The 72,089-nt window shown below is 45.6% G+C and overlaps 1 protein-coding gene across 1 annotated transcript; it reads left to right on the top strand.

Annotated features, from left to right (window-relative positions):
- Positions 1 to 47,929: 47,929 nt before the first annotated feature.
- Positions 47,930 to 60,212, top strand: LOC144326309 (integrase/recombinase xerD homolog). Its single transcript, XM_077922858.1, has 3 exons — positions 47,930 to 47,954; positions 56,772 to 57,733; positions 60,144 to 60,212. Exons 1-3 carry the CDS (start codon positions 47,930 to 47,932, stop codon positions 60,210 to 60,212), a joined length of 1,056 nt encoding a protein of 351 aa, XP_077778984.1.
- Positions 60,213 to 72,089: the final 11,877 nt, after the last annotated feature.

Here is a 72,089-nt window from a genome sequence, read left to right as displayed (position 1 = left end):
CTCTGTGCGCCAAGAAGGACCTATTTGATCTTACAACCTGACCCAGGTATTTGAAGCAACTAACCTGCTCTAAAGGAATACCATTAATTGACCATAAATTAGGTTTCAGTCGAGCAGCAAAGACCATTATGTTGGTCTTGGCATAATTTAGTTGGAGCTCGTGTTGGGTCTCATATTCATGGAGAGCTCGAAGCATCCTCCTTAATCCGATGGGGGAGGTAGCTAATAGGGCGGCATCGTCCGCATACAGTAGGACATTCAAGGCTCGTCCTGCCAGTTTTGGTGGATGGAAATCAGCATTTGCCATATGGACCACTAGCGAATTAATATAGAAATTAAACAGAGCAGGGGCAAGCAAACAGCCCTGTCTTACCCCCCTAGTGGTGGCAACCGGATTGGAGACTAGCCCCTTACTATCTAGCCCAATCCTCAGGAGGGTATTTGTATGCAAATTAATAATCAGCAGGAGAAGGCGGTGGTCGATAGATGTCGCTGCCAATTTTGTCCATAGCTGGTTCCTGGGAATTAGATCAAAGGCCTGCTTAAAGTCTATAAAGGCGACGTGGAGGGCTTTTAGGCCATTGCCAGCATACTTGGTGGCCAAGTGATTTAAGATTAAGATTTGGTCTGCTGTTGATCTTCCAGGGCGGAAGCCCGCCTGTTCCTCTGTGATGATATTGTTGCTTTCCATCCAGGTCGTTAATTTGTTAAGTAGAAATCTTGAATAGATCTTCCCGATAACATTTAGCAGGCTAATTGGTCTAAAATTGGCCGGATCTGTGCGCGGCCCTTTCTTGTGAATTAACACAATCAGTGCCGAGTTCCAGCTTGGAGGAAATTGTGCTGTTTTGTTTATATAAGTAAAAAGAGCTGCTAGGGGTGGACACCACCAATCCTTATTGGCTTTAATAACATCTATGGAAATAAGATCGTCTCCGGGTGCCTTGCCCGCCTCAAATTGGCCTATAAGTGTTTCCACTTCAGAGCAGGTAACAGGATCCCACTCAGGCAAGGGGGCCAATTCTATCCTTCCTCCGCTGGCAGTGTGAGCTGCATATAAATCGGAGAAGAAGCTTTCCCAGGTGTCAGCTGAAATTTGGGGTTCTATCCTTGACAACGGTCTACCCAGGTATTGAGAAATTTGGTGCCAAAAGGAGGAGGGATTTCTATTTTCTGCAGCTTTTGGAAGGTTATTCCAATCATTTCTTTCTGCCGCAAGCTTCTTTTCCTTTAATAGTGCTTTATACCTTCTCTTGAGGTTCATAAGGTGACTGCTAGGTGCGGGGTCATTTGATGCCCTATATGCCAAGAATTCATTATATAGGTTGTTCTTGAAGTGTCTACATTCCTCATCAAACCACTTTTTATGAGAGAAATGGTTACTATACGTTACCGGGGCCTTAGCCAATGAAGGTTTTAGCAGTTCTACTAAATTGTCATATATTGGCAGTGGCTCAACTGCCTGGACAAGGGAGTCCCTTGTCTCTTGCAGTTGGTCAGACCAAAGGAGTTCATTTATCCGTTGAGCCATATTGTCGGTCCTTTTTTTTTTTTAATAACATTGTTATTGGGTTTTCACATTTTATACAGACATCACAAACACACAAAAAACAAAGACAAAACATGTATAATTTCAAATCCTTACTTTCTTAACCACACTCCCTGACTTCCCCCCACCCCCCTTCATACATCCCAATTCCAATAGTTAGCTCAGCAGGTTCTTGTCTCTCATCCTTAACATATTAATATTATTTTTTAACTTAACTCTTCTTAGTTGGCCAAATTTTACTTATCCAAGTCCCTTATAGATATTAAATCCTTTTCTAAGGTCGACCCAAATTCCCTTCCACGAATTTCCCATTTTTATATTAAATATAGGTCACAATAACTAAACACAAAAGCCATAAAAAATTTTAAAATTCTGTTTCCCCCCCCTCCCTACCCCGGTTTCAGTCCCTTCCCAAATAAGTGTCCACAATAACAGTTCTTAGTCTGGATTCCTCACATCCGAGGCCTTCAAATCTCTGTCAGTCCCTCTCCGCCGGTTTTGTTGGTAGCCCTTTTTGTTGGTCATCAGGTCTCGAAGGAGTTCTATCACAATCAAGTCAAATTTTCTTCCAACCAAAATACTTAATGACAGCTGCTGCAAAAGATCAGCCAATCCTCCATATTCAAAAGGGAAGCCCCAATCATATTTCTTATTTATTTTAAGTTCCAATATTCCAAGTACTCCAGGGGCTTCCACCTTCATCTTTCGCATCTTTCGCAGATTTGTAATCCATGTAATCCAAAGATCTTCTTCCTTGTATTCCACCAATGTAGGCTTCTGGTTGGTACTTTCCACCTGTACTTTCTCCACTCCTCCTTCCTTCTCCTCCAGCTCTAAAGATATCTCTTCTGATTCAGCTGCAGATTTTTTTTCAGTCAAGTCTTTAATGCATTCAGCAGAGTTGCTTGTTTTAGAGGTCAAGGTCGTAAGTTCTTTGTTCATAGCTATGCTCTGCTCTTGCAATATTCCCATGAGAAAGAACATTCTTTCTATCTCTGCCTGTAATTTTCCATCTGCAGCCATTGTAATGTCTCAGAATTCCCCCTAGAGGGATTCTGGTTACTTAATAGTCCTTTTCCAACAATCCGTTACCTTGTTGTTTGTTTCTTCTTTATTTCCAACAACTTTAATTCAAATGTAACACATTTAGTCCAGAGAGATATTAAGTAATAAAATTTTCTAACTTTAACTGCCCGTTTGACAGCTCCTTTGACAGCTGTCAAACTCCTTGTTTCTCCTCAGCAAACTCACACACAGGACGCTCCCGGGTCCGGGGGGGGGGGGGTTTACACAAAAACTCTAAAATTCCACTCTTACTCTCCAGCACAAAACTTCTTCTGTCAAATTCATGGAATTAATATCTTTTATCTCACACCGAGAAGAATGGTCTCTCCACCTTAGTTATCCGATTCTTGCTTTAAATCATTTGTAAGTAGGGGGGGTGCGGACTTCCCTTTAGCACATCCCCCGGTCGTACCGAATTCAAAGGTAAAGATTTTAAAGTCCAAATTCCGTTCTACTCACGGGTTGTTTCTTTTTGAGTCCGAATTTTCAAGGAAAAAAGTCAGCGCTCTCCGGCCATGGCTCGCGGCTTCGCTCCACTGAAGTAGCGGTCTACTCACAGCACCACGCCACTCTCCGTACCCTCTCCGAAGCCTCCGAAGCCACTTCCGGAGGCGGCGCGAAACGGCAATGGCGGTCCTCTTCATCCTGTGAAGGGGAAGCTCCGCGGAAACGGGTCGTCCGCTACGGCGAAGCGGAGACCCGCATCGGAAACCCACAGGCGGTGAAAGCCTGTGGTCGTGGGACCCGGCGGGCACCAAAAGCGCCCCCAGAAATGAGGAAGGGACTCCGTAAGGAGCCCCGGAACGTGGACGGGTGGCGCGGTGCTGTGGGTCGATCGCTATTCCCGTGGAGTGAAGCCGCACAGCCGCTGCCGATGAGCGCTGACCTTTTTTCCTGGAAACATTCGACTTAAAAGCAACAACCCGTGAGTAGAAAACGGAGAGAATTTGGGACCTAAAATTAATCTGCAATTTGGCTGAAAGCGGGAGACGTAACCAGGAAGTCCGTCTTCCGCCCTGCTTAAAGATCTAAAGCGAAAGACTTTGAAGTCTGGAGCCTTTGAAGTAGCTTCAAAAGCAATCAACCCTTGCATCACTGAGAATAGACTTTAACATTGAGGATTTAATTTTTTTGAGTACTGTTTTTTTGTTATGGACTCTGTTTTAAACTCTTCCTTTGGAATATAAACTTTACTTTGAACCCCAGGTGGAGGGCTGCCTGGAAAAAAAAATAGAACTGTCAGAGTGCAGACTTTGATACTTAGAAACTTTGCTTGTGTTACATCTGAGTGCAATTGGAGTGTTACATTGGAACACTCTTTACACTTTTCTGAGACATTGTTGTACATCCAAGATCAACTCTGCTGGCTTTAAGCCTGAAGGTCCTTTGGAATTTGAAAGTTTGCTGGACATTGTTAATTTTTTCAAGTTTGTTTTCTTCCTTCAAGTACTCGGTGGAGCTCCCTCTAGAGGTTTGTGGATTTATAACGTTACGTGACTTTCTGCATTTGTACTCTACCTCCTTATCTTGTTGTTTATTCTCTGGGCCTGTGGATTCCCATTGGATTGTACATAATTTGACCTTGACTATCAGACGGTTTTGGAATGAGTGGTGCCGCCAAGATGAGAGCAGCAAAAGCAAGAGCTAAGCAAACAACCTTGAATTTAATTGCACAGCCGCGTAGATCATCTGTACCTGCTGTTTTGGAAATAGAGGGTAAACCATCTGTTCCGGTTGATTTAGGTACAGAAGAAGAAGGAATTGAGCAAGGCCTTTTGGAAGGCATGGCTGCTGGAGAGTCTAAAACAGTACTAGATAGAATATTTGAAAAATTGGAAGTTTTGGACAAGAAAGCAGATGAACAAACGGCTAAGATTGACCAAAATACAGCTAGTGTCAACAAATTAACTGAACAAGTTGCTCTGAATGCACAAGCAATTGGGAAATTATCTGAAGTTACCACAGAAAATCGTAAACTGGCGGAGGAAGCCAATCAAAAAGTCGAAGCTTTGCAGAGAGAAGTAACACCACTGCATAAACAGATTGGCGAGTAGCAGGCTTACCTGTCTATGATAGAATTACGGAATCGGGAAAGTAACCTGAGACTGAGGCTAATTCCAGAACTTGAGCAAGGAAATTTAATTGAGTATCTGACAAAAGAATTCTCCAAATTTTGGAATTTGGAAGAAGAAAAGGACTTTAAGATTCTGACTGCCTTCAGACTTGGAAAAATAACAAGGAAAGACAGGGCCAGAGACTGCTTGATTATTTTGAGATCTAAGGAGGAGAGAGATAAAATATTAGGCCTACATTACGGGAAGTCACTTGAAATTCAGGACAAAAGAGCAGAGATATTCAAAGACATTCCAAAACAGCTTTTGGATCTTAGATCCACTTATACAGAGCTATCACGACTCTTGAGGAGCAACATAATTCCCTTCAGGTGGGAATTCCCCCAGGGATTATCATTTACATTCAGAGGGAAGAAAGTGAGAATTAAAACAGCCGACGATAAAGAAAAGTTTCTGAGTGCTTACGGAGAGGATCTTCAGAAGGGGATTGATAGACCGCCAGGACTTGGGCCACCGCCTGCACCTACACCTGTGAGACCTGAGGATCAGGAGAAAGAGAAAGTACCACCACCACCACCAATAAACGAATAACATATTTGTCCAGAATGTCTCTGCAACTTCTTAGTTGGAACATTAATGGTTGTAACTCCCCGGAAAAAAGGAAAAAAATATTCCACATTTTGAGGAAAGAACAATTGGACATTATTTGCCTGCAAGAAACACATGTGACTAGGCTCCATAGAAAAGTGCTAATAAACAAGAGATTAGGCCAAGAATTTATTTCATCGGACCGAGTTAAAAAAAGAGGAGTGGTGATTTATGCAAAGGAGAGCCTAGCACCAAAATTTTTATTCAAAGATGAGCAAGGAAGAATCCTGGCAATTGAGATTCAAGCTCAAGGTGAAAAGTTTTTAATACTAGGAATTTACGCACCAAATGAGGGGAAATCGGAATTCTACAAGAAACTGCATGAGACAATACTGGACTATATGGACTACAACAACATCATCATAATGATGGGAGACATGAATGGAGTGGTATCAACAAACATGGATAAGTCACACGGTCAGAATGTTACAAAAGACGGCAGACTACCTAAAACCTTTTTTGAACTAACTGACAATATGGACTTGATTGACATCTGGAGGACAAAGAACCCCCTAGAAAGAGAAGGAACATTCTTTTCTGAAGCCCAACTGACATGGACAAGAATCGACCAAATATGGACAACTAGAGAGCTGGCACCTAAGATAAGAAAGGTGGAAATCTGCCCAAAGACTTGCTCCGACCATAATGCAGTAAAGATGGACATGAGATTAATGCCAACTGGTTCCTTTAGATGGAAGATGAATGACAACTTGTTTAGAGACCAGGAGATTATTAAAAAGGCCCAAAAAGTTTTGAAGGACTGACTTCCGGAGGCGGCGCGAAACGGTGATGGCGGTCCTCTTCGATCTCTGAAGAGGGGCTCCGCAGGAAAGGGTCGTTTCGCCACGGCACAGCGACGACCCATTAAGAAAAACCACGGGTAGAGTGAGCCCGTGGCCGTGGGACTCGGCGGGCACCTGGAGCGACCCCGAAATCGTAGAAGGGACCCCGTAAGGGGCTCCGGAGCGAAGGAGGGGTAGCGGTGCTGTGAGTTCATCGCTCTTTCTGCGGAAGCGAAGCCGCGCGGCTGTCACAGATGAGCGCCGACCTTTCTTCCTTTAAAGATCTGGCTGGGACAACAAACCCGTGAGTAAAGACATTGAATTCAGAGAACAAATTGCTTTTAAATTGGCTGAAACCGGGAGACGATAAAAAGGAAGTCCGCCTTCCGGTACTGCTTACAAGATCAAAGCAAAAGATCTGCCAAGCGTAAAGCAGCGGAAAAGGGAAGTTTTAAAGAGAGCCTTTCATGCACTCTCAGAAGTGATTGCAGAAAAGGAAAGACAGACTACTTGTGAGTAAATTTTTAAGAGAAAATCTGGAGAGACCCCCCTCGGTTAAGGACTATTGAAAGTTAATCTCCAAATTGCCGGGCTGCCGGAGGGGAAACTGTTTTAACTGCGGAACTGTTACTAAACTTTTATCAGATGAAAGTGTTACTTTTGAGCTTAAACAAGTTGGAGTTGATACAAGTGGCACGCACCTTTCTGAAACTTTGTTAAAAGTCAAAAGTACCCTGCAGGACTTTTTTCTACTATTCTTTCTGGGACTATTGTGTGTTTTAATATAACAGGGACTTTAATGGCGGAAAAGTTGCCTTCTTCTCTCTGACTTTTGGTGGCACTCCCCCTAGAGGACTTTGGGATTATAAAGGCCTGGGAACAGCTTTGTATGTTTACTCTCTCTTACTGGATTGTTTTGGAACTGAATCTGTCTTTCCCATGGGACAATAAAAATTTGACCTTGAACATTGACTGATGAGTGGTACAGGAAAGACAAGAGCAGCTAAAGCCAAGGAAGCCAAAGAGAAGGAAAAAGAGAAAGAAAAAAAGCAGGCACAGCTTCTACAAACAACTCTGACTCAGGGACGCAGATCTTCGGTCCCAGCAGTGCTGGGCCTACAAAAGGCAGAAGTCGAAAAGCCTAAAAATCCTGCAGAGGAAGATATGGCAGCAGGAGGATCTGAGGGAGTTTTGAAACAAATTTTGGAGCAACTGGCAGCCCTAAATCAAAAGGTTGATAACCAATCACTAAAAATAGACCAAGCTACATCCTCAATCCAGAAATTGACTGATCAGGTTTCCCAGCACACACAAGCAATTGAAAAATTGCAAGGAGCTACAGCTGAAAATCGTAACTTAGCTGGGGAAGCTATTCAAATTGCAACGGCAGCAAAAAAAGAGGTCGAGGAGGTTAAAGGAGAAGTCAGGCCTTTGCATAAACAAATTGGTGAACAGCAAGCCTATCTTTCTTTGGTGGAATTGAAAAATCGGGAGAAGAACCTCAGATTAAGAGCTATTCCAGAAATTGAACAAGAAGATTTGATTGGATTTTTGATAACAGAAATTTCAAAATTCTGGAACATAAAGGAAGAAAGCGATTTTAAAATAACTTCAGCTTTTCGACTGGGAAGATTGGTAAGGAAGGACAGATCCAGAGATTGCCTGATAATTTTGAGATCAAGGGAAGAGAGAGACAAAATATTAGGCCTACACTTTGCAAACGCACTGGAGATACAGGATAAAAGGGTGCAAATTTACAGAGATATACCAAAACAGTTATTGGACTTGAGAACCACCTATTCAGAACTGGCAAGATTGCTGAGACTTAACACAATTCGCTACAGGTGGGAGTTTCCACAAGGACTATCTTTTACTTACAACCAGAAGAAGGTAAAAATAAGAACACCAGAGGACTTACAAAAGTTCCTGCATGACCACGGAGAAGATCTCCAAAAAGAAGCAGCAGCACATTGGCCTCTACCACAATCTGGGACACCGCCTGGAGGCGGACCAGGCCCTACACCCTCGGAACCAGAGGACAAAGAAGAAACACCACTCTAGGTGCAACAAAATAGTACAGGATGTCCCTGCAGCTACTTAGTTGGAATATAAATGGCGGAAACTCCCCGGAAAAAAGAAGGAAAATATTTCACATATTGAAGAAAGAACAATTGGACATTATTTGCTTACAAGAAACCCATGTGACCAGGCTCCACAGGAAAGTTCTAGTCAATAAAAGACTAGGCCAAGAATTTATTTCATCTGACAAGGTCAAGAAAAGAGGTGTGGTGATATATGCCAAGGAGAGCCTGGCACCAAAATTTGTATTTAAAGACGAGCAAGGAAGAATTTTGGCGATTGAAATTCAGACACAAGGAGAAAAAATTTTGATATTGGGAATATATGCGCCAAATGACGGGAAATCAGAATTTTTTAAGAAGCTGCATGAGATTATGCTGGACTATTTGGACTATAACAACATCATAATGATGGGAGACATGAATGGAGTGGTGTCTACACATATGGATAAGTCTCAAAATCAAAATCTAACATCAGATGGAAGACTGCCTAAAACCTTTTTTGAACTGATTGACAACTTGGATTTGATTGACATATGGAGGACAAAGAATCCCCTAGGTAAAGAAGGAACTTTCTTCTCTGAGGCCCACCTGTCCTGGACACGGATCGACCAAATTTGGACGTCTAGAGGGCTGGCACCCAAGACCAGAAAGGTGGAAATCTGCCCAAAAACATGCTCCGACCACAACGCCTTGAAACTAGAATTCAGACTTACTCAAACCGGTTCCTTCAGATGGAGGATGAATGACACTCTTTTAAGAGATCAAGAGATCGTCAAAAAGGCCCAAAAAACGTTAAAGGACTACTTTGAGATAAATTTGAACACTACAGTAGAAAAAAGAACGATCTGGGACGCTGGCAAAGCGGTCATGAGAGGGTTTCTCATACAGCAAAACTCAATCAAGAAAAAGCTCTGGAATGGAAAGAAGGAGAAAATATTGGAGAAGATACATCAGGGAGAGAAAAAATTGAGAACCAACCCAAAGTCAAAGGAGGTGCTGAGAGAAATCAAATTCCATCAAGCACAATATTCTAAATTAATAAATCAAGAAATTGAATGGAAAATTAAACAGATGAAGCAAAGATCGTTTGAATCAGCAAATAAATGTGGAAAGCTGCTAGCTTGGCAGCTGAAAAAAAGGCAAAAGTTAAATACAGTTACAAATCTAGAGATTGAAGGAAGAATGATCCAGAAACCAGAGGAAATTAGGAAATGCTTCCACAGATATTTTAAAGAACTGTATGCACAGGGGCCTCAGAAAGAATTTGAGATAGAACAATTTCTAAAGTCAAATGGATTATCTAAAATAACTCAAGATAAAAGATCAATCTTGAACTCTAAAATAACTTTACAGGAAATCGAAGGTGCCATTCAGAGTATGCAACTAGGCAAATCTCCAGGCCCGGATGGGCTTACCTCCAAATACTATAAGACTTTGAAGGACTACTTGATACAACCTCTGATGGAGGTATGCAACCAGATTATGGACGGGAAGAGGGCACCAGAAACGTGGAAAGAAGCTTTCATCACATTGATACCTAAGTCAGAATCCGAAAAGACGCAGCTTAAGAACTACCGTCCCATCTCACTCCTGAATGTGGATTACAAAATATTTGCAGACATTTTGGCAAGCAGACTTAAAAGGGTTTTGAATGAAGTTATTCATAAGGACCAAGCAGGCTTTCTCCCTGGTAGACATTTATATGAAAACACCAGAAACATCATTGACATTTTGGAACTTTTGCAAACCAATAGGAACACAAGGGCGGTGTTAATTTTTATTGATGCGGAGAAAGCTTTTGACAACATATCTTGGATGTTTATGAAGAAAAACTTGGAAGGGATGGGAGTGGGACGGGGGTTTGAAAATGGAATAGATGCTATTTATTCAGAACAGAAAGCTAAATTAATAGTGAACAATGTGGTGACGGAGGAATTTAAAATTGAAAAAGGGACACGACAAGGGTGCCCTCTATTAGGGAGGACCGGTTGGTACAAGGGATAGAGGTCGGAGTGAAACAATATAAATTGAAAGCTTTTGCAGATGACTTAGTTTTGACATTACAGGAGCCAGAACCCAGTACAAAAAGAGTTTTAGAACTTATAGCAGAGTTTGGTCGGGTGGCGGGATTTAAGTTAAATAAACAAAAAACAAAGGTTTTGACCAAAAATTTGACATCTACAGAAACAGAGGGGTTCCAGAGAGAAACAGAACTAAATGTGGTTAAAAAAGTGAAATACCTAGGGATCCACTTGTCTTCCAAAAACTTGAATTTATTTAAAGATAACTATGAAAAATGTTGGTTGGAAATTAAAAAGGATTTAGAAATTTGGTCAAGATTGAAACTTTCCTTGTTGGGCAGAATCGCAGCTATAAAAATGAATGTATTGCCGAAAATGTTATTTTTGTTCCAAACCCTACAGATCGTGGACAGAGTGGAATGTTTTGGAAAATGGCAGAAGGGTATATCTAAGTTTGTCTGGCAGGGCAAAAAGCCTCGAATAAAGTTTAAAATATTAACTGACTCGAAAGAAAGAGGAGGGTTTGCCCTGCCGGACTTGAGGTTATACTATGAAGCTGCAGCCTTCTGTTGGTTGAAGGATTGGTTTGTGCTAGAAAACACTGATGTCCTAGATCTGGAAGGTTTTGATAATGCTTTTGGTTGGCATGCATATTTGTGGTATGACAAGGTTAAAGTTCATAAACTGTTCAAAAACCATATTGTCAGAAAAGCAATTTTTACAGTCTGGATGAAATATAAAGACTTATTAGAGAGTAAAACCCCGAGGTGGCTATCACCGATGGAGGCCAAGGCCAGAAAAAGGCCCAATATGGAGGCTTATTGGCCGAAGTATTGGGAAATAATTGAAAGAACTGGAGACAATTGGAAGCTGCAGAGCCAGGACAAATTAAAAAATAAGGTGCGAGACTGGTTACACTATGCTCAAATTCAAGAGGTTTTTAAAATGGATAAAAAAGTTGGGTTCCAAGTGGAAAAATCGAATTTGGAGACAGAATTGTTAGAATAATAATAATAATAATAATAATTTATTATTTGTACCCCGCCCATCTGGCTGGGTTTCCCCAGCCACTCTGGGCGGCTTCCAACAAAGATAAAAAAATACACTAAAATGTCACATATTAAAAACTTCCCTGAACAGGGCTGCCTTCAGATGTCTTCTGAATGTCAGGTAGTTGTTTATCGCTTTGACATCTGATGGGAGGGCGTTCCACAGGGCGGGTGCCACTACCGAAAAGGCCCTCTGCCTGGTTCCCTGTAACTTGACCTCTCGTAGTGAGGGAACCGCCAGAAGGCCCTCGGAGCTGGACCTCAGTGTCCGGGCAGAACGATGGGGGTGGAGACGCTCCTTCAGATATACTGGACCAAGGCCGTTTAGGGCTTTAAAGGTCAGCACCAACCAAAAACTAAGATACTATCAAGAATGTATAACTTGCTGCTTAAATGGAATACACAGGATGAGACAGTTAAATCTGCCATGATAAAATGGGCACAGGATGTTGGACATAACATTATGTTTGAAGACTGGGAAAGGTTATGGAACACCGGAATAAAATTCACGGCATGTACTGCCCTGAAAGAAAATATTATGAAAATGATATACCGGTGGTACATGACCCCAGTCAAGCTAGCTAAGATTTATCACCTGTCTGATAATAAATGTTGGAAATGTAAGGAGGCAGAAGGTACATTTTATCATCTCTGGTGGACCTGCCCAAAAGTGAAGGCTTTCTGGGAAATGATTTATAATGAATTGAAAAAGGTATTTAGGTATACCTTCCCTAAGAAACCAGAGGCCTTCCTGCTGGGCATGGTGGACCAGAAAGTGCTAAAGAAAGACAGAACGTTGTTTATGTATGCTACAACAGCAGCAAGAATTCTCATCGCAAAGAACTGGAAGACACAAGATTTACCCACGCTGGAAGAATGGCAGACGCAGTTGATGGACTACATGGAATTAGCTGAAATGACCGGCAGAATCCGAGACTTGGAGGAAGAATCGGTTGAGGCGGACTGGAAAAAATTTAAAGACTATTTGCAAAAATATTATAAGTTGTATGAATCTTAAGATAGTGCATGTTATTGGAAATGTTATGCTTTAGCAAATATGATTAAGTAAATGGCAAAATAAGTGATAAAAGAGAAAAGAAGACAAAGTGAATCAACCATATTATGTTTATTTTAAAGGTATCAAATGTGAGATATAATTTATTGAATTACGGTTACATAATAATTGAAAGTGGTAACAAGGTTTGAAATAAGGTAACAAATTGCTGATATTGTTATTGCAAAGAATGCAGATCTGGAAGGTGTGGGGAAGTACAATGTTTTCTTCTGTAAAAAAAATCAAAAAACTGTTTCTTGTATTTGATTTATTTTGTATGGTTTGGAATGTACAAAATTATGAAAAGAAACGCAATAAAAAATATTATAAAAAAAAAAACAAAAAGTTTTGAAGGACTACTTTGAAATAAATCTGAACACCACAATAGAAAAAAGAGTGATCTGGGACGCAAGTAAAGCAGTTATGAGGGGGTTTTTGATACAACAAAATACTATAAAGAAAAGAGCACAAAATGAGAAAAAAGATAGGATTTTGGAGAAAATTAAGGACTGTGAGAAGAAGTTAAGATTGAAACCGAAGTCAATGGAGATCTTGAGAGAAATTAAACTTTATCAAGGACAATATTCTAAATTGATAAATCAAGAAGTGGAGTAGAAAATTAAATTAATGAAACAAAGGTCATTCGAATCGGCAAATAAATGTGGAAAACTGCTGGCATGGCAGTTGAAAAAAAGACAGAAATTGAACACAGTCACAAATTTAGAGATTGATGGGAGAAACATCCAAAATCCGACGGAGATTAGAAAGTGTTTCCAGAGATACTTTAAACAACTATATACTCAAGGGCCGCAGAGTGAGATTGAGATGAACCAATTTTTGAGGAGCCATGGATTACCAAAACTGTCTCAAAATAATAGGACAATCCTGAATCACAAAATAACACAACAAGAGATTGAAGGAGCCATTCAGAATATGCAACTGGGCAAATCTCCAGGGCCAGATGGGCTTACCTCCAAATATTATAAGACATTGAAAGACTTTTTGATGCACCCTTTATTGGAGGTTTGCAATGAGATTATGGAGGGGAAAAGAGCACTGGACACGTGGAAAGAAGCTTTCATCACATTGATACCTAAATCAGAAACTGAAAAGACACAGCTTAAGAACTACCGTCCCATCTCCCTTTTAAATGTGGATTACAAAATCTTTGCAGACATTCTAGCAAGTAGATTTAAAAAAGTGCTAAATGAAGTGATCCATAAGGACCAGGCAGGCTTTCTCCCAGGTAGACAGTTGTTTACTAATACAAGGAACATTATTGACATTTTGGAACTTTTACAAACAAACATAAACACAAAAGCAGTGTTAATATTTATAGATGCGGAGAAAGCCTTTGACAATATCTCATGGAGGTTTATGAAGAAAAATTTGGAAGGGATGGGAGTGGGACGGGGGTTTGAAAATGGTATAGAGGCAATCTATTCAGAACAAAAGGCTAAATTGATAGTTAATAATGTGGTGACAGAAGAATTCAAAATTGAGAAAGGAACACGACAAGGTTGCCCTATTTCCCCTCTGCTGTTTATTTCGGTCCTGGAGGTGCTCTTGAACATGATTCGAGGGGACCAGTTGGTGGAAGGAATTCAGGTCGGAGCTAAACAGTACAAACTGAAAGCTTTTGCAGATGACCTAGTTCTGACATTACAGGAGCCAGAATCCAGTACGAAAAGGGTATTACAACTGATGCATGAGTTTGGTCGGGTGGCAGGGTTTAAATTAAACAAGCAGAAAACCAAGGTATTGGAAAAGAATTTGACATCATCAGAGTCAGAAAGGTTTCAGAAAGAGACAGGTTTAAATGTGGTTAAAAAAGTGAAATACCTAGGGGTAAATATTACAGCTAAGAATCTGGGCCTATTTAAGGATAATTATGAAAAATGCTGGTCAGAAATTAAGAGGGATCTAGAAGGTTGGTCCAGACTGAAACTTTCCTTGTTGGGTCGAATCGCTGTTATAAAGATGAATGTATTGCCAAAAATGCTGTTTTTGTTTCAGACCCTACAGATTATGGACAAAATGGAGTGTTTCAAGAGGTGGCAGAGAGACATCTCTAAATTTGTCTGGCAGGGCAAAAAGCCCAGAATTAAGTTTAAAATATTAACTGATGCTAAAGAAAGAGGGGGGTTTGCCCTGCCAGACTTAAGGCTGTACTATGAAGCAGCAGCGTTCTGCTGGCTGAAAGACTGGCTACTTCTTGAAAACACTGATGTTTAGATTTGGAAGGTTTTAACAATGCTTTCGGATGGCATGCATATTTGTGGTATGACAAGGTTAAGAGTCATAAGGCTTTCAAGAACCATATTGTTAGGAAAGCACTGTTTAATATCTGGATAAAGTACAAAGACTTATTAGAGAATAAGACTCCAAGGTGGCTGTCACCTATGGAAGCTAAGGCCCACAAAAGACTCAATATGGAGGCTAAATGGCCGAAATATTGGGAAATATTAGAAAAGGATGGAGACTCTTGGAAGCTGCAGAGTTTTGAAAAAGTAAAAGATAAAGTGAGAGATTGGTTACATTATGCTCAGATTAAAGAGGTGTTTAAGTTGGACAGAAAGACAGGATTCCAGGTGGAAAAGTCAAAGCTAGAAACAGAACTGTTAGAACCTAAAACCAAAGTTCTTTCAAAAATGTACAACCTGCTGCTAAAATGGAATACACAAGATGAAACGGTTAAATCAGCTATGATAAAATGGGCACAGGACATTGGGTATAACATTATGTTTGCTGACTGGGAAAAGTTATGGACCACCGGCGTGAAGTTTACGGCATGCAATGCCCTAAAAGAAAATGTTGGAAATGTAAAGAAACTGAAGGAACGTTCTTTCACCTCTGGTGGACTTGCCCTAAGGTTAAGGCTTTCTGGGAAATGAATTATAATGAGCTGAAAAAGGTATTTAAGTATACCTTTCCTAAGAAACCAGAGGCCCTGCTTTTGGGCATTGTCGGCCAGAAGGTGTTAAGGAAGGACTACACATTTTTTATGTATGCAACAACAGCAGCAAGGATACTGATAGCTAAACACTGGAAAACTCAAGACTTGCCCACGCTGGAAGAATGGCAGATGCAACTGATAGACTATATGGAGTTAGCAGAAATGACTGGCAGAATCCGCGACCTGGGAGAGGAAGCACTGGAAGAGGACTGGAAGAAATTTAAGGACTACTTACAAAAACATTGTAAATTGTATGAGTGTTAAGATGATGCAAGAGTGAAAATAAATGTGGCATCAGTAAGTTAGCTGATAAGAATCTGAGAATATGTGAAATTTGAGAAAATGTTAATTTTATTTTGGTTGAAATTATGTCTAATTAAGTACTCAAGCGTTTGGAAAATAAATTTAAAATTAGAGGCATAATATGGGGGAAAATACAAATAAGAAATTAAAATAAGGTAATAATTTGCTGTAAAGAATTTTATAAACCTGGAAAGCAGGAATGGAAGATGTGAGGAAGTCCAAAAGTAAGGAAAGCATGAATATTAAGAATTTGGATATGATGCTACAATTTTGTTTTTTCTTTCTTTTTTTCTCTTTTGTATGTACTGTTATTGTCATTTCTTTTTTGTTTGTTTATTGTATTGTTGGGTATGGGATTATATATGTTGGGTGATAAATGTAAAAAATCTTGAATAAATATTTCAATAAAAAAAAAGGCTCTTCGTGGGTCGGGGGGCGCTTAAGGTGCCCACCGAGTCACCAAGTCCGCAGGCTTCAGCGCCTGCGGTTCCTGCGGGTCTCCGCGTCGCCGTCGTGGCAAGACCCGTCTCCAGTAGAGCCGATTCCCTCCGGAGCTCGGAGGGAATCCGCCATTAGCCGATCGCGCTAACCCGGAAGTCCCATATTGTCGGTCCTTTTTAGGGCAGTGGGCCTCATCTGAAGCTGGTTATTTGTAATAGGCACACAGGAATAGGTAGCCAATTCTCCATCCAGGGTCAGAGAGAGTTCTAATGGAAAATGGTCACTTTCCAGCCTCGTTACCACCCTAAAGTTGGAAATTTTGGGAATTAGGTCTACTGATGTCCAAATAAAGTCTATGGTAGAGGCTCAAGAGCCTGACCAGAAAGTAAATTCGGCAGGGTAATCAGAACTGAGGGCTCCGTTTAGAAGGTGAAAATTAAGAGCCATCAAAATTTGTCTACATTTAAAACCTGCGTATGTAGCAACACTGTCTTTAAAGTTCCTGGGTAAAAGGTCTGAGGTTAAAATGGGTAGTGTCAGGAAACTGACATCGGAGCAGAGTGGAGAGGCTAGGCTCCCCAATGATGCCGGAGAGGGAACCAGTACAGGGGTAGAGAGGGCTTCCGCTGGGGAAGAAAGGCAAGGTGACACCAGGAAGAAAGAAGGGATTGAGAGCACTTCGGAGGGGAGGCTCAGAGATTCTTCAAGTGAGGTCAGTGAGGAGAGTGGAGGACCACCGGTGGGGACACCCACTCTGCGCAGAAGGCTTCCGCGCAGAGAGGCGAGAAGGAGGCTGTCCGTGAAGGAATTATTATGTTGGAAGAAGTTTAGGAAACGCCCACTGACGGATTCTGCCAGCGACTGAAGCAGTCGTGCCCAAGGGGGGGCTGCTCAGCCGGGGAAAACGCAACCGCCTCACGCAGTTTGGAGCAGGTGGAGGTTACACACAAGCAACCCCAATTCCCATGATAGCAATCCGTCAGTCTCTTACGTTGCTTGTGTGAAGGAGAACAGGTGCATCGTCATGAGTCAAACCGGAGGAGCCGGCGCAGGAGAGGGGGCCAAGGGAGGACCAAGTCTGGAGGAGAGAAACTGAGACTTGCAGCAGCAACTGGCTCTACTAGCGGCGCGGCTGGATGAAAGGAGGACTCAGGATGCCCAGGGGAAGATTACCCCCATCGCAAGGAAGGTACCAGGACTAGTGCAGAAGTTTGGGGGCAACCCCAGAGATTATAATGCATTTAAAACAGAGGTGCAGTATGCACTGGACCTGCAGTATGATGACTTTGCAGACGATGGGGGGAGAGTCGCTTTCGTGGTGGGGCACCTGGAAGGGCGGGCCAGAGATTGGGTCCGGCCCTTGATGGCGGCGGAGAATGCTGCTTTGAAGGATCTGAGAAAGTTTTTTAGCGGCATGGACCACATGTTCTCGAGTGATGTGGAACTAAGTGTAACTCGCAAGGAACTGATGGGGTGCAAACAAGGGAACCAGTCAGTGGGAGAGTACTGGTCGCGATTTGCGATGTTGATCCATAAACTTGGGTGGGATCTCAGTTCCGAACCCGTGCAAATGTTATTTGAGGAAGGTTTATCTTCTTGGGTGCGAGATGAACTTTCCCGCTCACCCCGCCCGGAGTCGATGGACCAGCTGACTAAGTTGGCGCTCGCTGTGGGAGTTCGGCAAGAAATGCGCGCTCTGGAAAGGCGGGAAGGCAGAGGAGAGCATTGGCATGACAACCGCATTCCAGACGTGCCGGTGTCAACGGTGCCACCCGAGGAGCCAATGGAGATTGGAGGAGCGAGCGAGCGCGGGATTTGAAACTCCAGCGAGGTCCGTAAGAAGGAGGGGAAAGCCAACAAGAAGTGTTTCCTCTGCCAGCAGCCGGGACATTTTGCCAGAGTGTGCCCTCAGAAGAAGGTGTGGCAGGGAATGGTGGGGGCAGTGGGGAGTGAGGAGGAAAGGGCTAAGTCGCAGGGAAACGAGAGTGCTTGGCTGCAGGAAAAAGGGCACAGCAGCCAGGCGAACAACCAGTAGAAGTGCCCAAACCAGACCCCCCTCGAGCTGCCATAGTGATAGAGGTGGTGCTAGAACTCCCAAACGGACACCCGATCAAAGTGAAGGCGCTGCTGGATTCAGGCAGCTCTTGTAACTTCTTTAGCAAGGATTTTGCCCTGGAACACCAGCTCCAGGTGGTGCCGCTAGAACACCCTTTGCAAGTAACAACCATTGATGGGAGAGAACTATTGGGGGGGGGAAGTGACCCACCAGACCCCGCCCATGAGAATGACGGTTTCCAGACACACAGAGACAATTGCCTTCCATGTAGCCACCTTAGCAGGACCACCGATCATACTGGGAATGAGTTGGCTAGCGTTGCACGACCCAGTGGTAGGGTGGCACCAGCGGACAGTGACCTTTGGTTCGGCACACTGCGTAGAGCACTGTCACGGGGGGGGGGGGACCCAAGGATGGCAGTAGCCAGAGTGGCAGGGATGGCGGTAGGGGAAAAGGGAAAGGTACCACCTCAATATGCAGACTTAGAAGACGTTTTTAGCGAGAAGGAGGCGGATAGACTACCCCCCCCCCACAGGCCTTTTGACTGTCAAATCAACCTACTTCCAGACACGCAGCTGCCAGTGGGAAAGTTGTACGCCATGTCAGATAGAGAGGTGCAGGAGTTGCGGAAGTTTATAGACAAGAACCTGAAGAGAGGGTTTATACGAGAATCCAGGGCGGTGGGAGGTAGTCCAGTGTTCTTTGTGGACAAACGAGACTCCAAGGAGCCTAGGCTTGTAGTTGATTACCGCGGGTTAAACCGGGTGTCGGAACCCGTGGCCTTCCCTATGCCCAGAATTGACGACATATTGACCAGGGTAAGGAAGGGGAAGATTTTTACCAAACTGGACCTGCGGCGGGCATACAATTTGATAAGGATGAGGGAGGGGGATGAATGGAAAACCACCATGTTCACTCCTCTGGGGGCCTTTGAGTACTTAGTTATGCCCTTCGGATTACAATCCGGTTCAAGCACCTTTCAAGCATTTATGCATCACGTGCTCGGGGCATTGCTGTACAAGAATTGCGTGGCATTCTTGGACGACGTGTTGATCTACTTGGAGAATGAGGAGCAGCATGTGAAGGACGTCAGGGAGGTGCTGAAGAGACTGCAGGAGCACCAGTTGTGGGTCAAGCTGGAGAAGTGCCAGTTCCACGCTCGAGAGGTGGAGTTCCTGGGTTACAGGTTGTCGGACAAAGGTTTAGCCATGGACCCGGGAAAGGTGCAAGCAGTACTAGAATGGAAGCCTCCTAAGAACCGGAAGGACGTGCAAAGGTTCTTGGGGTTTGGAAATTTCTATAGGAAGTTAATCAAGAACTTCGCCCATTTGACGGCACCCATAACAGATTGTCTCAGCAGCAAGAAGAAGTTTGAATGGACGGAAGAGGCACAGCGGTCTTTTGAAAAGCTTAAGAAGGCGTTCGCCTCGGAAGAGCAACTCCTACATGTAGATCTACGGAAGCCGATGAGGCTGGAGACCGACGCGTAAGACAGAGCGGTGGGGAGCATATTGCTCCAGCCGGGAGATAAGGGAATGTGGAAGCCGTGCGCCTTTTTCTCAAGGAAACTGAACAAGTCAGAACAAAATTACACGGTGTATGATCGGGAGCTGCTGGCTATCCACGAGGCCTTCCGGCGCTGGAGACATTTTTTGATAGGTGCACAACACAAGATCCAGGTGTGCACTGACCACAAGAACCTAGAATATTGGAGAACTGCATGAGTGTTGAACCAAAGACAGGTGCGATGGGCACAGGAGTTCTCCAAGTTTAATTTTGAGATTAGGTATGTGCCTGGGAAGGAAAATGTCAGAGCAGACGCTCTCTCACGCAAGCCAGAGTACTCAGAAGGGGAGGGGGTGCCTGAAGTGCGGCATGTCATACCCGAGGACCGATGGGTGTGTGGGGGAGTGTTGGTAGGGAGACAAGTGCCAGCGGGGTTACTGGAGCCTTTGCCTACGCCAGAGAGACCATGGGAGGTGGTATCAGTTGATTTTATGACTGATTTACCCAAGGCCAGGGGGAAGACGGCGGTAATGGTGGTAGTTGACCTGATGACTAAAATGTGCCATTTTATTGCTTGCTCGCATGCGGTCTCAGCTGAAGAGACAGCTAAGCTGTTTGTAGAGCATGTGTTCAGGCTGCATGGCGCCCCCTTGAGGATTGTATCCGACAGAGGCCGGCAATTTACGTCCAGATTCTGGAGGAAGCTAATGAGTTTGCTGGATGTGGAGGTGAGCTTCTCGACTGCGAGACATCCAGAGACCAACGGACAAGCAGAAAGAGCCAATAGCATACTCCAACAATACTTACGTTGCTATGTCAACGACAGGGAGAACGATTGGGTGGACAAATTAGCGTTGGCGGAGTTTGCATACAATAACGCGGAACATGTATCCACGGGGATGAGCCCATTCATGGCGAATTACGGGTGTCACCCCAGGGCCTTTCCCGGGGAGGGGGAGGGGAGGTGGAGTGTTCCAGCGGCGGAGCATTTTGTGGAAGAGATGGAGGCTTTACACCAACAGCTTAAAATTAATCTAGAAAGAGCAAAGGAAGAGTATAAGAGGCAGGCAGATAAGCACCGCAGAGAAGGGGAAACCATAAGAGTGGGAGACCAGGTGTGGTTGTCCACCAGAGGGTTACCGTTCAAAGGAGGGTGTAAGAAATTACGGCCCAAAAGATTGGGACCGTTCGAGGTAACCCAACAGGTGAATCCGGTAGCTTTTAGGCTCAAATTGCCTCCCAACATGAAATTGCATCCGGTATTCCACAGGTCCTTGCTCTCACCGTTCAGGGAGGGAAGGGAACAGCTGGGTCAAGAAGAAGAATCGCCCTTGTATCCACAGATGGAGGAAAGAGAACTCAGCGGGCATGCAGCTGAAATTCTCGACTCAAGATGGAAAGGGGGGCGAGTGGAGTATTTGGTAGCTTGGGAGGGGGAGTCAGAAGCGGAAAACACATGGGTTCCAGCAGAAGAGGTTGGGGATGAGTATATGCAAGACGCTTTCCATCTCAGGTACCCGAGGAAACCCAAAGCAAGAGAGAGGTTCTGGGAGGAGCAATTTGAGACCACAGATGATGAAGAAGAGTTTGTGGGATTTCCCGACTCGGAGGAGGGGGAAGGGGAATTGTTTGAAGGGGAAGAATCCGACGGGGAAGATTGGGGAGGGGGAAGACACAGCAGCAGATGGAAAGGGGTGTTTGAATCATCAGATGGAGAGGATAGTTCCTTCCAGGGGTTCCCGGTGTCTCCGTCCAAGGAAGGGGCGGGGGAGGAGGAGGGCCCTGGGAGGGAGGTGGATGTCAGGAAACTGACATTGGAGCAGAGTGGAGAGGCTAGGCTCCCCAATGATGCCGGAGAGGGAACCAGTACAGGGGTAGAGAGGGCTTCCACTGGGGAAGAAAGGCAAGGTGACACCAGGAAGAAAGAAGGGATTGAGAGCACTTCGGAGGGGAGGCTCCGAGACTCTTCAAGTGAGGTCAGTGAGGAGAGTGGAGGACCACCGGTGGGGACGCCCACTCTGCGCAGAAGGCTTCCGCGCAGAGAGGCGAGAAGGAGGCTGTCCGTGAAGGAATTCTTATGTTGGAAGAAGTTTAGGAAACACCCACTGACGGATTCTGCCAGCGACTGAAGCAGTCGTGCCCAAGGGGGGGCTGCTCAGCCGGGGGAAACTTAACCGCCTCACGCAGTTTGGAGCAGGTGGGGGTTACACACAAGCAACCCCAATTCCCATGATAGGTAGTGAGGGATATTTATTATATTTAGCAAATAATGATTTATCAGAGTGAGACAATCGGCCGTTGAAATCTCCTGCAACTAGAAAGGTGGCTTCAGGATATTTCTCTAGGAGAGTTTCAAGACTCAGTTGAATTCCCCTCCATCTTTGGTCCACCAGGTTTTTCTTGTAGGTTGGGTGCAAATAAACATTAATCACCACGAACACTTCCTCCGCTGTTTGTAGCTTTACACCCAGCATCGATGACGACTGGATGCTGATTTGTTCCACCTGCAGATTTAAGGCCAAAGAAACTAAGGCAGCCAACCCACCTTGTGGTCTACCAGGTGATAGTGGATTCTGTTGTGCATTCAGGTAGAAGCCCTTATACCCTGATAAGGAGAAGCCCTCACAAGCCCAGGTCTCTTGCAGTAAAAGAATACGGCTGCCTTTTATGTAGGTGACAAAGGATGGGTCCATCAGCTTAGGTTTAATGCCAGCTACATTCCAGGATAAGAAAGTAAGTGATCTCCTGGTCACCCCTTCGAGTCATGCTGGGCCTTGCGGAACCAGCACGGCAGAATCCACCTGGGAATGCATGCGGTGGGGGGGGGGGGGGGAGATGGGCATTAGGGTGGAAGAAGGAAGTAATTGTAGCTTGCTTACCAGGCAATTTCCGAGCACCACTTACCGCAGCAGCAGCAATGGATTGAGGCTTAATTATTGGTAGCTGCAGGGATGGATTCTGTCGCACGGGAGTATCACTTAACGACAGGTCCATAGACTCTGCATTTAAGGTATGCTCTAAGATTAAAGGGGGTGGACCTTTTGGGTCTGCGGTTGCTGTAGGGAACATGCAGTGTAATTCAGGTGGAAGGCATCCTTTTCGGTTTGCCTCCAAAAGAGCATTCAGTCTTGCCACAGCTTCCGAGTTTGACCAGAGGGTTGTCGAATCTTCCACTGTATCCTGCCCGGGCTTGACGTCCCGAGGCCGTGTACAGCCAGGTTGCAGATCAAAGGTCGTTAAAACGGGTTCCACTTGGGCTTGTGTAGACTGATCTACAATTGGTGAGGAATTCATCTTATTTACATGAGCATGATCTTCTGAGTTACGGAGACAGAGTAGCAACTCGTCCAATCTGTCCGTTATCTCTGTTCGCTCCAGTTTTGGCAATTGGGAGAAGGATAGAAGTAACTCACGCTCCGTAGAATTCTCCAGATGTATAGCCTTTGTCAGTGGAGGCAGAGGGGCGTCAATCCAGCTGATTAGATCTGCGGCCAGGGGAGTTGGAGTCGTGGCAATTGGCGGACCCTCAGACTTGTCTGCTTTCTTTTTGAACAAGCAGTTTGGTAAGAGGGGGCAGATCTTGGTATTGGTAAAGACTCTTGTAGCAAGGATTCCATAGTTAATTAGAAGGCTTATGTGAGGACATAATAAGTGCAGGGAGCTTTTTGGTTTTAAAAACGCTAAGACCAGACCCTATCATTACAGAGGAGGCAGGTTTAGTCGTTGTCTGAGGACTATCCCTGCCTCCGGGTCTGGTCCTGACCGGATGGATACTAGAATCAGCAAGGGATACCCACATGACCTGAAGGTGCTGCTGTGCAATGCCAGGTCAATGATTCATAAGACCACTGCCATCCATGACTTGATCATGGATGGAGGATTTGACCTGGCATGTATAACAGAGACCTGGTTGGATGAAGCAGATGGGCCTGTCCTTGCCGCTGCTTGTCCACCAGGTTTCTCTTACGCACAGCAACCCAGGTCATGTGGGCGGGGAGGGGGGGTTGCAGTGATTTTTAGGAAGTCATTAGTTTGCACCAGGCGTCCTGTTGGGAAGACCCAGTTTTCTGAGTGCATGTTCTGGAAGTTGGGCAATAGGGGCAGTACAGGATTCCTTTTGGTGTACCGACCTCCCCGCTGCACCAAGGATTCCCTGCCCGAGCTGCTTCAGGTCGTGGCGGATGTTCTCCTGGAGACACCTAGCTTGGTCGTCCTAGGGGATTTTAACATCCATGCCGACACGACCTTACAAGGGGCCGCTCGGGACTTCGTGGAAAGCATGGCCTCCATGGGGCTGTCCCTGAATAAGTCTGGCCCAACCCATAGCCGTGGACATGCCTTGGACCTGGTGTTTACCTCTATGGATGTTGGTGATCTGACACTAAGTAAAAGCGAAACGAAAGAAGTGCCATGGTCAGATCACTTCCTGGTGCAACTGGACTTCTCTGCGACCCATCCCCTCTGCAGGGAGGTGGGACCAATTCGGATGGTCCGCCCCCGCCACTTAATGGATCCAAATGGTCTCCAGAGAGTGGTAGGGGATGCTTTATCCCATGTTGATGGCCTTTCAGCTGATTCCCTGGTGGCCCGCTGGAATGTGGAGTTAACCAGGGCTATTGACTGTTTGGCTCCGAAGCGCCCTCTCCGATTGCATGGAGCCCGGACAGCCCCGTGGTTTTCCACGGATCTGAGGGCAATGAAACAATCGTTGAGACGGCTAGAGCGCCGGTGGCGGAGAACTCATTCCGAATCTGACCGGACACAGGTTAGAGCTCAACGCCGAGCCTACCAAGTGGCGATAGCGACGGCGAAGAAGAATTTCTTCACCGCCTCTATTGCATCTGCAGAAAACAGCAGCAGGAGACTTTTTCAGGTGGTTCACAATTTAGCGGAACCACCTGCAACATCGGGGCCCAGTACGGGCCACATGTTCTCCTGCAATGATTTTGCAAAGTTTTTTGCAGATAAAATCGCTCAGATTCGGGAAGAAGTAGACTCCACCGTGGGAGCAGGGCCGGGGCGGGAGAGTGCTAGAGTTCTGTCTAGTCAAGTTGAGTGGGATCAATTCCAATCTGTTACCTCCGAGGATGTGGACAGGCTGCTTGGACGAGTGAAACCAACCACCTGTCTCCTGGATCCTTGCCCATCCTGGCTTATAAAAGCTAGCCGGGAAGGACTGGGCGATGGGCTTCGTGGGGTGGTGAATGCTTCCCTCCGTGAGGGAGCCTTCCCAGACCCGCTGAAAGAGGCGGTTATTAAACCGCTTCTTAAAAAACCATCTTTAGATGCGGCCACGATGGCCAACTATCGCCCAGTCTCAAATCTTCCATTCCTGGGCAAGGTGATTGAGCGAGCGGTTGCCGAACAACTCCAGGCACGCCTGGAAGAAGCGGACCATTTGGATCCCTTCCAGTCGGGATTCAGGCCTCATCATGGGACTGAAACTGCCTTGGTCGCACTGGTTGATGATCTCCGGCGGGCTAGGGACAAAGGTGAGAGCTGTTTCCTAGTTTTGCTGGATCTCTCAGCGGCGTTTGATACCATCGACCATAGCATCCTTCTGGACCGTCTTGAGGGGCTGGGAGCTGGGGGCACTGTTATACAGTGGTTCCGCTCCTTCCTCCTGGGCCGTGTTCAGAAAGTGGTGGTGGGGGATGAGTGTTCAGACCCCTGGGCTCTCACTTGTGGGGTGCCTCAGGGTTCTGTCCTCTCCCCCATGCTTTTCAACATTTACATGCAGCCGCTGGGAGAGATCATCAGGAGGTTTGGGCTGGGTGTTCATCAGTATGCGGATGATACCCAGCTCTACCTCTCTTTTAAATCAGAACCAGTGAAGGCGGTGAATGTCCTGTGTGAGTGTCTGGAGGCGGTTGGAGGATGGATGGCAGCTAACAGATTGAGGTTGAATCCTGACAAGACAGAAGTACTGTTTTTGGGGGACAGGAGGCGGGCAGGTGTGGAGGATTCCCTGGTCCTGAATGGGGTAACTGTGCCCCTGAAGGACCAGGTGCGCAGCCTGGGAGTCATTTTGGACTCACAGCTGTCCATGGAGGCACAGGTCAAATCCGTGTCCAGGGCAGCTGTTTACCAGCTCCATCTGGTACGTAGGCTGAGACCCTATCTGCCTGCGGACTGTCTCGCCAGAGTGGTACATGCTCTGGTTATCTCCCGCTTGGACTACTGCAATGCACTCTACGTGGGGCTACCTTTGAAGGTGACTCGGAAACTACAACTAATCCAGAATGCGGCAGCTAGACTGGTGACTGGGAGCGGCCGCCGAGACCATATAACACCGGTCTTGAAAGACTTGCATTGGCTCCCAGTACGTTTCCGAGCACAATTCAAAGTGTTGGTGCTGACCTTTAAAGCCCTAAACGGCCTCGGTCCAGTATACCTGAAGGAGCGTCTCCACCCCCATCATTCTGCCCGGACGCTGAGGTCCAGCGCCGAGGGCCTTCTGGCGGTTCCCTCATTGCGAGAAGCAAAGCTACAGGGAACCAGGCAGAGGGCCTTCTCGGTAGTGGCGCCCACCCTGTGGAACGCCCTTCCAGCAGATGTCAAAGTGATAAATAACTACCTGACATTCAAGAGACACCTTAAGGCAGCCCTGTTCAGGGAAGTTTTTAACATGTGATATTTTATTGTATTTTTGGTTTTTATGGAAGCCGCCCAGAGTGGCTGGGGAGGCCCAGCCAGATGGGCGGGGTATAAATAATAAATTATTATTATTATTATTATTATAAAGGAGAGCAGCACTCTCTGCCTCTGAGGTCTGCTGCTAATATGGTCAATATGCTTCAGGTCAATAGAGTTAGGGATTGTTAGGATATTTCCGTTCCACCTTAAGAGAGAGCAGGCTTGTGAGTCACAGAGTCTGCGTATTTCCTGTTGCAGGATGTTTATGTTTGCTATTGCTTTCGTTTTCTCTGTCTGTGCTTGAACGCTGAAGCAGACGGTGATGTCTTCTGTTTGCTCTGACCAACGTTGAATAAACTGTAAATATGCTCTCCTGCTGTGCATCTTTTGCTGTGTGGATTCTGCTGAAAGAGTGTGCACCAGCCTAGGAATGTGGCAATCTATTTCCAAAGGCTTTGTGCCGCTAATTGCTGATACTGCGTGACTGCGTGACTACGGGAGGCCGATGGATCGTCCGGCAGCCGGCTTGGGGGCTCAGATGGACGTTATCTCCCTGGCAGTATCCCAACAGGGATTACCCCCAGAAGCTCCGCTAGGTGTTTCCTTATATCACTCTTATAATGCCAGTTTATCACCTTGCCTCTAAAGGGGCAAACCGTTAGGCAGATTTTGGTAGCTTGCAGCAGCAGTTTGTGAGGAGGTGCAAAGTGTTGTTCCTTCTTATTTTGCTCACTTTGCTCACTTTTCTGATTGCCAGCAACTTGAGGAATTATACAGGAGGTGTGAGGTAAAACGGGTGCTCTGGGCATTTGTATGGGCTTCATCTCAGGTGGTACATCAAGGGAACTGTCTTTACCTGTTAGGGATACAAGCGAGATCATCTTCTCCAAGGATCCTCGGATGTCTTTTATGTATTTAAAGATATAGTCCACTGTTTTAGCAACTAGGTCTAGGGTAGTCGAGTGTTCAAATAGTATCTCATCAATGCAGCTTTCACGGGCTCTGGTGCAGCCATTCGAGTGGATACCAGTATTATTATTGCTTGAAGGTTTAGTAGGCAGGTTATCAAAAGGTTCTTTCACAGTGGTTTCCTCGTCATTCATCTCTGCTAGCAGTGTGAAAGAGTTTGAAACCGGAATATTAAAAATATCCTTTGTACTTTCAGATTCACTAATTTTTGTTTGTTTAGCAAGAGGCAGGCATCTCAGTTCCTCTGTGTCGTCTAAGTCTCTGGAATCTCTGGTACGTTTCCCAGTTCCTCTCCCACAAGCAGGGCTGTATAATTGCTTAGTCATTTCTCTCTTCATACAGCCGCCCCAAGTTACAAGGTCAATGGTTCTCTCCCCGATAGAAAGAGACGTCCTCCTGCTTACTAGTTTAAAACTAAAACTAAAAAAACTAAAACTAAAAACTAAAGTTAAAGATTAATAGGCTTCTATACTCATTAAAACAATCTTTAAAAGATAAATCAGAGAGCTCACACTCACGCTGACTAAGTGCCGTTCGCCATCTTGCAAGCAGTTCCCCGACTTTAATTAAAGCTGGGGCCGCAAAAGCTTCCAGACTGTGGCTGCAAAAGAACAACTCCTGTGCAGCTTTACTTGTGGAAAGCAGGGCTGGCTTTGGGCACTGAATTCAGCACAGAAAGAAAGCCCTTCTTGTGGCAGGGGCCAGTTGCTGTCAAAAACTTCCAGGTGTAACCGGTCTTAGACAAATGGGAAAGGCACTGAATGCAGTCCTTACTTTCAGAGGAATTGGGAGCAAATGGTAGCCACACCTAGCTTTCTGTGACCTGAGGTATGGGGCAAGTGAGCTGAGCGTAGGGGAAACAAACAGCCTCACAGGCCAATCTAGAGCTCTTGGTGTGTCAGGAGTGCATGCAAGAGCCAGGCCCTGTGACCATTGTTAAGTTTTTAACAATAAGGAGATACCAGAACAACAAACAAAGAACAATAAAAAACACAAGAAAAATATAAAGCACAACAATACAAAATTAAAACATACAAAAATACTAACATTTAACCTATCAAAGAAAAAAGAAAAAGAGACCAGAAAAAACTAATAAGCGCGCACAAAAAGAAAAAACACAAATCCCTCTTTTTTCATTTCTCATCTTTGATTAACTTATTTTCCTGACTTCCTCACGCCTCCCTTTTTTGTATCCCTTTTTGAAAATTGGTTCAGCAAATTCATATTCTACTACTTTATCCTTAGTTGGTTTTCCTCCCAAATTATCATATCAAAATTTCATCTATTATCAATCCAGTCTTACGTTATGTCTTGTTGCTAGAACCCCTTCATTTCATTTCAATGTCATCAACATTCATACATTTTACAATATTTCTGTAAATAAGTTTTAAATTTCTTCCAATCTTCTTCCACCAGCTCTTCTCCCTGATCTCGAATTCTGCCAGTCATTTCTGCCATTTCCATGTAGTCGATTACTTGCATCTGCCATTCTTCCAGAGTGGGTAAATCTTGTGTCTTCCAATGCTTTGCAATAAGTATTCTTGCTGCTGCTGTAGCATACATAAAGAAAGTTCTATCCTTCTTTGACACCAATTGGCCAACTATGCCCAGGAGAAAGGCCTCTGGTTTCTTCAGGAAAGTATATTTTAATACCTTTTTCATTTCATTATAAATCATCTCCCAGAAAGCCTTAATCCTTGGGCACGTCCACCAAAGGTGAAAGAATGTACCTTCAGTTTCGGAGACAGTTGGAAGTTGCAGAGCCAGGATAAACTAAAAAACAAGGTGCGAGATTGGTTACATTATGCTCAAATGCAAGAGGTTTTTAAAATGGATAAAAAAGTTGGTTTCCAGGAGGAGAAATCGAAACTAGAGACAGAATTGTTAGAACCAAAGACCAAGATTCTATCTAGAATGTATAACTTGCTGCTTATGTGGAACACACAGGACGAGTTAGTTAAATCTGCTATGATAAAATGGGCACAGGATGTTGGACATAATATTATGTTTGAAGACTGGGAGAGGTTATGGAACACCGGAATGAAATTCACGGCATGCAGTGCCTTGAAGGAAAACATTATGAAAATGATATACCGGTGGTACATGACCCCAGTCAAGTTAGCTAAGATACATCACCTGTCTGACAATAAATGTTGGAAGTGTAAGGAAGCAGAGGGGACTTTCTTCCATCTCTGGTGGACCTGCCCAAAAGTGAAGACCTTCTGGGAAATGATTTATAATGAATTGAAAAAGGTATTTAGGTATACCTTTCCCAAGAAACCAGAGGCCTTCCTGCTGGGCATGGTAGACCAGAAAATGCCAAAGAAAGACAGAACCTTGTTTATGTATGCTAGCACAGCAGCAAGAATACTCATTGCTAAGAGCTGGAAGACACAAGATTTGCCCACGCTGGAGGAATGGCAGAAGCAGTTGATGGACTACATGGAGATAGCTGAACTGACCGGCAGAATCCGAGATCTGGATAAAGAAACAATTGAGGAGGACTGGAAAAAATTTAAAGACTATTTGCAAAAATACTACAAGCTGTATGAATCTTAAGATAGTGCATGATTAGGAAAAGTTATGCTTTAGCAATCATGATTAAGTAAATTGTAAAATAAGTGATAAAAGAGAAAAGGAGACAATTTGAATCGAACATGTTATGTTTATTTTAAAGGCATTGAAACTGAGATACAATATATCGAATCTGGGTACATAACATTTGAAAGTTACAATAAGGCATGAAATAAGGTAACAAAATGCTGACATTGTTAATTTAAATAACGCAGAATCGGAAGGGGTGGGGAAGTCCAAGTTGTTTTTGTTTGTTTTTGTTGTTAAAAAAAGGGAAAATTTGTTTCTTGCAATTATGTTATTTGTTTGTAACCTATAAAACTATGGAAAGAAACGCAATAAAAAATTTATAAAAAAAAAAAAAAGAATGTACCTTCAGTTTCTTTACATTTCCAACATTTATTATCGGGCAAATGATAAACTTTTGCAAGCTTGACTGGTGTCATGTACCACCTATACATCATTTTCATAATATTCTCTCTTAGGGCATAACATGCCGTAAATTTAATCCCGGTGGTCCACAACTGTTCCCAGTCAGCAAACATGATATTGTGTCCTATATCTTGTGCCCATTTAATCATAGCAGATTTTACCGTTTCTTCCTCAGTACTCCATTTCAACAGCAAATTATACATTCTTGATAATATCTTAGCATTGGGTTCTAACAATTCTGTTTCTAATTTTGATTTTTCCACCTGGAAACCAATTTTTTTATCTAGGTTGTAGACTTCTCTTATTTGAAAGTAATGTAGCCAGTCTCGCACCTTCCCTTTAAGCTTCTCATAACTCTGCAATTTCAACTTGTCACCTTCCAGTTCTAAGATTTCCCAATATTTTGGCCATTTGGCCTCCATGTTAAGTTTTTTCATAGCTTTCGCTTCCATAGGTGATAACCACCTTGGGGTTTTACTCTCCAGAAAATCTTTATATCTTATCCAAACATTAAACAATGCTTTCCTGACAATATGGTTTTTAAATGCCTTATGTGCTTTAACCTTGCCATACCACAAATATGCATGCCACCTGAATACATTGTCATAACCTTCAAGATCTAAAATGTCAGTGTTCTCAAGAAGCAGCCATTCCTTCAACCAGCAAAAAGCTGCTGATTCATAATAAAGTTTAAGGTCCGGCAGGGCAAACCCCCCTCTATCTTTAGCATCAGTAAGTATCTTAAATTTTATTCTGGGCTTTTTGCCCTGCCAGACAAATCTAGATATATCTCTTTGCCACCTCTTGAAACAATCCATCTTGTCAATAATTTGTAATGACTGAAACAAAAACAACATTCTCGGCAATACATTCATCTTGATGACAGCAATTCGACCAAGCAAGGAAAGCTTCAGATTCGACCAAATTTCTAAATCTTTCTTCACTTCTGACCAACATTTGTCATAATTGTCTTTAAATAAATTCGCATTCTTAGAAGTCATATTCACCCCCAGGTATTTTACCTTCTTTACTAATATTAAGTCTGTCTCTTTCTGAAACCTCTCTCTCTCAATCGGGGTCAAATTTTTCTCCAAAACCTTAGTTTTTAACTTATTCAATTTAAAACCAGCCACTTGACCAAACTCCTGGATTAATTCTAGAGCCCTCTTGGTACTAGATATTGGCTCCTGTAATGTCAATACAAGATCATCTGCAAAAGCCTTAAGTTTGTATTGTTTCGCTCCGACCTGGATACCATGAATCAGCTGGTCCCTTCTAATCATATTTAGCAAAACCTCCAGGACCGAAATAAAGAGCAGTGGGGAAATTGGGCAGCTTTGTCGTGTCCCTTTCTCAATTTTAAATTCTTCTGTCACTATGTTGTTAACTATCAATTTAGCCTTTTGTTCAGAGTAAATCACACCTATACCATTTTCAAAGTTTTGTCCAACCCCCATCCCCTGAAGATTTTTCTTCATAAAACTCCAAGAAATATTGTCGAAGGCTTTCTCCGCGTCTACAAATATCAAAACTGCTTTTGTGTTGATATTCACTTGTAGCTTTTCCAAAATATTAATTACATTCCTCATGTTATCAGATAAATGTCTACCGGGGAGAAAGCCAGCCTGGTCTTTGTGTATCATCTCTGCTAATACTTTTTTGAGTCTTTTAGCCAAAATGTCTGCAAAAATTTTGCAATCCACATTAAGCAGGGATATGGGGCGGTAGTTCTTAAGTTGTGTCTTCTCAGACTCAGTTTTAGGTATAAGTGTGATATAAGCTTCTTTCCACGACTCCGGCGCCTTTTTCCCCTCCATGATTTCATTACAAACCTCCTTTAGTGGTTGAATCAAATAGTCTTTCAAAGTTCTATAGTATTTGGAGGTTAGTCCATCAGGCCCTGGAGATTTTCCCAATTGCATACTCTGTATGGCACCTTCGACCTCTTGTTCCGATATTTTGTAGTTCAAAAGTAATTTATTTTCTTGAGAGATTTTTTGTAATCCATTAGTTTTCAAAAATTGATCAATTTTAGTCTCTATCTGTGGCCCTTGTGTATAAAGTTGTTTAAAGTATCTCTGGAAGCAGTTTCTGATCTCCTGTGGGTTTTGTATATTCTTTCCATTCACTTCAAGATTAGTCACAGTATTTAACTTATGTCTTTTCTTCAACTGCCATGCTAGCAGCTTCCCACACTTATTAGCAGATTCAAAGGTCTTTTGTCTCATCTGTTTAATTTTCCATTCTATCTCCCGATTTGTCATTTTCATATATTGTACTTGGTAAAACTTAATCTCTCTCAAGATCTCCTGCGACTTTGGTTTAGCTCTAAGTTTTTTCTCTCCTTCTCTTATTTTTTCCAGGATCTTTCCTTTTTTCTCATCTTGGATTCTCCTTTTTATTGCATTCTGCTGAATCAAAAATCCTCTCATTACGGCTTTGCTTGCGTCCCAGATTACCCTTTTTTCCACTGAAGTCTTCAAATTTATCTCAAAATAGTCTTTCATGATTTTTTGGGCCTTCCTGATGATTTCTGGATCTCTGAACAAGGTGTCGTTCATCCTCCATCTAAAGGAACCAGTCATTGTTAGTTTCATTTCCATTTTCACGGGATTATGGTCAGAGCAGGTTTTTGGGCAAATTTCCACCTTTCGGATCTTTGGAGCCATTCCTCTAGTTATCCAGATTTGGTCAATTCTTGTCCAAGTCTTTTTGGCTTCAGAAAAGAAAGTCCCTTCTTTACCTAGGGGGTTCTTTGTTCTCCAGGTGTCAATTAAATCCATATTGTCTGTCATTTCAAAGAAAGATTTCGGTAGTCTTCCATCTTTTGTTATTACTTGTCTTTCTGACTTGTCCATGTTTGTCGATACCACTCCATTCATATCTCCAAGCATAATGATATTATAGTCCATAAAGTCCAACAACGTCTCATGCAGTTTCTTAAAAAATTCTGATTTCCCCTCATTTGGTGCATAAACACCTACTATCAAGAGTCTCTCTCCTTGAAATTGTATTTCAATTGCCACAAATCTTCCTTGTTCATCTTTAAAGATAAATTTTGGTGATAAACTTTCTTTCGCGTAGATCACAACTCCTCTCTTTTTAACTTTATCCGATGAAATAAATTCTTGGCCTAATCATTTATTAATCAATACTTTCCTGTGTATTCTAGTCACATGGGTTTCTTGCAGGCAAATCAAGTCCAAATTTTCTTTTTTCAACAAATGAAAGATTCTTTTTCTCTTGTCAGGGGAATTCAAGCCCCGGATGTTCCAACCTAATACCTGCAGTGACATTGTGTGGTTATTCTGTTGTCCCTCCAACTGCTCCCAACAGTTGTTCTTGATCAGTGGGTGGTATTGCTTTCTCTGTTTTCTCCAGTCCTGATGGTAACTTCCCTGTGTCCAAAACTCCTGGTCTTGATGTCTTCGACTCTTTTTCCTCTGCCTCTTTTTGTAGATCTTCCTCGTGATCTTTCAAAAATCTCACTTTGTCCTCCTCTGATCTTATCTTCACTTTTTTCCCTTTGTAATTAAAAGACAGGCCCTGGGGAAACTCCCACCTGAAGATAATGATGTTTCTTCTTAACAAGTGGACTAGCTCTCCGTAGTTAGCTCTCAGGTCCAATAGGTGTTTTGGAATATCTTTAAAAATTTCAATTCTCGAATCCTCTATCTCCAGTGATTTCTTGTAGTGGAGGCTCAGTATTTTATCTCTCTCTTCTTTAGATCTGAGTGAAATCAAACAATCTCTTACCCTGTTCTTTCTTCCCCCTTTGCCAATTCTAAAGGCACTCACTATCTTGAAGTCTTTATCTGAATCAAGGCCCCAGAATTCTTTGAATTCCTGTGTAAGAAATTCCCACAGGTTGCCCCCTTCCACGTCTGGTACCGCCCTGATCCTTAAATTAGTCTGTTTATCTCTAAGTTCAATTAGAGACAGTTGTGCCTTATGGTCCTCCAATTGCTTGTTGATTGGCAGTATCTTTCCCTCCACCTCCAACACCTTCTCTTTCGCTTCCTCAGCAATTTTCCTTGTCAGTTTAGAATCCTGCAGCAGCCGGTCAATGGCCTGTGTGTTAGAGCTAATAGTTGTGGTGTTTAGGTCAATTTTAGCTGACAATTTTTCCAAAGCTCCAAATATTTTGTCTAGTGATGCATTTAGTGTCTCTTTAGGGCCTACACCTTTTACTCCCGACTGCCCAGTATCTTCTTTTTCTGAAGCAGAAGCGACTAGTATTGATTGTCTTTGTTGCTGCAGCCTGGTTTTTATCCTTGTAGGTTTTTCCTGGGGTTTTTCCTGAGATTGAGGCTGATCCATTACTTTGTCTTTGGAGCTCAAGGTCGCTCTCACAGCTTTGGCTTATTTTGTTATGAGAAAGTCTCCTAGCCAGCTGCAATGGAAAATCCCCAGTTATATCACAGGCCTCCTCTAGGGGAGCACATTAGCAACAGTGTTCTTTTCAATGCAACTTGTATCTAAAGGCAGTAGTATCTTTTATTAACTTTCAAATTTTCCAATAAAAGGCAACAATTGCAAAGGGGGTCCTTCAATATTTTCAGTTCAATTGCAGATTGATCACATATAGTTACAATGTCTCTAAACGGTGCAGTACTTTCTACTGTCCTGGCAGACCAACATCAGGGGTTTAAGTGGTGGTCTTTCTTTCCTTTCTTCACTTTTTCCTTCAATCAAAGTGTTTTCTTCTCCTCCCCCCCACTCTGAAAGGGAGTTCTTAAATCTGGCATTAAAATTAGTTCCTTTTAACTCAACTTTCCCAGTTCTTAGTTCCAATAGTCTTTGCTTTAGTTCTATTTACAAAACCGGAAGACGGACTTCCTTTTTACGCCTTCCCGCTTCAGAGCCAAATTCAAGTTCTTTGTGTTGATCAAAGGAACAAGTCCTTTGATCTTTCGATCTTTGCAAAGTCTTACTCACGGGTTGTAGTTAAAAAGCCGAAATTTCAAAGGAAAAAGGTCAGCGCTCTCTGGCAACAGCTGCGCGGCTTCACTCCACAGAAGTAGCGATCGACTCTCAGTGCCGCGCCACCCCCGTTCCGCTCCGGAGCCCCTCGCGGGGTCCCTTTGCCACTTGGGGGGGGGGCGCTTCTGGCACCCGCCAAGTCCCACGGCCGCCGGCTTTCCCCGCCTGCGGTTTCTTAAAGGGTCTCCGCTGCGCCGTAGCGGATAAACCCGATTTCTGCGGAGCTTCTCCCTCGTAGTTAGAAGGAGACCGCCATTGCCGTTGGCACCGCCTCCGGAAGTTGTTGTTTAAAATCCAATTGTCCACAGGAAAAAAGTCAGCGCTCCCCGACAGCGGCAATGTGGCTTCACTCCGTGAAAGAAGCGGTCGATTCAAAGCACCGCGCCGCTCACCCCACGTCGCTCCGGATTCCTGTTGCCGGGTCTCCCCGCGAGTAGGGGGGCACAAAAGGTGCCAGCCGAATCCCAAGTTCACAGGCTTCTTCCGCCTGTGATTTCTGGGGGTCTCCGCCTTCGCGTGGCGGTTCAGACCCTATTTCTCACGGAGCGGATTCCTCCCGATCGGAGGAATTCCGCCATTGCCGGAGGCGCCAACCCGGAAGTCCTCTTACCATGCACATTTTCCAACCAAGCACAGAATTCCTTGAACCTAGGAAATGCCTCTGATTTCTGCTTGAGATTGAACACATAAATATACCTGGAAAATGCATCAATGAGAACCATGAAGTACCTGTTTCCACCCAAAGAGGGCGATAGAGGACCAACTAGATCAACATGCATAACCTGGTATGGTTCTGTAGCTTGTCTACTAGACACCTTACCTTTCACAGCCATTTTCACCTTGTTTGCTGCGCATGCCTTACATTTCTTTTTATTTTTTTTGAATTATTTTTTATTCATTTTACAATACAAAAATATAAAAACACATAACACAATTTTTCACAAATACATTTTTTTTGGGAGTTCCCTCAGCTCTTCTGCAAATCCTCCGTTTTAGTCCTTCTTCCGCATTTCTTAATCTGATATTGCCTTTTATTAAAAACCTCCTCCCTCTTATTCCCCTTTTTACAATATTTCTGATATTATTTTCACAGAGCCTCTTGCAAACCTACAAACGTTAATTGTTCATCGCAAATACTTTTCTTTTCTTTTTTTTATAACTTTTATTTCCAATATTCACTCTTTTAAAATCACAATAGAAAAAAAAAGACATCGCAAAATAAACAGATGTAGACAATAAAATATCAAGACGTAAATACATTTCTCCGAAAGTATTAATTATCATAACATCATTCTGACTTCCCTCCACCGTTCATCGCAAATACTTTTCAAATAGTCTACAAATTTACTCCAGTCTTCAGTGAATCTGTGGTCTCGTAGGCCTTGGATCCTTCCTGTTAGTTTATCAAGTTCTGCGTATTCCATTAACTTCATTCTCCATTCTTCCATCGACTGTAATTCTTCTTGTTTCCATTTTTGGGCTAGCAGTATTCTTGCCGCTGTTACTGCGTATAGAAAAAGCTTATAATCTTTTCTGTTTATTTCATTTCCTACCATTCCTAACAAAAATGCCTCTGGTTTCTTAACAAATGTATATTTCAACATTTTTTTCAATTCGTTATTGTCAGGGGTTCAGGGAGAGAGGCACAGATGAGGGAGGAGACTGAGAGCGAGGGGGAAGAATCCCGGAACGAGGAGGAGGAGGATGACAATGACTTGAGGGTTTCCATGAGTCTTTCAAGTGAATCGGAGGATTCTCAAAAGGGGGTGCCCCTGGTCAGGCCAAGGGGAGCCACAGGGGGGACTCGTCAGGAGCAGGGAAGCAGCAGGGGAACCCCGAGTGGGAGTTGGAGATCGGGGCCGGCTTCCCCGCCGGAACGGAGTGAAGAGGGTGGAGTTCCCAGTGTGACAGACGAAGCAGAGCAGGAAGCAGAGAGGGGAAGGAGATCGGGGCAAGACGTCCTGCCGGAAGGGGCGGAGAGTAGTACAGAGAGTAGTGTAACTGTCAAGAGGAAGGTCAGAGGTAGCGAACGCGCGCCAAGTTCAAATGTGGAGGTGCGCGGAAATGCGGAGAGCCCGGAGGAGGAGCCTGGTCCCAAAGCACGGAGGAGGGGGGAGCAGGCGTCTGGGGACTCAGCGTCAGGGGAATCCAGGAGGGAAGGAACCCAGGGGGGCAGAAAGACCCTGCGGAAAAGGAAGGACAGGAAGAGGTGGACCACCACAAGCCTCTTAAACTGGTGTGGAGGCGGGACTGATTCAGAGGGGACTTCAGCGGTCTAAGCGTAACAGACGTGGGGCTGCGCGCCTCGGCTGTGGAGCAAACAGTGTACTTCAATAAAGACCTTTGTAAATAAAGTGGACGTGGCGTTGGTCTCTTGTGAGCTGGGACCTGAGGCGGCCCTGACAGTAAGTCCCCTCTCTATAAGAACGCAAACTTTTTTTTGCAAAGCTCACGAAGTGTGGCAGCCATGAGTGCGGAGGAACAGTTGACAGCACTACGGAACGCAGTCACCGAGCTCTCCACTGCGGTAATAGCCTCTCAGAAGAAGAGTGACGAAGCGGAGAAGCGATGCCAAGATCTGCAAGCCAGGTGGGAGCGTGCATGCAGAGAGGGGTTCCCAGGGTCCAGATCAGAGGGAATTGGACTTGGAAGGCGGGGGGGCAGTTTAGTCGCCCACTTCGATGGGAACCTGAAGCACTACCCCAGTTTCAGAGCAGACGCCCTATATGCACTGCATTTGCTTCGCAATGACTTTAAAGATGAGGAGGAGAAAGTGGGTTTTATTGTGTCTCATTTGCATGGAGACGCCAGAGCGTGGCTGCGCAATTTGTGGCGCGAAGATGGTCCTGCCCGCCGCGATTCTGATGAATTTATCAAAGCTATGGACGCTTGTTTCCAGTCCACCGTGGATGTTGATGTTGCGCGCCGAGAGATGCACGGACTCCGACAAGGCAAAGCCACTGTGCGTCAGTACCATTCGCGCTTTTTTGCATTGCTGACTGTATTGGGCTGGGAGAAAGACTCCAAACCAGTGAGAGATTTGTTCTGGGAGGGACTCCACGGCTCCATAAAAGATGAATTGGCCAGGGGAGACAGACCTCAAACCCTAGCAGAAGTAGTACAGAGGGCTCTTGCAATTGGAGTGCGACACGAAGAACGTCCTTCGCACAGTGAGGAAGGTCGCCAGGTGCGTGCGCCAGCGAGGGCACCTCCTCTTATCCCCATGGAGTTCGGCCAGGCGCATCCTTCGCCTCTGATGCGGCAGGGGGAGGAACCAATGGAGCTTGGCGGTGCTAGAGCTCAGACAGCAGCCAGAGCCCCAACGTCCGGTGCAGTCAAGGCGAAGCCTCCTAGAGGGAACAGGAAATGTTACATCTGTGACAGTGCACAGCACATGGCTAAAGAGTGTCCCCAGAGGCTCCAGAAGCACACTGCAGCGTTAGCAACGGTCGCAGCAGACGTGCTTCCCGAAGAGCAGTTTCAGGGAAACGACAGTGCCTGGCTGGAGACAGCGATGCTGGGGCTCAGCCAGGTGAGTCTGTAGAGCAGTCCCCAGCGCCTTTGCAGCACACAGACCCTTTACCACCCAAGCCAGCGGTGCAGCTCACTGCAACACTCCAGTTGCCGAATGGAACCACCCTGGAAGTCCCCATTACAATCGACTCTGGTAGCAACGCGGACTTTGTGGGGGTGCAGTTCGTCAAGCAGCATCGCATAGCGCTTCTGCCAGCTACGACGCCCCTGAACGTAGTCACGGTCGATGGCAGGAAATTGCTAGGAGGGCAAGTTGTGCAACAGACGCCTCCCACGGTGATGCAGATTGGAAATCATCGAGAAGTCATTAGCTTCAACGTCACCCGCCTATCAGACACGCCTATAGTGTTAGGCATGAGCTGGCTAGAGAGACACAGTCCAGCAGTGGCGTGGTACCAGCGACAGCTCACCTTTTGCTCATCGTACTGTGCTCAACATTGCATCCAGTCCAGCCAAGAGGAGGAAGCTGGGCAGCAGCTGCAACTCGGCATGGTGCAGACAGTCCCCCGCAAGTACGAGGGATTTTTGGAGGTTTTCTGCGAGAAGGAAGCTGACCAGTTGCCACCCCACAGGCCTTACGACTGTGCGATTGACCTGTTGCCGGGGGCGAAGCTGCCGACTGCAAAGCTGTATTCCATGTCTGAAGATGAGATGCAAGAACTCAGGGAGTTCATAGAGCACAATTTGAAGCGCGGATTCATTCGAGAATCCAAAGCAGTGGGGGGCAGTCCTGTGTTTTTTGTGAAGAAGAAGGACACGCCCCAAAAGAGACTCATTGTGGACTATCGAGCCATAAACTCGATGACAAAGCCCAAGGCCTTTCCCATGCCCAAGATTGACGACCTCCTAGCGACCATGCGGAAGGGGAGGATCTTCACCAAGTTGGATCTGCGCGGAGCGTACAATCTCATACGCATGCGTGAGGGCGATGAGTGGAAGACGGCCATGTTCACGCCTCTGGGCACGTATGAATACAGAGTTATGCCTTTTGGTCTCCAAAATGGATCCCACTGCTTCCAAGCCTTTATGCATCACGTGCTAGCGGGACTCCTCTACAAGAAGTGTGTGTGCTTCCTCGACGACATCCTGATCTTCTCGGAATCGCCGGAAGCTCACGAGAGAGACGTAAAGGAGGTCCTGCAGAGACTACGGGAACACAGACTCTACGCCAAGTTGGAGAAGTGCCAGTTCGATGTGACGGAGGTGGATTTCCTGGGCTACAAGCTGTCCGACAAGGGGCTGGCCATGGACAGCGTCAAGGTCCGCGCGGTGTTGGACTGGAAGAGCCCGCGCAATCGGAAGGAAGTCCAGAGGTTCGTCGGTTTCGCCAATTTTTACCGCAAGTTCATCAGAGGTTTCGCAAAGGAGACGGCAGCAATCACGGACACTCTCAGTTCCAAGAAGAAGAAGTTCACTTGGACGGACCAGGCGGAGCGCTCTTTTCAGAAGCTTAAAAGCCTCTTCGCCTCCGAGGAACAGCTGCTGCACGTGAATCCCGGCAGGCCCATGCGGGTCGAGACTGACGCATCAGACAGAGCGGTAGGGGCCGTCCTTTTGCAGGAAGATCTGCAAGGGAACTGGAGGCCCTGTGCTTTCTACTCCCGGAAGCTCAGCAAGGCGGAACAAAACTACACCATCTGGGACAGGGAGTTGTTGGCCATTCACGCGGCTTTCAAAGCGTGGCGGCACTTCCTCATAGGAGCCAAGCACACCGTGCAGGTCCGCACGGACCACAAGAACTTAGAGTATTGGCGTACGGCGAAACTCCAGAGCCAGAGGCACATGCGCTGGGCGGAATTCTTCGCGGATTTCGACTTCCGAATAGAGTACATTCCGGGGGACTCCAATGTCATAGCCGATGCGCTCTCAAGGAAACCGCAATATCTCGAGGAAGCGGCAACAGTAGCAGCCAAGCACATTTTCGCACCGCAGGTGTGGGCGTGCGCTTCAGTCGCCGTCGACCTGGACGCGGTGCGACGCGCGCTGCAGACGGATCAGTTTGCACAATCCAAGATGGAACAGCTGCGCAGAGGTACAACGAGAGACGACGAGTTCCAGATACGCGACGGGCTGTTAACTCGCAAAGGTGCCCTCTACGTGCCAGGGGACGATCTCCGCGCAAAGGTTCTGCAGCAGTTGCACGACGCACCCAGCGCGGGCCATTTCGGCAAGGAGAAGACAGCGGAACTGGTAGCCAGGGACTTTTGGTGGCCCCAAATGCGAGGAGAGGTCGCGGATTACGTCGCCAGATGTGACACCTGTCAGAGGTCCAAGCCAGTGCACCAGAAGCCAGCCGGACTACTGGAACCGCTGGAGACACCACTGCAACCGTGGGAGCGGGTAGCGCTGGACTTTGTTACTGATCTGCCCAGCTCCCGAGGCAAGACGGCGGTACTGGTGGTGGTGGACCTGTTCACCAAGATGGCGCACTTCATTCCTTGCGCGAAGGTGGCGACAGCGGAACAGACCGCCAAACTCTTCATCGACCACGTGTTCAGAGTGCATGGGCTGCCACGGTCCATCCTGTCCGACAGGGGGCGCCAGTTTGTTTCCAGTTTCTGGCAGAAGCTCCTAGGTATCCTGCACGTCAAGATCAACCTATCGTCGGTGAGACATCCACAGACCAACGGCCAAGCAGAGAGGGTCAACGCTATCATGCAGCAGTACCTGAGATGTTACGCCAATCAGCGACCCGCAGCTTGGGTGGATTACCTGCCGATGGCTGAGTTTGCCTACAACAACATGAAGCACGCGTCGATGGGGGTGACGCTGTTCTTCGCTAACAATGGACGACATCCCAGAACCTTCCCGGGGTTCGTAACGACGGGCGAGGGGGCGCCGCAGGGGGCCGACCATTTTGCAGCAGAACTGCAAGAGGTGCACGAGGAGCTGCGGAGACATTTGGAACTAGCTAAACAAGCCTATAAAGTGCAGGCGGACAAACACAGGAGGGTGGGAGAAGACATCCAGGTGGGGGACTGGGTATGGTTAGCGGCCCAAGCGGTGCCGGCCAAGTCGTTAGCTAAGAAGAAGCTAGGACACAGGCAGCTAGGGCCATACCAAGTTGAGGCCAGGATCAATCCCGTAGCGTTTCGACTGGCCCTCCCCGAAGGTTCCAGAATGCACCCGGTCTTTCATAGGTCGGTGCTCACCCCCTACAAGGCCCCACACAGATTTCAGGAGTCAGGGACGGCACCAGACCCACGCAGAGAGTCACCCAAGAGGGGGAGGCCACCTAGGGCCGAACCACTCAACGAGGTCACAGAGATTCTGGACTCGAGATGGGGGGAAGAGGGAGTAGAATATTTTCTCGCCAGAGAGGGTACCCCAGCCAGCGCCAACAGTTGGGTGCCGGACTACGCTTTGGACGAGCCTCTTCTCAAGGACGAGTTCCATGCCCTTTTCCCACACAGGCCCATGCCAGCCGAGTACTTTGACGACTGGCTTTTTACGCCCACACTTTCAGCCAGCACTTTCCGGGGGTTTTCTTCCGCGGAGGAGGGAACGCCAGAATCGAGCCCTCCCAGGGGATCGTGCTCGGGGGTGGAGACGGAACCCTCTTATTGGTGGGACGAGCAACCAGAGGAGGACTGGCGCAGGAGGTGGAGGGAGGGGCCTTGGCCAACAGCACCGGATGAAGTAACAATGGGAGAGGAGACCGAGAACACTTTGGGAGACGAACCCGAGTTCGAGCACACATACACTGAGCTGGAAGCAGAGGAAATCGAAGTAGACGAACTGTATCCAGCATCTACCCCCGCAGAGATGCGGCTCCCAAAACCTGCGCCCGACGGGCGGGAGGGGGGAAGGGGGGGCTTCGAGGGGGGGATGGATGTCAGGGGTTCAGGGAGAGAGGCACAGATGAGGGAGGAGACTGAGAGCGAGGGGGAAGAATCCCGGAACGAGGAGGAGGAGGATGACAATGACTTGAGGGTTTCCATGAGTCTTTCAAGTGAATCGGAGGATTCTCAAAAGGGGGCGCCCCTGGTCAGGCCAAGGGGAGCCACAGGGGGGACTCGTCAGGAGCAGGGGAGCAGCAGGGGAACCCCGAGTGGGAGTTGGAGATCGGGGCCGGCTTCAGATTCAGAGGGGACTTCAGCGGTCTAAGCGTAACAGACGTGGGGCTGCGCGCCTCGGCTGTGGAGCAAACAGTGTACTTCAATAAAGACCTTTGTAAATAAAGTGGACGTGGCGTTGGTCTCTTGTGAGCTGGGACCTGAGGCGGCCCTGACAGTTATATATCATTTCCCAGAAGCTTTTCACCTTCTTACATTCCCACCACATACGATAAAAAGTCCTTTCCTTTTATTTACATTTCCAACATTTATTACACACTTTATACATTCTTGCTAACTTCACTGGTGTTATATACCATCTATATACCATTTTCATAACATTTTCTTTTAACGCAGTACAGTTCCATAGTTTTATCCATTCACATAACTGTATATTATATCCAAAATCTCTAGCCCAATGAATCATAACCGATTTAATTTCTTCATCTTTAGTATACCATTTTAGCAGCAATTTATATATCTTCAATAAAATTTTTAAATCATTATTCAATATCTCTATTTGAAATTTTGATTCTTTTTCAAGATAACCTTTTTATTTTAGTTCTTTTTTAAACATTTCATTAACCTGATAATAATGCATCCATTAACTCCTGAACCTCTTTGAAGCTTGAAGGTTCCCACACCTTCTCTGAGCTACTAAGAACAGCAGTTGCCATCTTAGCAAACTCATCAGCAAATCTCTTCGGAGGTCTGCCCTGTGGAGAGAATCAGAACTTACAGGGTTAAGAAGTTCTGAGTGACGTCTCACATTCTGAGGCGTGGCTTTGTTCACAGAGGGGAGTGTTTCTCTGTGTGTCAGTGTTCTTCCGTGTTTTCTGCGGTGAAGAAGCAAGATGAGTGCTCTCTCACCGGGTGATTTAAGAGTTGTTATTCTACACGATTAAAGACTGGAAAGAGATAAGCAAGAACGCTTGCGTGCAGCCTGATTTATTACACACACACACAGCGACAGTTTCTACGCTGCGTAAACTCTGCTACAGGTAGCTGACGGAGAGCAGAGCGGCACAAGGAAGTGTGCCAGGCTCCAGTCCAACAGCTATCCAATCGCATAGGTTATGGACGGCTAGCAAAAGCTTTGAAACTGTTGCCAAGACGTGCCGGTGTGTGTTGAAGCCAGCTGGAGGGAGCTGGAGCCAGCTTGGAGTCCTGCCTAACGTTTCAAAGGCAGAGGAACTCGCTGGGAGGAGCTGATCTGCTGAGCCGGGTGCCGGAGAGCTGCTGCTGGTTACGTGAGTACGCTGGGCCCCGGGGGAGAAGATGGCAGACAGCCATGAATCGTTCGCAGTCCCATTTGAAAAATTGGACGGAAAGAATTGGGAGGAGTGGAGTAGAAAGCTGAAGGCATGGCTGGTAGCCAAGGGCTTGTGGGAGGCAGTCCAAGGGCTCCCACTACCCCCACCAGCGGCCGGTGCTTCGGCAGCAGAAGTTGCAGCTGCACACGCTTCGCAGAGAAAGAATCAAAAAGCCCTGGGAGCTATCGTGCTCAGTTTGGAGGGTTCGCAGCTACCTTTGGTAGAGGGGCTGGAGACTGCTTATGAAGCCTACCGGGCACTGGAAAGAGTGCACCACAGGACCACAGCTGGGGCAAAGATACACACTACCAGACGCTTGTTTGAGATGAAGCTGCGTCCTGGTGACAGCATCAAAAAGCATGTAACTGAGATGCTCTCTGTGTTCAACCAGCTGAGGCTGTTGCAAGTTAACTTTTCTGAGGAACTGAAGGTTTATATCTTGCTCAGCTCTTTGGACAAAAGTTATGACAATTTGTGTCTAACTTTGGAATCGATGGATCCTCAAGCGCTTACGCTGTCGTATGTGACAGGTCGTTTGAGTGACGAAGAGGAACGCCGGATCAGAGAGGGCAGAGCTGGCACGGGGGGCTCTTCCAGTTGCAGGGGGGCCAGGCCAGCGGAATGCACGGTTCAGGCTTTTTCCACTCGTTGCTGCTTTGTTTGCAATTCTCCAGACCATCTGCGTCGCTCCTGCCCCCAGAGAGCCAGGGAGGCTGGGCAGGATGCTTCCAAGGTCGCTTCCCATGGGAATCAGCCAGGTTTCCATGGCAACCAGTCTCGGAGAGGAGGCAGGCGTGAGAAAGCGCAGGGATGAATCAAGAAATAGAATGGAAAATTAAACAAATGTGACAAAGGACTTTTGAATCTGCAGATAAATGTGGGAAACTTCTTGCATGGCAATTGAAGAAAAGACAAAAATTAAACACGGTCACAAGTTTAGAGGTTGAAGGAAAGAATATTTATAAACCAAATGAAATTAGAAACTGTTTTCAGAGCTATTTCAGAAGACTATATTCACAAGGGCTGGTGAACGAAGGAGACATAGATGAATTTCTCAAGAAACATGGATTACAGAAAATTTCACAACAAAGCAAAATGGATTTGAACCAGAAAATAACTGAGCAAGAAATAGAGGGTGCCATTCAAAATATGCAATTGGGAAAATCTCCAGGACCAGATGGACTGACTTCCAGATACTACAAAGCTTTGAAGGAATGGTTGATACAACCTTTGAAGGAAGTCTGCAATGAAATTTTAGAGGGGAAAAAGGCACCTGAAACGTGGAAAGAAGCGTATATAACACTTATACCAAAAACAGAGACTGAAAAGACTCAGATCAAGAACTACCGCCCTATATCACTACTTAATGTGGATTACAAAATTTTTGCAGACATTTTAGCAAAAAGATTGAAAAAAGTGTTGGTGGGAGAGATTCATAAGGACCAAGCTGGCTTTCTTCCAGGAAGACATTTGTCAGACAATGTGAGAAATATAATAGACACTATGGAACTACTAGAAGTGAATATAAACACTAAGGCAGTACTGATATTTGTGGACGCGGAGAAAGCCTTTGACAACATTTCTTGGAGTTTTATGAAGAAGAATCTACAAGGGATGGGGGTAGGCCAAGGTTTTGAGAATGGTATAGGTGCAATATACTCTGAACAAAAAGCAAAGCTAATTGTAAATAATGTGGTGACTGAAGAAATTCGGATAGAGAAAGGGACACGGCAGGGGTGCCCAATATCCCCATTGCTTTTTATATCAGTCCTGGAGGTTTTATTAAATATGATTAGAAAAGACCAGCTGGTTAAAGGGGTCCAGGTCGGAGCTAAACAATATAAACTGAAGGCTTTTGCAGATGACTTAGTACTTACTTTGCAAGAGCCAGACACTAGTACGAAAAGGGTTTTGGAATTAATTCAAGAATTTGGTCAAATTGCAGGATTTAAGCTAAATAAACAAAAAACTAAAGTTCTGGAGAAAAACCTAACAGCCATGGAAAGGGAGCGGTTTCAAAATGAAACAGGATTAACTGTGGTTAAGAAAGTGAAATATTTGGGGATTAATATGACATCTAAGAATGTGAATTTATTTAAAGATAATTATGAGAAATGTTGGACAGAAGTAAAGAAAGATCTAAAAATATGGTCAAATTTGAAGCTTTCCTTGTTAGGCCGAATTGCTGTTATCAAGATGAATGTTTTGCCTAGAATGCTGTTTTTATTTCAGGCTTTGCAGATTGTGGATAAAATGGACTGCTTCAGGAAGTGGCAGAAAGATATATCTAAATTTGTCTGGCAGGGCAAAAAGCCCAGAATAAAATTTAAGATACTAACGGATGCAAAAGAAAGAGGGGGGTTTGCCCTGCCGGACTTAAAACTGTACTATGAATCAGCAACTTTCTGCTGGTTGAAAGACTGGCTACTTCTTGAGAACACAGACATTTTAGATTTGGAAGGGTTTAATAATATGTTTGGTTGGCATGCATATTCATGGTATGACAAGGTAAAAATTCACAAAGGTTTTAAAAACCATATTGTTAGGAAAGCATTATATAGTGTTTGGTTTCGTTATAAAGATTTGTTGGAAAATAAAACCCCAAGATGGCTGTCGCCAATGGAAGCTAAGGAGGTGAAAAAACTTAATATGCAATCTAAATGGCCAAAATACTGGGAAATTTTAGAACAAGAGGGTGAGAAAATGAGATTACAGAGCTATGAGAAACTGAAGTCTAAAGTTCGAGATTGGCTCCATTATTATCAAATAATGGAGGTGTATAAACAAGACAGGAAAATTGGCTTCCAGGTGGAGAGATCCAAACTAGAAACTGAATTGTTAGAACCCAATACCAAAACTTTGTCAAGAATGTATAATCTGTTGCTGAAGTGGGATACACAGGATGAAACTGTTAAATCAGCTATGATCAAATGGGCACAAGACATTGGTTTGCTGACTGGGAACAGTTATGGACCACCGGTATAAAGTTTACGGCATGCAATGCCTTAAGAGAGAATATTATGAAGATGATTTACAGGTGGTACATGACACCAGTCAAGCTTGCAAAGATCTACCATTTGCCTGATAATAAATGTTGGAAATGTAAGGAAATTGAAGGTACATTCTTTCACCTTTGGTGGACTTGTCCAAGGATTAAGGCCTTCTGGGAGATGATTTATAATGAAATGAAAAAGGTATTTAAGTATACCTTTCTTAAGAAACCAGAGGCATTTCTCCTGGGCGTGGTCGGCCAATTGGTGCCAAAGAAAGACAGAACATTTTTTATGTATGCCACAACAGCAGCAAGAGTTCTTATAGCAAAGTATTGGAAGACACATGAACTACCCACACTGGAAGAATGGCAGACGAAGGTGATTGACTACATGGGACTGGCTGAGATGACGGGCAGAATCCGAGACCAAGGAAAAGAGACGGTGGAGGAAGATTGGAAGAAATTTAAAGTTTATCTTAAGAACTATTATAAAACAAATGAGTGCTAAAATGCCAAGGTTAGAGAAATTAAGAGATTACAGCTGGATTGATTGATTAGGTAAAAGACAGAGGGAGAAAAAGGTTAATTAGTTAAATTTTGAAGTGAGGATTCGCTGAAAGAAATTTGAAATTAGGGATGCAGAAAGGGAAGGTATGGGGAAGTCGGAGAAACAGGGTTTAAGAAAAGAAGGTTTTGAAATTATACTTGTTTACGTGTTTGTTTGTTATTGTATTGTGTATTGTTTGTGTTAAATATGTGTTAAAAAAACTAATAAAAATTATTTTTTTTAAAAAAAGAGAAGCGCAGGGAGTACGTGCCTCAGAGAGTGAAGACGGCGCTTATCAGCTAACTGCCTCCATGGCGACGCTCGAGGACTACGCCAGTGAGGACAGAGTAATGCGCTGGATAATTGACTCTGGAGCCAGCAGGCATCTCATAACAGCGACACCTGGTGTCGAGATGTGGAACTGCAAGGCTGTTTCAGCTGGGAAAACAGTTGTATTTGTTGATGGGTCAAAAAAGCCTTTGTCTAACGTGGGAAATGTTTATGTTTCTGTCTTGCAGGCGCAGCTGGAAGTCTATGTGGCACCTGGGATAAAACATTGTCTTTTATCTGTCCCTTGTCTCTTACAGGAGGGGTATAAGGTGTGCTTTGAAAACAATGTCTGTACAATTTCCAGAGGGGGGAAGCAACTGGTCAGTGTTGCAAAAGGGCAGAACAACCTCTTTGTTCTGGAAACACCTCTGCAGGGTGAGGGAGTCGCTGAGAAAGCACAGGCGAAGTGTGCAACCGTTCACACTCATGTTTCATGTGCTTGCGTGTGGCACAAGAAAATGCCACATGGTTCTTGGGAAGATATCCAGACGTTGCCGGAGTGCACCAAAGGTTGCAAAATAAAGGAATGTGGCAGATCCCTAAATTGTAGGGCATGCAGAAAAGCAAAGGTAAAAGGGTGCAGTTATCCCAGGGGGGAGAGGGTAACCACGAAACCTTTTGAGCTTGTGCACACAGACCTTTTTGGGCCCATGCCAAAGCCAATTCTGGGCGGGGCCAGGTATGTGCTGACACTGGAGGATGATTTTAGCCGAGTCAGCTGGTCATATCCGCTGAAAATGAAAGAAGATGCACCGCAACTGATCAAAAACTGGGTTGCAGAGGTGGAACAAAGGTTCTCCACCAAGGTGAAGGGGTTCCAGAGTGACCGATGTGCAGAGTTTACTGGGTCTGCTCTGCATAAGTTCTTTCGCCAGAAAGGGATACGTCACAAAGTGACGGGTGCTACTTCTCCTCAGGAGAGGGGAGTGACAGAGCTTAGGAGTAGAGCTCTGGTTCAAGCAACAGAGGTTCTACTGTGTGACTCTGGTTTGCCTCAAAGTTTTTGGGGGGAGGCGCTGAGAACGGCGAATTTTACGAAGAACAGGTCCTACAATTCAGTAGTAGGTGAAACCCCGTATTTTGTGCTCCACGGAGAGAAACCGAAGGTGCATTTCTTCCGTGTATTCGGGACGCAGGCCTGGGTGCCTGTGCCAAAGGCTCAACAGAAGGAGGGTGGCCCGAGGTCCCAGAAAATGATCTTCTGTGCATATGAACCTGCGACAAAGGGGTGGAGGTTTGCATATCCAGAAGGTGATCAGACCAAGCTTCTGATCAGTAAACATGCTGAGTTCTGTGAGCAGGATGGTTGGTCAAGGCGCAATGCGAGTCCTGACGTTCTCTCAGAATGTCTGTCTGATTCTGAGGAGGAGGGAGAGCCAGAGGCTGAACCTGTTGATGAGGACCAAGGTCAAGAACAGGATTGGGCGTCTCCACAGGTTGTTAAAAGAGAGCCCAAAAGTGAGCCTTCATCTCCTGTTAGCATAACGCAGAAAGTTCACAGACGCAGTAAGTCAGAGGGGGAGTCGTCTGATGTAGAGGACACACTTGCTGGCCCCAGTGGGTCAGAAGGAGCACCAGAATTTGTGCTCAGGCGGTCCACTCGAGCAACGAAGGGAGTTCCACCTGAGAGGTTTAAGGTCACCACTGCGTGGGTTGGTTTCGCACAGTGCGAACCTGGGAGTTGTGAGGAGGTTCAACAGTTGCCTGGAAAAGACGCCAGGAAGGGGCGAAAGGCAATGGGAAGGGTGTTGAACTCTAAGAGGTCTGAAAATGTGTGTTCACAGTTCCCCTCAGAATGCAAGCCGAGAGGGGGTGTGGAGAGAATCAGAACTTACAGGGTTAAGAAGTTCTGAGTGACGTCTCACATTCTGAGGCGTGGCTTTGTTCACAGAGGGGAGTGTTTCTCTGTGTGTCAGTGTTCTTCCGTGTTTTCTGCGGTGAAGAAGCAAGATGAGTGCTCTCTCACCGGGTGATTTAAGAGTTGTTATTCTACACGATTAAAGACTGGAAAGAGATAAGCAAGAACGCTTGCGTGCAGCCTGATTTATTACACACACACAGCGACAGTTTCTACGCTGCGTAAACTCTGCTACAGGTAGCTGGCGGAGAGCAGAGCGGCACAAGGAAGTGTGCCAGGCTCCAGTCCAACAGCTATCCAATCGCATATGCCCTTCGTGGCTCTCTCAGACCTACGTACTAGACGCAAGTCTTCTGGACTCATCTCCTCTTTCTTAGGAGAAAAGTGACCAATGGTGAACAGTGGTTCTTCCAGTTCATTGTCAGACACATCAGATGGTCTGACTGAGGCCTTTGCGCTCTTGTAGTCTGCTGTGTCATCACTGTCACTGACACCAGCAGCAGCGCCGCCCACTGAACTGGAATCCGAACTCTGATCATCATCATCATCATCATCATCCTCAGCTTCCTCAGCTTCCTCAGCATGATCTGCTTTCTTCACATCACCTACATCTTCCTCTGGTTAACTCTGGAAAATTCCCACATTTCCCCCCCACTTGGGATTGTACTCAACACTCCTTGTGAACTTTATGGATTTAGAGTCAGTCATCCATACCCTGTATGCACCTTTTTCGTACCCCATGAACAAATCATGTGCCCCACGCTTCCCAAGCTTGTTGCTTTGTGGGGTGTGTACCCACATGTCAGAACCAAAGATTCTCATGTGCTTGACGCATGGTTTCTTACCAAACATCTTCTCATAGGGAGTACAACCAATAGGTGATGACAGTCTGCGATTAAAAGAATAAACAAACGTCGACAGAGCTTCCCCCCAAAACTTCTCAGGGAGGTTGGCATCATGCAACAATGTTTTTAGGCCTTGAAGCAACGTTTGATTTGCTCGCTCCGCAAGCCCATTCATCCATGGCGATCTAGGCGTTGACAAGTCCTGCTGGATTCCCTTCTCAGTCAGGAAAGCTTCAAACTGCTGAGAAGTGAATTCCCCGCCTCGATCAGTAAGCAGACAGCCGATACGTTTACCGTGAGCATTCTCCAACCAAGCACAGAATGCCTTGAACCTAGGAAATGCTTGCGATTTCTGCTCGAGCATAAACACATGAATGTACCTGGAAAAAGAATCAATTAGAACCATGAAGTACCTTGCTCCTCCCAAAGAGGGCGCAAGAGGACCAACCAGGTCTGCGTGCACTAGCTGGTAGGGTTTGGAAGCCTGCCTGCTAGACTCCTTGCCTTTTGGAGCAACCTTCACCTTGTTCTCTGCACAAGATACACATTTCATGTGAAACTTACAGGGTTTGATGTTCAAACCTTCAACCAATCCAGGCATCTTGGCCAGCGCTTGCCAAGAGAGGTGACAAAATCTTCGATGTGCATCGTGAATGCATCCTGCATGAAGAACTTTGTTAGTTTGTGCAACACAACAAGAATCAGCATTAGACACAGCAACAGCATTGTCATCATAAGTTATACAGAATAAGCCATCCATAAACTTTGCATGCAAAATGTCCTCTTTGCCTTTCCTGATGACACAGACGCTCCTCTTGAAGGATATCTCAAAACCACGCCCAGTCAGCTGTGGGACACTTAGCAAATTGTCCGCAGCACCTGGGACAAAAAGTACATCTCTGATGGTAGTGTGCAGACTTGCAAGTTTCACAGTCCCTACTCCTGCAATTTGCAACGTCCTTCCATCAGCCAGGTGGATCTCTCCATCTTGAGGTGTGAAGGAGATAAACAGGTGCTTATCTTTTGATAAATGGCGGCTCGCACCAGAGTCGACGACAAACCTGGCCTTGGCCTTTAGAGCAGACTTTCCAGCAAGCAAAACCCTGTTTTCCACCGGCGTGGGCTTTTGCAGCTTGCCCCCCTGCTCCTGGCCATCAGACTTGCCTTTAGCCTTTGGTGAAGCTGTGCCAGCAAACAAAACCTTGTTTTCCACTGGCGTGGGCTTTTGCAGCTTGCCCCCCTGCTCCTGGCCATCTGCAGGCATCTGCCTCTGTTTACCTCTGGCCTTCCGGCCTCTGCAAAGGGCGATGACCTTGGTTCCCACGAGAAACAGAGCTCTCAGCTGCCAACTCCTTGGCTCCCCCTGGAGGCTGAAATGCTGCCTGGGATGACATCACAGTCAATTCCCCCCTGCAGCTTGCAACCGGTGCCCTCAGCATCCCTGCATTCACTCGCATTCTGGGAAACAGCCAGGACCTCCGATGCAGTCAAACTCTGGGCTGGGATGATTGGCAGATGGGCAGCTTTCAAAGCATTCCACATCTCACGTGCAGTCGTATTTCCAGCTAGCGTTTTTATTTCCTCCAGAGAGACGGATAAGACAATTACGTCTATGGCCCTCAAATTCTGGGTTCTCCATCTATCTGTCAGAGGAACTGGAGGGGCTTCAGACACAGTATGCCACACTCCAAACTGACGCAGCAAACTCTCACACCATTTTGCCCAGGTCTGATAGTTGTGGCCATTTAGCTTTAGTGGACACGGAGCAGCTTCTGAGGATTGTAAAAGATCCATCTCAGCTATTCACTTGAGCCGTGAGCCCTTTATGCCTTCAAAGACCTCTTATCTCAGCAGCTCATTAATCACGAATTCTCTGGCGGAGCTCCCAGACCCATTAGTCTTGCCGGACATCAAAAGCTCTTCCACGGCATTCAGAAAAGCCTCTCCTTTCGCTTTTCCAACACATCCCTCAGCAGTCTGTCGCAGTCTTACTCTCCTGTAAGTGCCGTGAATCTGGGCCCGAAACCTGTTGTTGGGATACTGCCAGGGAGACACAGTCCATCATAGCCCCCAAGCCGGCTGCCGGACGATCCATCGACCTCTGGTAGACAGGCAGTATCAGCAATTAGCGACACGAAGCCTCAGAAACAGCTTGCCACATTCTTAGGCTGGTGCACACTCTTTCAGCAGAATTCACACAGCGATAGATGCACATCAGGAGAGCATATTTACAAGTTTATTCAACGTTGGTGAGAACAAAGAAAAGACATGACCGCCTGCTTCAGCGTTCAGGCACGAAGAAGGAAACGAAAGCAACTGAAAACATAAACATCCTGTGAACAGGAAATACGCAGACTCTGTGACTCACAAAGCCTGCTCCCTTTTAAGGTGGAACGGAAATATCCTAACAAAACCATCCATCCTGTGGAGGAATTCTGTACCCCCCTTCTTGTAGGGCCCATTTTGCTTCTGCCTCTGTGTAAATGGGTTTTATTTGATCTACATCAACTGCTGTAGGAAAAAGAGAAGCGGTTATAGAGGCAGGGGGCGGTGGTAATTTAGCCCGTTTCACAGCTAAATCTGCAAATTGATTTCCCTTTGCGGTTTTTGTAGTTTCTTTGCTGTGGTCTCGGCAATGTATGACAGCAACTTTTTTCGGAGCCCACAAAAGAGCCTCTAATTCCGAGCCATGTTTCAGAGCTTTCCCCTTTGATCCTATGAGCCCCTTTTCCTTCCACAGGGCTCCGTGGGCATGTAAGGTTAAAAAAGCAAACTTTGAGTCTGTATAAATATTTGCGCGGCAGCCTGCTGCCAGCTGAAGAGCTCTGGTAAGAACCACAAGTTCTGCTTTCTGCACTGAGGTTGAAACCGGCAGAGCCCGTGCTTCGATGACGTCATTGAGGGTAACCACAGAATATCCAGCCCTCCTTTGCCCTTCCCTTATGAAGCTGCTTCCATCTGTGAAATATTCTACATCTAGGTCTTTTAAAGGCTCATCCTGCAAATCTGGACGGCTAGAACAAATCGTGTCCATTACTTGAATGCAATCATGAGGCTCATGGTCCACTGACTCGGGAAGTGGTAGCAATGAGGCGGGGTTCAGGGTGTTTACAACTTGCAAATGTACTTGTGGGTTACCACACAAAAGCCCTTGGTACCTGGCCATGCGCTCGTTGGAAAGCCAATAACTTCCTTTGTATTCCATTAACTTTAAAACAGCATGAGGCACATTCACATAAATTTCCTGTCCGAAGATGAATTTAAATGCCTTTTTAACCAACAAGGCTGTGGCTGCTACTGCTCTCAAACAAGGTGGCCATCCTTTGGCCACTGCGTCCAGCTGTTCTGACAAATAGGCTACAGGTCTCTTCCAGCTTCCCAATCTCTGAGTCAAGACACCTGCTGCCACCCCGTTTTTTTCATGAACAAAAAGATAGAAGGCTCTATCTGGATTTGGCAAGGCTAAGGCTGGTCCCTTCATCAGTTTAGATTTTAATGCATTGAAGGCTTTCCTTTGCTCTGCATGCCACTCAAAATGAGCATTCTCTCTTCCCTTTGTGCTTTCATAAAGAGGCTTTGCTAGGGTGCTAAAATCAGGCATCCAAATGTGGCAAAAGCTGGCTGCCCCCCCAAACCCTCGTAATTGCCGGCAGCTTGTGGGTTCCTTAATAATACAAATGGCTTCCTTTCTTTCAGATCCCAACGCCCTCTGCTGGTGGGAAATGTGAAAGCCCAAGTATTTCACTGTCTCTTGGCAAATCTGAGCCTTTTTCCGAGACAACTTGTATCCTGCCTCCCAAAGGAGATAAAGCAAATCCTCTGTGGCCTTTTTACAGGTCTCATAGCTATCACAACTTATGTTCAAGTCATCCAAGAACTGAAGAAGAACCGTTTTCCCAGGTACTGATTGGAATTTAGACAAATCCTGGGCTAGGACTGTTCCAAAAAGTGTAGGCGAATTTTTGAACCCTTGTGGCAGATGTGTCCAGGTTAACTGGCTTTTTGTCCCATTGTAAGGATCCTTCCATTGAAATGCGAAAATTGGCTGACTCAACACGACAACAGAGGCGCAACACGACAACAGAAAAATGCATCTTTTAAGTCCAACACTGTAAACACTGTTGCCTCTGATGGAATTAATCCTAAAAGATTATAAGGATTGGGCACGCAGGGATGCAGAGTCTGAATTAAATTATTTATCCTTTTCAGATCTTGGACTGGGCGAAACTGATCAGAATTAGGCTTACGAACTGGAAAAAGTGGAGAATTCCAGCTTGACTGGCACTTTACCAAAAGTCCATATTGCAAAAACTTGTCTATGTGCATCTGCATTCCCTCTGCTGTTTGTCTTGGGATAGGGTACTGCCGAATTGCTATTGGTTTTGCCCCAGGCTTTAGGGTTATTATGAATGGTGCTATATTCTTTGCCATGCCTGGTGGATTGTCCTCTTTTTTTATATATAATAATATTTATTAAAGTTTTACAATAATACAAAAGAAATAAAAATGAAAAATGAAAAAATAAGATACAAAAAACAAAAAAATAGAATAACAATTAAAAACAAATCAGTATTTCCATATCTTAACTTTCATTCACTTGTTTCCCGGACCTCCTCACACCTCCCTTTTTTGCATCCCAAATCAATAAATTAATTCAGCAAATCCTTTCCTTCTTTGTTCTTATCCTAATCCTTTTTCTTAGTATATTTTTACTTCAAATTCCCATCTATTAACAATCCATTTTTACATAAACCTTAATAACGTTACTGCTAAAACCACTTAACTTCATTCCAACATCATTCTAACATTCATTAATTTTGCAATATTTCTGTAAATAGTCTTTAAATTTATTCCAATCTTCTTCCACCAATGTCCTCTGCCCATACTCCAGGTGGGACTCTCAGATTTTTAGGAATCTGTGATATTTCCCTTTGGGGGTCCTTATCTGATAAAGCCATCATCATTCTCCACGCCTGTTCTTTAGGGACCTCTACTGTAACAATCCCTGTAGCTGCCTGGGGTAATTTCATGATCCGCAGATTCGGGAAAGGGGCACTCCTCGCGAAATGCGACATTGAGTTGGCATTCCCCTTCCTGCCCGTGCATCCAAAAGACTTCCGTTGTTTGGGATTTAGATTTGAAGGGGCGTATTTCATTGACAAAGCGATGCCGATGGGCTGCTCCGTCGCATGCTCAGCATTTGAGGCTTTTGCCACATTTCTGGAGTGGGCCTTACGCTTCAGGACAGGGTCAGCCGGAGTGTCACATTATCTAGATGACTTTATCCTGGTTGCAGATGATGGACAGCGATGCTCTGCCCTTCTGGAGGCATTCACATCCCTGGCAGAGGAGCTCGGAGTACCATTGGCTTCTGACAAAACGGAGGGCCCTGCCACATCTCTGGTCTATCTGGGTATTGAGGTAGACACAGTAGCGCAAACATCCAGGCTTCCTAAGGAGAAGTTGGTCGCCCTTAAGGCACTGATACAACAGCTCCTGCCACTGAAAAAGGTGACCCTTAGGCAAATTCAATCATTGTTGGGTCACCTAAATTTTGCATGTAAGGTGGTTTTGCCTGGCCGCCCCTTCTGTGGCCGCCTTGCAAGACTATCAGCGGGCCTTCGTGCCCCACAGCACAGGGTACGCCTCTCCAAGGAGGTAAAATCTGACCTGGGAGTCTGGCTGGAATTTCTGGACAGGTATAACGGTGTATCCTTGTGGCAGGACACCATGGCGCTCAATGCAGATTTCCAAGTCCAATTCGATGCGGCAGGTTCCCTGGGGTTCGGGGTTTATTTCAGGGGACAGTGGTGCGCTCAGAGCTGGCCTGCTGAATGGCGGGGTAAACCCATTACTCGGGACCTTACATTTTTGGAATTTTTTCCTATTGTAGTGGCAGTACATTTGTGGGTGGGGTATTTCCGTAATCATAGGGTTTGTTTCAATACAGATAATCAGGCAGTAGTATCGGTCTTATCAAAACAGTCTGCACGATCCACCAGAGTAGGAAACCTATTACGATCCTTTGTCCTCTTATGCCTTGAACAGAATATCTACTTTTCCGCAAAGTTTGTTCCTGGCGTTAATAATGACATCGCGGATGCTCTGTCTCGTTTTCAGATGGATCGCTTCCGCTTGTTAGCGCCGGATGCTCAGCAGTTGCTGCAGCCTTTCCCGGAGCACCTCTGGAGCCTTGGGAACGAGAAGTGATGAAGGGAGTATTGGGTTCAGTTGCCCTTTCCACGCTGAGATCCTATAAGAAAGCTTGGGCCGACTTCTTAAAGTTTCGCAACAGTATACCCAACTCGAGGCAGGATTCCCCTCCTTCAAAGAGGGAGGTCCTCCGCTACTTAGTTCACCTGAAGGAGCTGGGCAGGGCAGCAAAGACACTTAATATTCAGTCCTCTGCGATATCTTTCTTTTGTAAAGCCCTGTTTTCTACCGACCCGTGCGCTGATTTCGTAGTGCGTAAGGCCTTAAAGGGCTGGCGCAGACTCCAGCCCCCCGGTGATGACAAAAGGAGACCCATAACTTATGACATACTGACACAGATTCAGAAAAAGTTAAGAGCGGTATGCTGGTCCAAGTACAAAGCCCGCCTATTCTCTGCCGCCTATTCCCTTGCCTTCTTCGGCGCGCTGCGCATAGGCGAGGTGGTATGCGAAGGTGGCCCGGGCTCCAGACAGAGGGGTATCCTCTTAAGCGACTTGACGTTATCTAGCACTGACTTAATTGTGCAGGTGCGAAGTTCAAAAACGGACCAGTGGGGTAGGGGGGCCTTCCTTCGCTTGCTAGCAACTCAAAAGAGGGGACCTTGCCCGGTTAGGGATACTCGGCGTTTCCTTTACTTAAGACCCAACAACCCCAGCCCTTTCATAATACATGCAGATGGCTCACTTTTGGCAAGGCACCAATTTACGTGTGTCATGCGCTTGGCGATTGCGGCTTGCGGGCTGCCTGCGGCAGAATTTGCGGCTCACTCCTTCCAAATTGGGGCCGCCACCACGGCAGTACACCTTGGCCTTTCAGCTGAGAGGATAAAGGATATGGGGCGGTGGAAGTCCGACGCCTACAAAGCATATGTTAGAAAAAATTTACGACTAGCGACATCTTACCTGACCTCGGTTTGTCTTTCATTTCCCTTCCAGGACACAAGAGGGTTCGCATTTGGTTGGTGGGCCACAGCATTGTGCATTGGGCAACGAACCGGGCCATCTTCGCCAGCCTTGGGCAAAACCTCAATTTACCGCCAAATGTTGACGTAGCTTGGATAGCGCGGAGGGGGGTGTGCTGGGCTGAATTCAAGCCAGCTGTGATGGCCAGAGCCGCCACCAAAGGCCCCCCTGACACCATAGTTATCCAGTTGGGCGAGAATGATCTAGCATATCAAAAAGCCATAGACTTAAGATGGAACATTTTCGAGGACTTTGCCGAGTTGACGGCTTCATATCCCAACATTACCATCTTCTGGTCCTCGCTGCTTGAAAGGCGGGTTTGGAGAAATTGTCGGTGCCCGGTTGCAATCAATAGAGCAAGAAAGATCTTAGAGCAGGCTGTGGCGCGTAGAGTGGCGGCTCTGGGGGGGGGGGTGTCATCGGCCACCCCGATATCCAGTACAGCAATGAGGCCCTCTACAGAGTTGATGGCGTGCATCTCTCAGATGCTGGAAATGACATTTGGTTGGGGGACATCTTAGCAGGGATTAGGAGTTGGTTACAGGTTTGAGGGTATTGGCGGCGAGCTTCGCTCGATTGGCGGTTAGGCATTGGCAGGGGTAATTGTTATGCAAATGAGGGGGGGAAGGAAGCGCCATCACCTTCCCCCAAAGCGAAGGGTAGTCCGGTAAAGGACTCTGGGGGGCGTTGCCCTGTCCGAAGCCTATGGAGGTGAGGGCCTAAGGCACACCCCCAAGCGGTGATACCCGGGGGATCCTAGTTGGCGTACTCCAGCAGGACTCCCCTGGCTGGTGGTTAACCCTCCATGCCGGGTAGTCCATAGGAACCAATGCCTAAGGCCAATACCTCTCAATTCCTGTAATCAATAAAGTTGTGGCCTTTTACGCCCATTAACCTTAAATAATGTGTCCTGTGTCTTCATTTCACAAGGGGGGAGGGGATTCACCACGCAACCATCTTGCTTCTAATTCAGATCAGCTTGCACCAGCAGACAGGCATCTCCACAAATCCAAGGACCAAGAACTAAAAACCTTTTTTATCAACAGCTGCCAGACCTGCAGCAGATCAGCAGTGGCGTGGCCTTGTGGCCCCTGATCACCTGGGGGCGGGGCTATACTATTATTTTTTACCCCTACAGGTCCATTGTGAGTTCCAGTTCAGTGTGTGCAGTCAGCAGTCCAATCCGCTGTCCAGCATGGCCTGGCATCAGGACCTGACCAATCCAACTCCAAACTTCCAACTAACCCTACAGGAGATGCCGGAAAAGCACCACCCAAGGGAGACATAGTGCCGACAAGTGCAGACCAGGAAAGAACCATGTCTAGTCACTTGGGGTGACACCAAAGCCCTTGTTTCCGCCGGACAACATCAGCCCTCTCGAGCCTGAACAACCAGAGACATTAGGCTCATTATTTGCTGCCATATATTTGCCCAACTTACTGCCAACTCCATGCTGTTTCTTTTCATGCTATGCCTGCTTTTGCCAATGAAGGCTTTGACGAACTGTGAAGCTGGCTCACTAGCTGGCTTCCTGATCTTCCATGGCTTAAACAAGTTTTTGCTTACACCATTTTGACCATAATCTGCTTGATCTCAGAATGTTGCTTCATACAATGTATTTCCTTATTTTTTCAACTTTGCAGGGTCTGCCTTGTCCCCCACGTCATGACCCTCTCTACTCCAGCTTTGTAAACCACGCTCTGGGCCTCACATTTTGGCCTTTACCGATTCGGACTCAGAATACACCCGTCTTTTAATATTTAGGAAAAAGGGGAGATATGGAGGTAAGGCTCCACATGTGCTGAGGCACACCTTGCACCCGGCATGCAACAGTGTGCCAAGGAGCCTTGCGCCCACACTCCCTGGACTCTCGCCCCTTGGCTAGAAGACAGGGTTTTCCCCCTGGCCGTTTGTCCTCTCACAGATTTGGTTACTAGACATAATGCTTGGCTGGAGCATGACCAAGGACGCAGATGTAATCAAGTATCGGGGAACATTTTAGGGAAACACCTGCTAACACGTTTATTCGCTAATGCTGGAAATGTGCTGAGATGGAAATACATCATGTTCAGAGTGGTTTCACTACTGTTTCCATTGGTGACCTCTGTTAATAAAAGGAGCCTCTGCACAGCTAGTCGGCAGCCTGCTTGGAGCATGCTTGCCAGCTTGCTCCTGCACAGCTCACTTGCATTCAACCTTCTGTTGTCCTCGTTATTCCTACATACCTCATTTAGCAGTCCAATAAATCACAAGCTTCTGGGCCCATAACCAGTTGTTGGGAGATAACGCTGAGGCCTTGTGCCTTCCCCCAATGCAGTGTCGCCCGGGATTCTTCACTCCAGTCTCCTATTATGCTGAATCGATGCATACCCCTCGTGGGGCATGAGCACACAACCAGCACAGTCCAAAATAGAAGCATTAGCCTTGAGGTGTAACATCTAATCCTTATTTATTGTAACGAAATCAAACATAACAGTACAAAATAAACATGGCTCCTCTTTGTGTCTCTCTCTCGGAGAGAACACTGAAACAAAACATCACTGTGAGAGAGCAGTGGGAGGAAGGGAGCAAACAGCGTATCTCCCTTTCTGCTTATATAGCTCTAACAATCAGCAGCTGAAATGCATTACAAACAGACACGTGATCCAACAATCCTATATCTGCAATGTAGGGAGAGGTGAAATCCTAACATTACCCACCATCATTTTGATAATTATGTGGTAACAGCCTTGGAAACTGCCACGAAGGTGGATCAGTCCATTTTTGCTCTGTGTCACTTGCACATGATTTGATGCTTAGGACTATTCTGCAATCTTAAAAACACTGCAAAAATAAATATTTTATCTCGATGTACAACTTTCAAAACACTTTTATCCTAAAATAAGCATTTCAAAATGTATATTTGCACTTTTTAAAGCCGATAACTGTATCACACAATTGGAAGACCTACAAAACCCAAAGAATAGTTACATTCTGATCTGCTCATCCCATTAAAAAGTATGAACATTTTTAAAGCTATGATGCTCATTAAAACCTTAGATCCAACTGAAATCAATGTGAAATTTTAGTCATGGTTACCTTTTCACACTAAAATCAATCAGGATAAACACGACTAACTTAGTCTGGATCCAAAAGAAAATTATTACAACTGTTTCATAATAAACAACAACAACAACAACAACAACAACAACAACAACAACAACAACAACAACAAGAAGAAGAAGAAGAAGAAGAAGAAGAAGAAGAAGAAGAAGAAGAAGAAGAGGAGTTTGGATTTGATATCCCACTTTATCACTGATCTAAGGAGTCTCAAAGCAGCTAACAATCTCCTTTCCCTTCCTCCCCCACAACAAACACTCTGTGAGGTGAGTGAGGCTGAGAGACTTCAAAGAAGTGTGACTAGCCTGTTGGGAATCTGAATACGTGCAGCTTCACAAAGAGTCAATTAAGAGTTGGCCGACAGCCAAGACAATGTAAAGGAGTAAAATCTGCCTGGAGATATAGAGGCCTGGAAACAGCTCTATCATTGATCAAGCTCCCACACAGGCATAATGATTTATGGCCTACTGACTTGAATGTGAGAGTTAGTGTTGGTCAGCGTGTTGTTAAAGAGTCGTGTGGTGAGAGAGCTAGTTAAAGATCTGTGTTCTGTTCTGTTCCTGTAAATAGTAACTTGAAGTCCACTGTATATAATAAACACCTATAAGTAACAAGTTACTGGTTCCTGCAACCGATTGCTTTCGTGAACTCTGCGTATACTCTGCTAAGGTCTGGCTAAGGTCCTGCAACAAGTCAGAAAGTTGTGAAACTTCAACATAGCCCAAGGTCACCCAGCAGCCGCATGTGGAAGAGCGGGGACGTGAACCCAGTTCACCAGATTATGAGTCCACCACGCCTAACCACTACACCATACTAATACCAAGGAATTTTAAGCTACTAACGAACATGTCAGGAACCAGACTGAAGGGTATTGCTCTAAGGAAGTATGGTGGGAGCCCCCCTCTCCCTCTGCTCAAGGGCCTGATCCTGAAGCTCCTCTAGAGCAGGAGGATAGTATCAACCTAGAGCAATGGCTCACGGAAGGAAACAGTTCAGGAAATGACAGTTGGGCTGAGCTGGGAGAAGAGCAACCAAGGAGAGAGGAACAGGAAGAGAGCGAGCTGGCTGGATCTCCCTCACTAGAAAGTATACAGCCCATGAGCCTTAGAGCCAGGTGTCTGGATAGGGTAGTCTCTCAGAAGGCTCAGTGGTGGAGGGATCACGTGGTGAGGAGATGGGAGTAACTAGAGGGAAGTGGGAGGAACTCAGTTGGGAACACCTGCGCATTGAAAATGGACGCTGAATGTTTGTGCTGTGTTCAATAAACCTCTCTGTTGCTGCAAAAGACTGCTTTCACTTTGTGCTGTTATCTACGGGGGGGGGGGGGAGAGAGAAAGGTAAGCCTTGCCTGGCAGCCTGGCAGAACATCTATATTACCTGATAGAAATTGAGTCTAAATCCAAGGATATGGCAGTGTTAGAGGTTCACACATATACATGTAAGATTCCATTAAAGGTATAAAGAATTCATCATATTCTGGTCTGCATTCATAGACTTTTAAGATAGTATACAACACTCTGTTAGGATCAAGGTTAAAACATCCTGTCAAAAAAGGGAAAGTTATCAGTGCCTAATGCAACTAAAATTCTGTTACGATCAAGGTTAAAACATCCTGTCAAAAAAGGGAAAGTTATCAGTGCCTAACTATTTTAACTATATCAGAAAATGCTATCTTCTACTCTGAATTCCAAATGGAAATTTTTTAAATGTCCTCCATAATTACACACACCAGTATCAGAACATTTACAAGAATATGTGATTTGACATGTAAGTCTTTATAGAACTAAGTATCAGACTTAAGGATTTCTTCTGACTGTTGTGGGCCTAGTCTAGTGTGACCTAATTCAGATACAACTCTTAGAAACAAGCGACATGTTCAAAACTGAGCAATGTTCATTTTTTTAAACAAGTCTTTATAATTTAAAGTTAGCATTGAATTAGCTATCCAGGAAAAATGCCCAACATGTCAGTGTATATGCCTTACCTATTAAAGATTTGATATTTTCAAGGATGAGTCCGCTAGTGATGTTACCAGATAAATCTTGGCCCAGTTCAGCAATCAGTTTTGCATAACCTTCATTCTCTTCTCTCAATAAATTGAATTTCTGTTGTTTATAACTACAGTAAAAAAAAAAAGACAGCATGTTTACTTACAGCAATACTAAATTGATAATCTTTTTATTAATATTTTATTAAGGAAACTTCCTGTATAAGAGAATGAGAAAAATGAAGCGAATGAGAATGAAAAAAGAAACAATACTGTTACATTACTGTCAGGGAACTGCCATCGGCTCAGAGGTGAGAGGGGGAGGGGCAGATGGATTACAGAGAGCCTCCAAAAATCGTGGTAAGCAGCACTTCCTTAGCAGAGGAAGGAAGCTACACCTCTAGTGGGGAAGAGCTGCAGGGCTCGGAGGATGCAAGGCAGTGCCAGGACACCTTGCCTGAGCAAAGCAGGGAGGAGGGAGGGCCCCCTTTACCCAAGCCTTCCTTGCGCAGTAGGCTTTCATGCAGAGAGGGGAGGCGTCAGCTTGGGGGTCAAGAGACTACTCTGCTGGGGAAAGTTTAAGGACCGCCCACTCTCAGATTCTGCTAGTGAGTGAGCAAGACATGGAATAGAGGTGTTCTGCATTGTAAAGGTTTTTGCACCAATAATAAAGCTTTTGAAAAGACCAGTGAGGGATCCTGCTGCCCAGGAGGACTCTCCTGAGAGTGTCTGAGGGCCCTGCTCCTTCCTGCCACTCACCATCTGGCCCGGGGCGGGGCCTGAAGCCTCTCCATAAGGACTGCTGCGCTCTGCTCTGCGCTCTGCTGCCCAGGAGGACCCTCCTGCGTGAGTGTCTGAGGGCCCTGCTCCTTCCTGCCACTCACCATCTGGCCCGGGGCGGGGCCTGAAGCCTCTCCATAAGGACTGCTGTGCTCTGCTGCCCAGGAGGACTCTCCTGAGAGTGTCTGAGGGCCCTGCTCCTTCCTGCCACTCACCATCTGGCCCGGGGCGGGGCCTGAAGCCTCTCCATAAGGACTGCTGCGCTCTGCTCTGCGCTCTGCTGCCCAGGAGGACTCTCCTGTGTGAGTGTCTGAGGGCCCTGCTCCTTCCTGCCTCTCACCATCTGGCCCGGGGCGGGGCCTGAAGCCTCCTCATAAGGACTGCTGCGCTCTGCTGCAGAGGGCCTGACGGGCATCACTAGAACAGTTGCTGTTACTGCTGGAGGGGTGCAGAGTGCTTTTAAAATGTTTTGTTTTGGTTTTGTTTTGTTGTTGTTTTTAAATTCCTTTGAATTTTTTGTAAGTGGGGGGGTGGGGGTGGGATGGATGTTTACTGGGCCTGGGAATCTGTTTGATTTTATGTTTTTGTAATTTTTACTGTTTTTTGTTTGTATTGTTTTATTGGTTGTTTTTTTAAGGTGTTATCTTGTTCTTAAGGGGAGGGGTCAGGGCTGCCGGGGAGTGGGTCCCAGCCAACAAAATGGCTGGGGCATGTTCCACAGGGGAGGATGCACTGGAACAACCGATCTCAGTGATCACGGGTAGGAGGAGGAGTTACGCTAAGACCAGACCATGTCATTACAGAGGAGGCAGGTTTAGTCGTTGTCTGAGGACTATCCCTGCCTCCGGGTCTGGTCCTGACCGGATGGATACTAGAATCAGCAAGGGATACCCACATGACCTGAAGGTGCTGCTGTGCAATGCCAGGTCAATGATTCATAAGACCACTGCCATCCATGACTTGATCATGGATGGAGGACTTGACCTGGCATGTGTGACAGAGACTTGGTTGGATGAAGCAGATGGGCCTGTCCTTGCCGCTGCTTGTCCACCAGGTTTCTCTTACGCACAGCAACCCAGGTCATGTGGGCGGGGAGGGGGGGTTGCAGTGATTTTTAGGAAGTCATTAGTTTGCACCAGGCGTCCTATTGGGAAGACCCAGTTTTCCGAGTGCATGTTCTGGAAGTTGGGCAATAGGGGCAGTACAGGATTCCTACTGGTGTACCGACCTCCCCGCTGCACCAAGGATTCCCTGCCCGAGCTGCTTCAGGTCGTGGCGGATGTCCTCCTGGAGACACCTAGCTTGGTTGTCCTAGGGGATTTTAACATCCATGCCGACACGACCTTACAAGGGGCTGCTCGGGACTTCGTGGAAAGCATGGCCTCCATGGGGCTGTCCCTGAATAAGTCTGGCCCAACCCATAGCCACGGACATGCCTTGGACCTGGTGTTTACCTCTATGGATGTTGGTGATCTGACACTAAGTAAAAGCGAAACGAAAGAAGTGCCATGGTCAGATCACTTCCTGGTGCAACTGGACTTCTCTGCGACCCATCCCCTCTGCAGGGAGGTGGGACCAATTCGGATGGTCCGCCCCCGCCACTTAATGGATCCAAATGGTTTCCAGAGAGTGGTAGGGGATGCTTTATCCCATGTTGATGGCCTTTCAGCCGATTCCCTGGTGGCCCGCTGGAATGCGGAGTTAACCAGGGCTATTGACTGTTTGGCTCCAAAGCGCCCTCTCCGATTGCATGGAGCCCGGAGAGCCCCGTGGTTCTCCACGGATCTGAGGGCAATGAAACAATCGTTGAGACGGCTAGAGCGCCGGTGGCGGATAACCCATTCCGAATCTGACCGGACACAGGTTAGAGCTCAACGTCGAGCCTACCAAGTGGCGATAGCGACGGCGAAGAAGACCTTCTTCGCCGCCTCTATTGCATCTGCAGAAAACAGCAGCAGGAGACTTTTTCAGGTGGTTCACAATTTAGCGGAACCACCTGCGACATCTGGGCCCAGTATGGGCCACATGATCTCCTGCAATGATTTTGCAAAGTTTTTTGCAGATAAAATCGCTCAGATTTGGGAAGAAGTAGACTCCACCGTGGGAGCAGAGCCAGGGCGGGAGAGTGCTAGAGTCCTGTCTAGTCAAGTTGTGTGGGATCAATTCCAACCTGTTACCTCCGAGGATGTGGACAGGCTGCTTGGACGAGTGAAGCCAACCACCTGCCTCCTGGATCCTTGCCCATCCTGGCTTATAAAAGCTAGCCGGGAAGGACTGGGCGATGGGCTTCGTGGAGTGGTGAATGCTTCCCTCCGTGAGGGAGCCTTCCCAGACCCGCTGAAAGAGGCGGTTATTAAACCGCTTCTTAAAAAACCATCTTTAGATGCGGCCACGATGGCCAATTATCGCCCAGTCTCAAATCTTCCATTCTTGGGCAAGGTGATTGAGCGAGTGGTTGCTGAACAACTCCAGGCACGCCTGGAAGAAGCGGACCATTTGGATCCCTTCCAGTCGGGATTCAGGCCTCATCATGGGACTGAAACTGCCTTGGTCGCACTGGTTGATGATCTCCGGCGGGCTAGGGACAAAGGTGAGAGCTGTTTCCTAGTTCTGCTGGATCTCTCAGCGGCGTTTGATACCATCGACCATAACATCCTTCTGAACCGTCTTGAGGGGCTGGGAGCTGGGTGCACTGTCATACAGTGGTTCCGCTCCTTCCTCCTGGGCCGTGTTCAGAAAGTGGTGGTGGGGGATGAGTGTTCAGACCCCTGGGCCCTCACTTGTGGGGTGCCTCAGGGCTCTGTCCTCTCCCCCATGCTTTTCAACATTTACATGCAGCCACTGGGAGAGATCATCAGGAGGTTTGGGCTGGGTGTTCATCAGTATGCGGATGATACCCAGCTCTACCTCTCTTTTAAATCAGAACCAGTGAAGGCAGTGAAGGTCCTGTGTGAGTGCCTGGAGGCGGTTGGAGGATGGATGGCGGCTAACAGATTGAGGTTGAATCCCGACAAGACAGAAGTACTGTTTTTGGGGGACAGGAGGCGGGCAGGTGTGGAGGATTCCCTGGTCCTGAATGGGGTAACTGTGCCCCTGAAGGACCAGGTGCGCAGCCTGGGAGTCATTTTGGACTCACAGCTGTCCATGGAGGCACAGGTCAAATCTGTATCCAGGGCAGCTGTTTACCAGCTCCATCTGGTACGTAGGCTGAGACCCTATCTGCCTGCGGACTGTCTCGCCAGAGTGGTACATGCTCTGGTTATCTCCCGCTTGGACTACTGCAATGCGCTCTACGTGGGGCTACCTTTGAAGGTGACCCGGAAACTACAACTAATCCAGAATGCGGCAGCTAGACTGGTGACTGGGTGCGGCCGCCGAGACCATATAACACCGGTCTTGAAAGACCTACATTGGCTCCCAGTAAGTTTCCGAGCACAATTCAAAGTGTTGGTGTTGACCTTTAAAGCCCTAAACGGCCTTGGTCCAGTATACCTGAAGGAGCGTCTCCACCCCCATCGTTCTGCCCGGACACTGAGGTCCAGCTCCGAGGGCCTTCTGGCGGTTCCCTCACTACGAGAGGTCAAGTTACAGGGAACCAGGCAGAGGGCCTTCTCGGTAGTGGCGCCCGTCCTGTGGAACGCCCTCCCATCAGATGTCAAAGTGATAAACAACTACCTGACATTCAGAAGACATCTGAAGGCAGCCCTGTTCAGGGAAGTTTTTAATATGTGACATTTTAGTGTATTTTTTATCTTTGTTGGAAGCCGCCCAGAGTGGCTGGGGAAACCCAGCCAGATGGGCGGGGTACAAATAATAAATTATTATTATTATTATTATTATTATCGCTCTCGAGCAACCACCCGATTGCCGTAGCAATTACCATACAAATACATTCTTATACAAATACACATATAATTTTCAATAACCTAATATACTGAGTGTAAACTCATTCCAAATATCATTGTATTTATCCAAAGAAAGTCTGTGTCTATAAGCTGTCCATTCATATGTTGCTAATGTTGTCAAGCCATTGATTAAGGGAAATTGTATCTCTATTCTTCAAATTCATCATTATCAGTCTCTTGGCCACCATTAGGATGTGTCGAATCCATTTTCACTGCTTTGTTGTATATTTTAAAGAAGCATTGTCTATATTATATTTTCAACAAAGAGCTACATTAGATAGTCCTTTCTCATACAAACATAGGGGAGTCCAAATGATTCTAAATTGTGACTTCCGGTCGGTGCCAGCGCTTAATGGCGGTCCTACCTCCGAGCTCCGGAGAAGGACTGCTCCGCAAGTTTGGGTCTTACCCGCTACGGCGAGCGGGGGACCCCTAAAATCTCAGGCGCGGAAGCCTGAGAGCAAGGAGACTCGGTGGGCACCTTTGCGCCCCCCGGTACTGTGAAAGAGCCTTTTTAAAGGCTCCGGAGCGGCATCGGGAGTGAGCGCGGTGCTGAGAGTCGCTACCCAGCCTGCGGAGTGAAGCCGCGTCGCCATTAGCGGAGAGCGCCGATTCCTTCCTGAAAAGAAAATCTGGACTGGATTCCCGTGAGTAAGAAGGGAAAAAATTAGGAACCTTAAAAAATTGAAAATTTGGCTGAAAACGGGAGGGCAAAAAATAAGGAAGTCTGCCCCCCCTGGACTGCAGGAATTTAAAGCAACGAAAGACCTCGCTGCAGTTATTAGAGACTTAGTTGCGAACTGTCAAACCTGAGCTGTCAAAAGTATCTCTCCCCTCCAGATTGGCAGGAGAAGGGGGAAAAAAAGACAGTCTTGCGAAGATACTTTTAACTTAAAGGGAAACAAAGTTTTTCACTGCTCTGATCCCCGGGACGACCTGCCAGGACTTAACACCGGGAAAACTGTTCTTTAAAACAACTTTGAAGTGGATATAGACTACACCTTAAATGGTGGAAAAATTTTAAGACATTTAAGATTTAAATGGGACTTTGTTACTGATATTGGACTAACCAAATTTAAATTGGAGAAGAAGTTTTATAACTTTAATGGCGGACTTGAGATTTTCTACATCCGGCTTTCTGTCTCTTTGTTGTTTCTAACTTGGAAACTTTTAACTGCTCCCTCTTGAGGGCTAAGAGGGAAAAATTGTAAAGTAACTGACTAATACTGGGATTTTCCATTGCAAGTTTTTCCTGTGAGAACGGCCTTGGGATATGAGTGGCACGGCAGAGGAGATAAGAACCAGATCTAAAGTTAAACAAACACAAAAGAAAAGAGGCTCAATCTCTGGCAACACAGTGCCTGCACCAGACACTGGGACAGCAGCATCAATGGAACCTATGACACAGGCACTGCTTAAAATAAATCAATCCCTTGAGGCCTTAACAAAGCAATCAGCAGAAAATTCAAAGAAATTGACAGAACTTACAGCAAGATTGGATTTGAATACCACATCAGTGGCAACAAATACAGAATCTATAAATAGACTGATTCAGGAATCTTCAGAAACAAGGAAAATTGCAGAGAGTGCAAAATCTGTCGCAGGTGAGACACAGGAAAGACTTGTGCCGATTGAGAAAAAGGTGAATGAGCATGAAGCGGCCCTCTCCTTACTGGAATTACAACGGAAAGAACGAAATCTGAAATTTAGACAGGTTCCAGAGAAAGAAGAGGACAATCTGGCGGAATTTCTCACAGAGGCAATTCTGGAAAATTGGCAAGAAGATCTGGAGGAAGACGAAGTGGGGATAACAACTGCTTTCAGACTTGGTAGAAAGCAAAGCAAGAAGTCAAGGGATTGTCTGATCACCTTTAGAACCAAAGAGGAAAGAGACAAGATACTGAACCTTCATTATCAAAAAGCTTTGGTGATTGGAAACATTCAAGTCCAAATCTTTAAAGACATCCCTAAATACATCTTGGAAGTGAGGACCTTTTATAGAGATCTTGCCAATTTGCTGAGGAAGAACTTCATACCCTTCAGGTGGGAATTCCCACAGGGGTTGTCCTTCAACTACAAAGGGAAGAAAGTAAGAATAAGAACAGTACAGGAGAAAGAGTACTTTTTGGAGAGAAACCTAGAGGACCTACAGAAAGGTACGGTGGATCCGGCAAAAGAAGGGCAAGGATTAACACCAGAAGGAGGAGGGCTAACAGACATTGCAAATCTATCATTTGGACTACCACAACTGCCAACTGAAGAGGAAGAAAAACTTGGAGCAGTCGGAGGATCAAACATCTAACAAACAAAATGTCTCTGCAGCTTCTAAGCTGGAATTGCAACGGTTTGAACCATCCCAGGAAAAAACGACAGGTTTTCCACATTTTGAAAAAGGAACAACTGGATCTGATATGTCTACAGGAAACTCACATAACTAGAGCACACAGGAAATTGTTGGTGAACAAAAGACTGGGACAAGAATTTATATCTTCTGATAAAGTAAAAAAGAGAGGAGTAGTGATTTATGCAAAGGAAAAATTGGACCCAAAGTTAAAATTTAAGGATGAAGAAGGAAGATACCTGGCAATTGAAGTACAGATCCAGGGGGAAAAATATTTGATAATTGGAGTATATGCACCAAATGATGGGAAGGCAGAATTTTTTAAGAAGTTGCATGAGACCTTACTAGATTATCTCGACTGCAAAATAATAATGATGGGGGACATGAATGGAGTGGTTTCTACAAACATGGACAAGGCACAAAGACAGACAATATCTAAAGAAGGAAGATTACCAAAGACTTTCTTCGAGATGACGGAAAATATGGACTTGATTGATATTTGGAGAACAAAGAATCCTCTCGAGAGAGAGGGAACTTTTTTCTCGGAATCTAAAATGACATGGACGAGAATCGACCAAATCTGGGTATCTAGTGTGATGGCTACAAAGATTAAAAAAGTAGAAATCTGCCCAAAAACCTGCTCCGACCATAATGCTGTAAAGATGGAAATGAAAATGACAACAACTGGATCCTTTAGATGGAGAATGAATGACTCCCTATTTAGAGATGAACAATTTTGTATAAAGGCCCTAAAGACATTGAAAGATTACTTCGAGATAAATTTGAGAACAGATGTGGAAAAAAGAACAATTTGGGACGCAAGTAAAGCCGTGATGAGAGGCTTCCTGATACAACAGAATTCAATCAAGAGGAAAAAGCAAAATGAAAGGAAAGAAAGAATTTTAGAAAAAATGAAGGAAGGAGAAAAGAAACTGAGGTCAAAACCAAAGTCTCAAGAAATTTTGAGAGAAATAAAATATTATCAGACACAATATATGGAACTGACAAATCAAGAGATAGAATGGAAAATTAAACAAATGAGACAAAGGACTTTTGAGTCTGCAGACAAGTGTGGGAAGCTCCTTGCATGGCAATTGAAAAAGAGACAAAAATTGAACACAGTTACTTGTTTGGAGATAGAGGGAAAGAATGTTCATAAGCCAAATGAGATAAGTAACTGTTTCCAAAGTTTTTTTAGGAAATTATACACACAAGGGCCAGTAAATGAACAAGAAATAGAAGAATTTCTTAAAAATTATGGACTACCGAAAATTCCAGAACAGGGCAAGTTGATTTTGAATGAGAAAATAACAGAACAGGAAATAGAGGAGGCCATACAAAAGGCACAACTGGGAAAGTCTCCAGGACCAGACGGACTGACGGCTAGATATTATAAAGCTTTGAGAGAAGGTTTAGTGCAACCACTAAAAGAAGTTTGCAATGAAATATTGGAGGGGAAAAAGGCACCTGAAACGTGGAAAGAGGCTTTTATCTCACTTATACCAAAGACCGAGACTGAAAAGAACCAGGTTAAGAACTACCGCCCGATATCATTATTAAATGTGGATTACAAAATTTTTGCAGACATTTTAGCAAAAAGACTAAAGAAAGTATTGACAGGTGAGATTCATAAGGATCAATCTGGCTTTCTCCCGGGTAGACACATGTCTGACAATGTGAGGAACATAATAGACATTGTGGAACTGTTGGAAATGAACATTAACAGAAAAGCGGTTTTGATTTTTGTGGACGCGGAGAAAGCCTTTGACAATATTTGTTGGAGTTTTATGAAAAAGAATCTCCAAGGGATGGGGGTAGGCCAAGGTTTTGAAAATGGTATAGGTGCAATTTACTCTGAGCAGAAGGCAAAGCTAATTGTGAACAATGTGGTAACGGAAGAGATAGCCATAGAGAAAGGAACACGACAGGGATGTCCTATTTCCCCCCTACTTTTCATACTAGTTCTGGAGGTTTTGTTAAATATGATTAGAAAGGACCAGTTGGTTAAAGGAATTCAGGTCGGAGTGAAAGAGTATAAATTAAGGGCATTTGCAGATGACCTAGTTTTGACTTTGCAACAGCCAATCACTAGTACAAAAAGAGTTTTAGAACTGATCGAGATATTTGGTCAAGTTGCAGGATTTAAGCTGA

Source organism: Podarcis muralis, chromosome W, assembly GCF_964188315.1.
Source record: "Podarcis muralis chromosome W, rPodMur119.hap1.1, whole genome shotgun sequence".
Classification (NCBI taxonomy): Eukaryota; Metazoa; Chordata; class Lepidosauria; order Squamata; family Lacertidae; genus Podarcis; species Podarcis muralis.
This window is presented reverse-complemented; position numbering and strand designations above follow the sequence as displayed.

Excerpts from the sequence above, each read along its gene's own strand:
- LOC144326309 (XM_077922858.1), top strand. The coding sequence starts at position 47,930 with ATGGCGACGCTCGAGGACTACGCCA. Across the intron at positions 47,955-56,771 it reads GACGCTCGAGGACTACGCCA|ATGGATCGCTTCCGCTTGTT; the intron begins GTGAGGACAGAG and ends TCTCGTTTTCAG. Across the intron at positions 57,734-60,143 it reads CCGACGCCTACAAAGCATAT|TGTCGCCCGGGATTCTTCAC; the intron begins GTTAGAAAAAAT and ends CCCCCAATGCAG.